The sequence below is a fragment of the Glycine max genome, chromosome 12 (assembly GCF_000004515.6).
Source record: "Glycine max cultivar Williams 82 chromosome 12, Glycine_max_v4.0, whole genome shotgun sequence".
Classification (NCBI taxonomy): domain Eukaryota; kingdom Viridiplantae; phylum Streptophyta; class Magnoliopsida; order Fabales; family Fabaceae; genus Glycine; species Glycine max.
In genome coordinates this window covers 6,675,736-6,738,583 of record NC_038248.2, presented here as the reverse complement: position 1 = coordinate 6,738,583, position 62,848 = coordinate 6,675,736, and the positions used below count along the sequence as shown (strand labels likewise).

General features: G+C 31.5%; 3 protein-coding genes, 1 non-coding gene and 1 pseudogene across 5 annotated transcripts; 2 read left to right on the top strand and 3 right to left on the bottom strand.

The window, feature by feature from the left end:
* The first annotated feature begins 18,163 nt into the window (after positions 1–18,163).
* On the top strand, positions 18,164–27,167 carry LOC100808261 (DDT domain-containing protein PTM). The gene is made up of 9 exons (XM_003540735.5): positions 18,164–19,523; positions 20,040–20,735; positions 20,910–21,831; positions 22,520–22,805; positions 23,587–23,711; positions 23,835–24,298; positions 24,412–24,440; positions 25,150–25,731; positions 25,813–27,167. The coding sequence occupies exons 1-9, from the start codon at positions 18,703–18,705 to the stop codon at positions 26,820–26,822; spliced, it is 4,935 nt and encodes a 1,644-aa protein (XP_003540783.1). The 5' UTR covers positions 18,164–18,702; the 3' UTR covers positions 26,823–27,167.
* Positions 27,168–27,318: 151 nt separating this feature from the next.
* On the bottom strand, positions 27,319–34,607 carry LOC102667898 (AP-2 complex subunit alpha-1-like; annotated as a pseudogene).
* A 1,817-nt stretch (positions 34,608–36,424) lies between these two features.
* Positions 36,425–36,506, bottom strand: TRNAS-GCU (transfer RNA serine (anticodon GCU)). The gene has a single exon. It is a non-coding gene; the product is annotated as a tRNA-Ser (tRNA).
* A 4,259-nt stretch (positions 36,507–40,765) lies between these two features.
* LOC102667779 (UDP-D-apiose/UDP-D-xylose synthase 2) lies at positions 40,766–43,601 on the bottom strand. The gene is made up of 9 exons (NM_001365134.1): positions 43,236–43,601; positions 43,064–43,156; positions 42,852–42,959; positions 42,334–42,448; positions 42,112–42,245; positions 41,914–42,015; positions 41,693–41,785; positions 41,449–41,584; positions 40,766–41,359 (listed from the first exon to the last, which is right to left on the bottom strand). The coding sequence occupies exons 1-9, from the start codon at positions 43,497–43,499 to the stop codon at positions 41,247–41,249; spliced, it is 1,158 nt and encodes a 385-aa protein (NP_001352063.1). The 5' UTR covers positions 43,500–43,601; the 3' UTR covers positions 40,766–41,246.
* Positions 43,602–57,281: 13,680 nt separating this feature from the next.
* Positions 57,282–62,285, top strand: LOC100806313 (putative phospholipid:diacylglycerol acyltransferase 2). 2 transcript variants are annotated; one of them, XM_006592234.4, is made up of 6 exons: positions 57,282–57,930; positions 58,436–58,658; positions 59,141–59,421; positions 60,102–60,273; positions 61,039–61,307; positions 61,634–62,285. In XM_006592234.4, the coding sequence occupies exons 1-6, from the start codon at positions 57,482–57,484 to the stop codon at positions 62,115–62,117; spliced, it is 1,878 nt and encodes a 625-aa protein (XP_006592297.1). In that variant the 5' UTR covers positions 57,282–57,481; the 3' UTR covers positions 62,118–62,285. The 2 variants fall into 2 exon arrangements, with proteins under 2 accessions (XP_006592297.1, XP_006592298.1); XM_006592235.4 differs by having other exon boundaries at positions 57,284–57,930; positions 61,042–61,307.
* The last annotated feature ends 563 nt before the right edge of the window (positions 62,286–62,848 follow it).

Sequence of the window (62,848 nt, the reverse complement as noted above, 5' to 3'; positions counted from 1 at the left end):
TCGCAAATTTTTTACTCACTTGGAACCGAGAGAAAAATCACTCTTTGTCTCTCTCCCATAAACCATAGTTTTCTAGTGAATGGTGATAATAGCTTATTTTTATCCATACCACATAGTTTTTCTTAGATTAAAATGAGTTTTGAGGAGTTTTAATAACCCGCTCTTTTTTTTTCTTTTTTTTTGCTCCCCCATACGGTATTATGTGCATACGACTGCTTAAGTGGCTTATGAATGACAATGGTATTTTTGTTTGAAATTTGAAATACAACTTCTCCGGTAAGGAAATTTGGCTGAATTTATAAAAGGGATTTATAAAACTGGAGGACCAAATGTGTGAATTAAATTATAGGGGGACCAAAATCGAAATTGGAGTAAAACTGAGGGACCAAAAGTGTAAATTTACCTAAAAAATGAAGCCTTTACAGGGAACCACTCAGACGTTAACACGTGGCATTGACACGTGACAGTCAACATCTGAGGTTAACGGTCAACGTCCAAATCGGATTTTCAGGACTAATTTTGTAGGATTTATAAAACTGGGAGACCAAATTTATGAATTAAATTATCGGGGAACTAGATCCGAAATTAAAGATAAACTGAGAGACTAAAAGTGCAATTTTACCAAATTGATACGAACCATCCGATAGCATTGTATTTGAAGGATTATTTTAGTCTTCTTAACCATGTAAAACGGTAAGGGGGTTGCTTTCGTGGGTGAGTATAATGAGAGCAAAGGGCACGAAAGAAATGTAGAAGAGAAAGAAATACACGTTTTCATGTCAGTTTAATTTTTTTGTGAATATTTATTTTTCAACTTATCCTTTAACTAATACATGTTTTTCTTTTTCTGGATTTGCCTAACAAATTCTTTATTCTTTTTTTTAAATTTTCTTTTCAATCTTTCTGTTTTCTAATACTCTTAAACTATCAAGCATAATCTTAACACCTATAAAAGAAAAGAATAAAACATATATATAAGAATGATTAGTCAATATCTAAGATAAGGGTGGTTATTCAAACTTGTTCATTTGCCAATTAATCTTCTTTCCTAAATCAAATGCATATCTGCACACACATATCAAAATTATGTAAAATAAATAAGACGCTAATAAAGAAAATGGACCGACAAAGATGGGGCAAAAGGATTTATAGAATGGAGGGAGTTATTATTTTTTTCTAATGCAGGCAAGGAGTAAAACAAATAATTGATTTGAAATTAGTATCTTGACTGATTTGGAGTCCCACGCAAATGCCCTAACATGAAAAATAGATGGTTACAAGAAAGAGATCTCAAAACAATTGATTAATAAATATATTTTTTAAAAAAATAATAAGCACTCACAACATTATTAAATTGATACCTTCAATGATTTAGAATCACATATAATTATTGAAAGCACAAAGATCTTTCAATAAATTGAAAATACTTTCATTCAATGAGTTAAATTTTGATGGAAAGTGTTGTGTGACGCGGAGGACTAAAGATACATAGAGATAAAGTTTGTATTGTTCATTGAGAGATGGGAGATAATTGAGAAAGAGAATACACTAGTGATAGAAGAGTCATTTGTATATATAATTATTTTAATCCTAGGCAAATGAAAATTTATTGGGCGAATTTAGTAATCAAATTAAGTTTGGATGTTGTAAATACCAATATTTATCCGAATAAATTTAAAAAATGTTAAAAAAAAGAAAGAGAAAGAAATTAAAAATAAGGCACTTATGAAGCATGACAATGTGAGTGTGGCAATAGTACAAGAAAGAGAAAGAAATTGAAAATAAGGCACTTATGAAGCATGACAATGTGAGTATGGCAATAGTCACAGTGGAATCAAGGAAGTTATCAAGTTCCTCTATCAAAGAGATAAAATCTTTGATTTGCAAAACAAAAAAAAAAATCTAAAGAAAGTGAGGAATAGAAACAAAGGAGGATTAATTAATATATATGTAATATTTAATATTATCAAGAAGAAAATGATCTTAAAAAAGTAAAGACCAAATTCTCTATTTTAGATATGTACTAGTATGAACACCGTGCATCACAATTTTAGGAGGTAATTTGGAATAATTTATTATATTGTTAAAAATATTTAATAAGAATATATTGTAACAATACAATAGGACTATAAATATAATAATAGAAAACATAAATAATATATGAATATTATAGAAACTTAAAACATAAAATTGTTATGAAATATAAAATAAATATTATTAAAAAAATTATCCAATGCGTGAAAGACGATTAACCGCGTAACACCTATCAAGTGTCATAAATTATCATCAACCACATAAATTATCTAGCCATTTCATTTATGATACTTTTTCTGATTATTTTTTTATAACTAATTATGAGATGAAAATTCTACAAAAAAAAAAAAAGATTTTCGATGACATTTGATTATATCCCACATTATGGCATCGGATTGGTAGAAAATAAAAAATCAATAAGGTGAATATTTATTTTACTTTTAATTGATATAGGTTTAAAATATGTTAAGGATGAAGAATCTTCATTAATCAACGTTATTCTAGATTGGAGAAAAAATCTCAAGTGACCTTTTTATATTATTTTAATTTACATCATTAACTCAAAGATTAGAAGAAGAATATATAAACTTTCAAAATTCCTGAATACAAATGTTAAGAATAATTTAAATGTGTGAAATGATTTACTAATCAATGAAAGGTAAAAAAAAAAGAAGGAATATATGCATAAGAGGAAATATATATTGTGTTCATCTCAATTTAATGGTTAGTGATAATAAAGATTTTATTAGTCAAATTTGGTTAATAGACACACGATCAATTTCTTTCTATTACAATAACTCCAATATATGATTTTACTCAAGTTAGAATGTAATTAATCCCACTAATTTAAAAGCAATTATAATATATGATTTTAATAATTTCATTAATAAACTCAAGAAATAATGCAAATCAAAATTTAAATATAACATAAAACCAAATTTAGAAGCATTTATTTATATTTTTGTAATATAGATAATAAAATTTATATTACATGTTTTATATCTCTTGAGATAAAGATACAAAGATAAACTTATGGTTCAATCTATGGATACTTCAAATTAAAAGAAAGTTTTTATGCCGAAGATTTTTTAAATGTAGCCTTTATCCTTTTTTGAAATCCTTTTTTTTTTCTTCATGAAATGCATCCAATCACTTTCAAGAGAACGCTCAGTTCGTCTATATATGTCCACCTTCTTCAGTATTTCACACTCGTACAACGAATTGTCATCTTCATCAACTGAGTAAAATAATTTATAAGCATTTGCATGTCATTCTTGACCAAATCTTGTTGTTGGAATTCTATGGCAAGGAAACAAACTAGTATAACAATTACGAATAATGTAATATGTTAATGAAACGTTATAAAAATACTAACATGTGCAACAACAGTCCTAGAAGATAATGTCACTGGAAAAAAAGTCGTCAACACAATCTCTTCTTCGTTTAAATCAAAATAAGATTATCAGTCACTCTTTCTTTTGAATTCATATGGCCTTCAACAGAAGGAAAGGAAAAAAAAAAAAAAAAAAAGACCTATATGGATTGTGCGATAACGCTCTATCTATATATAGTGTGAAGGAATGAGAAAAGATAATCTTAAAGAGGTAAAAAAAAAAACACAATTAATAAAAACATATTTGTTGGATTTTAAAATAAAACCAATCAAAATATGTAAATCAGTATTTGCAAATCACGTCCAATAATGATAATAATGAGTGGAAACCACATATAAAAATTGTATAATAATATTTTGTCTGTATAAAATGATATTTGTATAAAAGTAAATAATAATAAAACATATAATCAAATAAAACATATAATCAAATAAAAAAATAAAATATCAAATATTTAATACTCAATCAGCAAATATTTAAGCGCAAATGAAAGTTATACTAAATTGGTTTGTTGCATGTAGTGAATAGGAAATGGATTCATATAACGTTTGGGAATATGACATAAAACTTAAGAATTCACTATTTCTTAAAAATAGTATTTTTATATAGAGGGATTTTTTTCTCTCTTCTAAACTACTTTTTATGCCAAATTCTAAACATGCAGTGAACTTTTTATATAATGATTGATTGGCTTTTATAGTTGAAATTATTAATTTACTAATGGTAGTTGAAATTAATTGACTCTTATATATATATATATATATATGTATATTAAATTAGATCATAGTAAATTAGGCTTTAAAAAGTATTGATGTAGCATACAATGTTTTAATGTAGTATTTACGTTAATATATATTTTAATTCACAGTATTAATTATAGAAATATTAAAAGTATTAAACAATTAACTTTAATATTTTTACTCAAAATTATATTTATTATATCAAATAAATGCAATTTTTGCTTACTAAATGTATGATGCTCATATGAATTTTTATATATCAAAATTCTACCGATCTTTATCATTATATAAAAAGTTTAGATTATAATCTATATCTATATATTATAAAGAAGGTTTTATATAATTTGTAAGCTGCTACGTGTTCTCCTTTGGCTCATTCTTGAATTAAATGTAATTAAATCAATTCTAATTAATTAATTAAATCAAATCAAATTAATAAATAATAAATAAAGATTTAATCATTGGTTTAATAATTTCATTCTTTCATTCCCACTAATTTAAAAGCAATTATAATATATGATTTTAATAATTTCATTAATAAACTCAAGAAATAATGCAAATCAAAATTTAAATATAACATAAAACCAAATTTAGAAGCATTTATTTATATTTTTGTAATATAGATAATAAAATTTATATTACATGTTTTATATCTCTTGAGATAAAGATACAAAGATAAACTTATGGTTCAATCTATGGATACTTCAAATTAAAAGAAAGTTTTTATGCCGAAGATTTTTTAAATGTAGCCTTTATCCTTTTTTGAAATCCTTTTTTTTTTCTTCATGAAATGCATCCAATCACTTTCAAGAGAACGCTCAGTTCGTCTATATATGTCCACCTTCTTCAGTATTTCACACTCGTACAACGAATTGTCATCTTCATCAACTGAGTAAAATAATTTATAAGCATTTGCATGTCATTCTTGACCAAATCTTGTTGTTGGAATTCTATGGCAAGGAAACAAACTAGTATAACAATTACGAATAATGTAATATGTTAATGAAACGTTATAAAAATACTAACATGTGCAACAACAGTCCTAGAAGATAATGTCACTGGAAAAAAAGTCGTCAACACAATCTCTTCTTCGTTTAAATCAAAATAAGATTTATCAGTCACTCTTTCTTTTGAATTCATATGGCCCTTCAACAGAAGGAAAGGAAAAAAAAAAAAAAAAAAAGACCTATATGGGATTGTGCGATAACGCTCTATCTATATATAGTGTGAAGGAATGAGAAAAAGATAATCTTAAAAGAGGTAAAAAAAAAACACAATTAATAAAAACATATTTTGTTGGATTTTAAAATAAAACCAATCAAAATATGTAAATCAGTATTTGCAAATCACGTCCAATAATGATAATAATGAGTGGAAACCACATATAAAAATTGTATAATAATATTTTGTCTGTATAAAATGATATTTGTATAAAAGTAAATAATAATAAAACATATAATCAAATAAAACATATAATCAAATAAAAAAATAAAATATCAAATATTTAATACTCAATCAGCAAATATTTAAGCGCAAATGAAAGTTATACTAAATTGGTTTGTTGCATGTAGTGAATAGGAAATGGATTCATATAACGTTTGGGAATATGACATAAAACTTAAGAATTCACTATTTCTTAAAAAATAGTATTTTTATATAGAGGGATTTTTTTTCTCTCTTCTAAACTACTTTTTATGCCAAATTCTAAACATGCAGTGAACTTTTTTATATAATGATTGATTGGCTTTTATAGTTGAAATTATTTAATTTACTAATGGTAGTTGAAATTAATTGACTCTTATATATATATATATATATGTATATTAAATTAGATCATAGTAAATTAGGCTTTAAAAGAAGTATTGATGTAGCATACAATGTTTTTAATGTAGTATTTACGTTAATATATATTTTAATTCACAGTATTAATTATAGGAAATATTAAAAGTATTAAACAATTAACTTTAATATTTTTACTCAAAATTATATTTATTATATCAAATAAATGCAATTTTTGCTTACTAAATGTATGAGTGCTCATATGAATTTTTATATATCAAAATTCTACCGATCTTTATCATTATATAAAAAGTTTAGATTATAATCTATATCTATATATTATAAAAGAAGGTTTTATATAATTTGTAAGCTGCTACGTGTTCTCCTTTGGCTCATTCTTGAATTAAATGTAATTAAATCAATTCTAATTAATTAATTAAATCAAATCAAATTAATAAATAATAAATAAAGATTTAATCATTGGTTTAATAATTTCATTCTTTCATTTTTAAATTGCTTTAATTTTTCATTAAATCTTAAATTTTGAATTTTCACTATAATAATAAAAAAAGGTCAAGTAAATAGTGATATCTAGATTAATATGTCATATCACATATCATATACTATACAAAAGACCGTTGCTAACTGTGACTATCAGCACATGTGTCATGTTTTAATAAACGGATGTCAAACTTTTTACATTTCAAATTTAACTCAATAAATAAATTATAATTTGAATTTTGAAATGAAAAAATAATTAATTAATTATTGATTAACAGGATCACAATCTTAATGTTTATAATACATTTAATTGATTTATATTCTCCTTCCACACTTTAATAACCAAATAATAAAATAATATTTTTAATATTTAAATAACTTGAATAATATATTTTAATATTTTAATTCCAAATTTAGCTCAATTAATAAATTATAGTTTGAAGCTTGAAATTAGAAAATAATTAATTAGTTATTGGTTAACAAATCACAATCTTAATATTTATAACACATTTAATTGATTTATTTTTCTCCTTCCAGACTTTAATAATAAAATTTTAAATATTTAAATAACTTGCACAATATATATTTTAATATTTAATAAAATTATTTTTAAAATCAACTGATATTAATGATTTGAATATTTAAAATAATATTTTAATTATTATTATTATTATATTTGTAATTTAAATATTTGATATTTAATTTGATTCAATTATATATTTTATTATTAGTTAATTTTATATAAATATCATTTTATATAGATAAAACATTATTATACAATTTTATACGTGATTTCCACTCATTATTATCATTATTGGACGTGATTTGCAAATACCGATTTATATATTCTGATTGGTTTCATTTTAAAATCCAACAAAATCTGTTTTTATTAATTTTATTTTATAATTTGAAATTAAATAATTAATTATTGGTTAACACAATCACAATCTGAGTATTTACAACACGTTTACTTGATTTATTTTTCTCCTTCCAGACTTCAATAACCAAATTATAAAATAGTATTTTAAATATTTAAATAACTTGCACAATATATATTTTGATATTTTAATAAATTTATTTTTTAAAATTAACTGGTATTAATAATTTGATTATTTAAAACAATATTTTAGTTTTATTATTATTATTATATTTGTAATTTAAATATTTGATATTTTATTTTTTTATTTGAAGTGGCCATAAATGGATTAATACTCAATCAGCAAATATTTAAGCGCAAATGAAAGTTATACTAAAGGAAGCAGGGTCTTATACTAATGCATGTAGTAGCTATAAATGGATCCATTGACTGTCACACTAAAGGAAGCAAGGTCTTAGACAAGGGGATCCTCTCTCCCCTTATCTGTTTGTGCTTTGTTTGAAGTACTTTTCCAGAGATATGAGCAGCCTCAAGGATGATGCCAATTTTAAATTTCATCCCAACTGTGCAGGTATTCAGCTATCTCATTTGGCTTTTGCAAATGATATTATGCTTCTATCTAGAGGAGACATCCCTTATGTGTCAACTATGTTTGCCAAACTTCAGCACTTCTGTAGGATTTCAGGGCTTTCCATCAGCTCTGATAAATCTGCCATATACTCAGCCAGTATTAGGCCTCATGAGCTTTCTCATATTCAGCCGCTTATTGGATTTAGCTTGGGTGACTTCCCTTTTAGATACTTGGGTGTTCCCCTTTTATCATCTAGATTAAATGTATGTCACTTTGCTCCCTTGCTTTCCAAGATTACTGGCTTGATTCAGGGATGGAGCAGGAAGTCTTTATCTTATGCAGGTAAGCTAGAGTTGATCAGAGCAGTTATTCAAGGAATTATGAATTTCTGGATGGGGATTTTTCCTTTGCCTCAATTTGTTCTGGACCGGATCAACGCTTCATGCCGTAATTTTCTATGGGGCAAAGCGGATATTGGCAAAAACAAGCCCTTAGTTGCTTGGTCAGTAATTTGTTCTCCGAAAAAAAAGGGGGGTTTAGGCCTTTTTAATCTCAAGGACTAGAACCTTGCGCTTCTTTCCCGTATCCTGTGGGACTTTCATTGTAAGAAAGATTCTCTATGGGTTCGGTGGGTTCACCATTACTATTTCAGAGGGAGCGATGTGTGGAATTACAATACTTCTTCATCAGATTCAGTTTTGATAAAGAAAATCATTCAAATAAGGGACTTTATTATCTCCAAAGAGTTAAGTACGGAAGAGGCCAAAAAGAGGATTCAATCTTGGAGCACCAATGAACAATTGCTTGTTGGCAAAGTCTATGAATAATTAGAGGTGTCAAGCCTGCTATTAGTTGGTGTTCTGTTATATGGAACCCAACAATCCCCCTAAGATGTCTTTCATTCTATGACTTGCTAAAAGGAACGCCTGCTTACTCTTGACAAAGTGCTTTTTTGAACAAGGGTTCCCTCTGCCCTTTATGTTCAAATGAGGCTGAGTCAAATGCTCATTTGTTATTTTCTTGCAGGAAATCTCTCCAAATTTGGGCTCACATTCGTGATTTGGCTCCTTTCCGTAGACGTTTCACTTCTTTGCAACGCATTACTAACTCTTTAATTAGGGGCAGATCCACATCAGGTTTAAGGAAAATTTCGTTGCTGGCTATAGCAATTACAATTACTGCATCTGGTTGTCTAGGAACAAGCTGATTTTTGAAGATTATCAATTTTATGTAATAGAGGTTATTAGCAAGATTAATTTCTTATGTATAGACAAGCGCACCTGTTGCATTTGTTTTAGCATCTTGATCTAGGCTTCTTGTATTAGGGAGACTTTTGCTTTTCTCTAACTGCGGGGTATGTCCCGTTTATTGCTGTATCATTTTGGGTTTAATATAATTTACATTCCCCCCCCCCCCTCCCCCCAAAAAAAAAGACTAGGGACTAAATTAGAAGAATATCTTCTAGGCCAAAATTTAGTCTTGTACCCGCAACCAATATGGCAAAAAGGAAGAAAAAAAAGTGATTAAAAATCCCAATATAATACATTTTATTAATAGCTAATTTGCAAGTTATCTAGGATCAATTAAGTCCATTTAATTTCTAAAGCCTAAATTAAATTAAGTTAACTTTCATTATCCTTATATTCAACATTGTTACGAATGTGGGTTTGAGTCTAATTCAATTTTACTAAATCAATTTATAAGATGAGGATTACTTTTCACTTATATACTCTATCTCGATATTATATTTAACCAATATAAGACTTCAACACACTGCCTTTTGTTCACAACTATTCGCCACAATATGGGACTTCAACACACTTTTATTTACTCACAACTACCACAACCACAACTAAGGTGACTAAGACCGACTCCAATTAAGGTGGCTTTTCAACACTCTCCCTCACACTCAAGGCTATTCGCCTAGAGTGTGATAAGTACAAAAACCCACCAACGGATTTAAGATAGGCTCTAATACCATTTGAAGAATTTTTGTAGAGATATATATTTGTAAAAGAAGGATATCTTCAATATTTTATTCATCTTCATTACAAGTTTTATGGACAAACTTGAAAGTCTCCTTCATAGGACTCCTATCTCATCTACAATGATTGGGTGGGGTGATTCTTTTCTCTAAAAAACAATTCTTTGTAAACTTAACATCCTAATGATAATATCTTTAAATCTAAACAATATCCTAAAGATAATATCTTTTAAATCTATGCAATATCTAGAGATTTGAAATGAGAAATTTGAATTATTTCCCAACAATCTTTCCCTCTATTAAAATTTCCAAATTTCATCTTTATGAGTACTAGATGGTCTCAATTTGTGAGCTATCAACTCTGATGCCACTCGATTGCAAGATTGGACATAGAGGGTGGCACAATAGGCTAATACCATCTTAATTAGAAATGAGTTATGGGTCTAACTTAATACTACAACACCGACTTGTAAGGTGAAGGTTGTCCTTCACTTATATACATTATTTTTGCCTTATCACTGGCCGATGTGGGATCTCCAACAACACACTTTAATAACCAAATAATAAAATAATATTTTTAATATTTAAATAACTTGAATAATATATATTTTAATATTTTAATTCCAAATTTAGCTCAATTAATAAATTATAGTTTGAAGCTTGAAATTAGAAAATAATTAATTAGTTATTGGTTAACAAATCACAATCTTAATATTTATAACACATTTAATTGATTTATTTTTCTCCTTCCAGACTTTAATAATAAAATTTTAAATATTTAAATAACTTGCACAATATATATTTTAATATTTTAATAAAATTATTTTTAAAATCAACTGATATTAATGATTTGAATATTTAAAATAATATTTTAATTATTATTATTATTATATTTGTAATTTAAATATTTGATATTTAATTTGATTCAATTATATATTTTATTATTAGTTAATTTTATATAAATATCATTTTATATAGATAAAACATTATTATACAATTTTATACGTGATTTCCACTCATTATTATCATTATTGGACGTGATTTGCAAATACCGATTTATATATTCTGATTGGTTTCATTTTAAAATCCAACAAAATCTGTTTTTATTAATTTTATTTTTATAATTTGAAATTAAATAATTAATTATTGGTTAACACAATCACAATCTGAGTATTTACAACACGTTTACTTGATTTATTTTTCTCCTTCCAGACTTCAATAACCAAATTATAAAATAGTATTTTAAATATTTAAATAACTTGCACAATATATATTTTGATATTTTAATAAATTATTTTTAAATTAACTGTATTAATATTATTATTTTATATTTTATTAAATTTATATAGTATTATAATTATAATATATTTGAATAAATATTTATTTTATTTTTTTATTTGAAGTGGCCATAAATGGATTAATACTCAATCAGCAAATATTTAAGCGCAAATGAAAGTTATACTAAAGGAAGCAGGGTCTTATACTAATGCATGTAGTAGCTATAAATGGATCCATTTATGTCCACTAAAGGGCAAGGTCTTAGACAAGGGGATCCTCTCTCCCCTTATCTGTTTGTGCTTTGTTTGGAGTACTTTTCCAGAGATATGAGCAGCCTCAAGGATGATACCAATTTTAAATTTCATCCCAACTGTGCAGGTATTCAGCTATCTCATTTGGCTTTTGCAATGATATTATGCTTCTATCTAGAGGAGACATCTCTTATGTGTCAACTATGTTTGCCAAGCTTCAACACTTCTGTAGGGTTTCAGGCTTTCCATCAGCTCTGATAAATTTGCATATACTCAGCCGGTATTAGGTCTCATGAGCTTTCTCATATTCAGCAACTTATGGATTTAGCTTGGGTGACTTTCTTTTAGATACTTGGGTGCTCCCCTTTTATCATCTAGATTAAATGTATGTCACTATGCTCCCTTGCTTTCCAAGATTACTGGCCTGATTCAGGGATGGAGCAAGAAGTCTTTATCTTATGCAGGTAAGTTAGAGTTGATCACAGCAGTTATTCAAGGAATTATGAATTTCTGGATGGGGATTTTTCCTTTGCCTCAATTTGTTCTGGACCGGATCAACGCTTTGTGCCGTAATTTTTTGTGGGGCAAAGCGGATATTGGCAAAAACAAGCCTTAGTTGCTTGGTCAGTAGTTTGTTCTTCGAAAAAAAAGGGAGTTTAGGCCTTTTTAATCTCAAGGACTAGAACCTTGCGCTTCTTTCCCGTATCCTGTGGGACTTTCATTGTAAGAAAGATTCTCTATGGGTTCGGTGGGTTCACCATTACTATTTCAGAGGGAGCGATGTGTGGAATTACAATACTTCTTCATCAGATTCAGTTTTGATAAAGAAAATCATTCAAATAAGGGACTTTATTATCTCCAAAGAGTAAGTACGAAGAGGCAAAAAGAGGATTCAATCTTGGAGCACCAATGAACAATTGCTTGTTGGCAAAGTCTATGAATAATTAGAGGTGTCAAGCCTGCTGTTAGTTGGTGTTCTGTTATATGGAACCCAACAATCCCCCCTAAGATGTCTTTCATTCTATGACTTGCTAAAAGGAATGCTGCTTACTCTTGACAAAGTGCTTTTTGAACAAGGGTTCCCTCTGCCCTTTATGTTCAAATGAGCTGAGTCAAATGCTCATTTGTTATTTTCTTGCAGAAAATCTCTCCAATTTGGGCTCACATTCGTGATTTGGCTCCTTTCCGTAGGCGTTTCACTTCTTTGCACGCATTACTGACTCTTTAATTAGGGGCAGATCCACATCAGGTGTTCAAGGAAAATTTCGTTGCCTGGCTATAGCAATTACAATCTACTGCATCTGGTTGTCTAGGAACAAGCTGATTTTTGAAGATTATCAATTTTATGTAATAGAGGTTATTAGCAAGATTAAATTTCTTATGTATAGACAAGCGCACCTGTTGCATTTGTTTTAGCATCTTGATCTAGGTCTTCTTGTATTAGGAGACTTTTGCTTTTCTCTAACTGTGGGGTATGTCCCGTTTATTGCTGTATCATTTTGGGTTTAATATAATTTACATTTTCCCCCAAAAAAAAGACTAGGGACTAAATTAGAAGAATATCTTCTAGGCCAAAATTTAGTCTTGTACCCGCAACCAATATGGCAAAAAGGAAGAAAAAAAAAGTGATTAAAAATCCCAATATAATACATTTTAGCTTAATAGCTAATTTGCAAGTTATCTAGGATCAATTAAGTCCATTTAATTTCTAAAGCCTAAATTAAATTAAGTTAACTTTCATTATCCTTATATTCAACATTGTTACGAATGTGGGTTTGAGTCTAATTCAATTTTACTAAATCAATTTATAAGATGAGGATTACTTTTCACTTATATACTCTATCTCGATATTATATTTAACCAATATAAGACTTCAACACACTGCCTTTTGTTCACAACTATTCGCCACAATATGGGACTTCAACACACTTTTATTTACTCACAACTACCACAACCACAACTAAGGTGACTAAGACCGACTCCAATTAAGGTGGCTTTTCAACACTCTCCCTCACACTCAAGGCTATTCGCCTAGAGTGTGATAAGTACAAAAACCCACCAACGGATTTAAGATAGGCTCTAATACCATTTGAAGAATTTTTGTAGAGATATATATTTGTAAAAGAAGGATATCTTCAATATTTTATTCATCTTCATTACAAGTTTTATGGACAAACTTGAAAGTCTCCTTCATAGGACTCCTATCTCATCTACAATGATTGGGTGGGGTGATTCTTTTCTCTAAAAAACAATTCTTTGTAAACTTAACATCCTAATGATAATATCTTTAAATCTAAACAATATCCTAAAGATAATATCTTTTAAATCTATGCAATATCTAGAGATTTGAAATGAGAAATTTGAATTATTTCCCAACAATCTTTCCCTCTATTAAAATTTCCAAATTTCATCTTTATGAGTACTAGATGGTCTCAATTTGTGAGCTATCAACTCTGATGCCACTCGATTGCAAGATTGGACATAGAGGGTGGCACAATAGGCTAATACCATCTTAATTAGAAATGAGTTATGGGTCTAACTTAATACTACAACACCGACTTGTAAGGTGAAGGTTGTCCTTCACTTATATACATTATTTTTGCCTTATCACTGGCCGATGTGGGATCTCCAACAAACATGTTCCTAAAATATGTTCCATCAAGTTTGCTTTGAAGTTGTTGATGACTATATCTTTGACAAGTAAGTGTTCTCCTTAGTAGGTATATTACAAAATTAATTTTTGTCATTCCCATCAATAAGAAAGGCATGATTCTTGTTCTAAAAGCAGTTAACTTCTTTGGAAAATTCATATAGCAATTAATTGTCACCCACTATTCATTTTTGTTAAATAATACATTGTCGCCTACTATTTGATCCAAAATCTTCTCTAAATTCCTTGTCCCATTTTTTTCTTTTTAGTTCACTTGCTAGTTTCAAGACTATTTAAGAGATGCCCTTTCAGGTTTGTAACTCCTCATTTTTCTGATTCATTTCCCTCAAATAACACTTCCCACCCATTAGTGCCTCTACCTTGGATTTCACTATTTGCTCATCACTGTTAATTTGAGACTTAGCCTTGGATCTCACTCATTTCTCCTTTATCTCCTTAAAGCAAATGAAGAAAAAAAGGTTAACTTATTATATATGACTTTTTTTATCCATTACTCAAGTGAATAAGGTATCATTGAATACAAATAAACATCAAATGATGAGCATCTTGTATGTATGGGTTTCTTGTTTGATTATGATTTAACCATGTTTAGGTTTACTTGTTTAAGTTTGTTTTTTATTTTAGTTTTTTTAATCTTTTATCTAAGGTTAAACCTAAACTTTCTTACTTTTTCTTTTAATTCTATTTATTTTGGGCCGAAGTTCAGTCCTATACTCATTACCAATAAGGTCTAGTTAGGGAAAACAATGATTAAAAAGCCCAACTCAATATCTTTTAGCATAATAAATGATCATTTGGGCAATTAGGTTTACATTCTCTAAATATATCATTCTCATTTCCTCTTCTTTCTTGTATCTCCGCCGATTCCATAACCATTCGAGAAATGCATTTTCTTGTTCCCAATTCCTCCATTGTCTGGTTTTCTTCTTTTGATCCCACTCTCCACCCATCAATGTTACTACCTTGGATCACTATACGCCCATCCCAACTAACTCAAGATTCTATCTTGTATCTTGTTCATTTATCCTATCTCCTATTACTTGAAGCAAGCGAAACAAAAAAATTAGGTTATTGGAGATGGTTTCTTTCCGATCCATTACTCAGGTGAGTGAAATATCATTGAATACAAATATTGGATACTATGATGTATGTCCTGTATTTATACAGGTGTGTGTATGTGTTTTCACATTTAATTATGTTTAGATTTTTTTTTTCATTTTGATTTATGATTTTTTTTATCCAGGATCAAACATAATTTTTTTGTTATTTTCCTGTTGATTTTGTTCATTGCGGCTAAGGGTGTTAAAATATAATCCAATCCAAAAAAACAATAACAAAAACTTATTTTTTAAAAAAAGCTTGACACAAGCCATTTTTTATGGGATTTGTTTGGATGATTTTTTTGTCTAATCAATTGGTTCGGTTCAATTTTCAATTAGTGTTTCCAAACTGAATCATACCAATAATAATAAAATTTGTGATTGCTCACAAAAAATGTGGTTCTCAAATGTTTACATAAAGATTTTCTTGAGGTATATGTGTATAGGCCCTTACCAAGATTTTTCTCCCTTACATTGTTTGATTTGTTTTGTTTTCCTATCAATTATGGTTATATATTCAAGTGTTCCTTTTTTTGTTTGTTAGAATCTAATTATTTAATTGTTAGTTTTTTTTGAAATGGGTGTTTAAATTCACATGATTAAGACACATGTTATGTCATGTTTGTTATGTTGTATATGATTATTAGATGTAGTTAAATAGTTTAAACCTTGTTGTTTTATTTTTTTTATTTTTGTCTTACATCTTTTGCTTTTTCTCATGTATGGATTTAGAAAAATTATAGTCAGATGATTCTATGACTAAAAGTTACCATGCTATGAATTTAGTATTTAGAGTTAAAGACATCCATTATTAGGATACTAAAATGCCTGCTTGTATAAGGATGCGTTAGTAAAAACTAAAGCATGCAATCAAATTCAAACCACACTTTATTGGATCAGGTCAGATAAAGTTTTTTTAGAAAATCATCAAAATCCGTTTTTGCCTCTAAACAATGTTGTTTAAGGTTTTGGGAGTAAATTTGTGATTTCTTCTTCATTTTCTAATAAAGTTTTTTTGGTAAAATAATAAGTGTGACTTATTTATTACTCATCGTGAATTTCTTTATTTTAGGGGAGGGGTTGAGTATTTATATGTGCAATATAAATTACTTAGTTCATAAAATATAATATTATTTTAAATAAATATCATCTTGTTTTCTTCTATGATGACCATTGTGCTATAACATTTTCATAGTTGGCCATTTTCCAATATTAGTAACTATGAATATGATAATGCCATAAAGTGTAAACAAGTTACTCATGCAAACAATCCCTACAACAATATAGGAATAAATATAAGTAGATGAGGCATTTTGAAGCAAGCTTTGAACCCTCCGATGAGATAACTTCAAGATGATGTTGCGACACTCTCATGAAGGAAACATGAATGACATCAAATAAGGTGTTTGCAATGCAACCATTAACAAAACCAATGAACTCATCCAGAGTTAACAACATTAGAAACAAACAAATGTTGAATGATCTTAGAAATTCATATATGTCAAAAAGGTGTGAGACACACTACTTTGGAATACCAATGGTTCCAAACGATGACAACAATTCTATTGGCAACAATGCCTCCAAGTCAATCCTAGACTTGTGATCTCTCGAGCCTGAGTCACTCGATGATTCATCCTCCATATCACCATCATTCTCCTTTCCTCCATCATTCTCAACCACTGACCCACCTTTTAATCAAGTCACTCCAACTAGTGATTCCTCCTTCCTCCCTTCATCATTGTCTTACTCTGATTTGACCTTTACACTACTCCTTGCCTTTAATTTCTCTAATCCGACCCTCTTTTGTGCCAAGTCTTTGTAAAATCCATCATCCTTTATGAGTATGGTGGGGACCTCTGCGCTGTCTAAGTCCTTAAAATCATCACCCTCGTAACTAACCCTACAAATTGCATATGAAAAACACAACTTTCCCGAGAAACACTCAATTTCTAGGAAAATTCTTTAACACATACTTTCCAACAATCGTCATCCTTTAACCCTATTGTTGGTCGCTTCACCTCATTCTCATTCTCATCCTCCTCTCTTCTTCGCTTCCTTGGGCAGCTCCTCAATCGAGCAATTGATAGTTTCATTGTTCAATTGATAGTAGAATTGGAACCTTGAGATAGATCCTTGGTAGAAAGTGGCATTCATTTTTGTTTCCTAACCAACTTTTTATTGGAAAGTTAGGATTTAAGCAGATCTAGCAAAAACATGTAAATAGAGCAAATGTATTAGAGAAATGAGAGTGAAAATGGAAAATGAGATGTGGATTGGATAGAAATTGGAGAATAAAAAAGATGGAGAAACAATTAGTGAGAGATTGGAAAAGAAGGGAAAACAAGTAGCATACCTTTTGATAGGTAAGAATGGAAGTTGATGACGACTAATTTGAAGATGATGAATGTTTGAGAATAAGAAGGTGCGAGAGGGGGAATAAATGAAAAGGAAAAACCTACATGAGTGCAAAAGTAGAGTGAACAATGGGTTTGTTTATTTTTTTTGTTTTCTTTATCTGTAAAAAATTTAAGACATGTACTAAATGGTTTACAACAACTCATACATTTTGTTCAACCTGAGTTAGACTCCATTGGTGACAATGGATTTGTTTTAATGAGTAAAGTGAACAATGAGTTTGTTTTTTGTTTTTTTGTTTTCTATATCTATAGGAATTAAAGACAGGAATAAAAAACTTTATTAGAATAAGATTGATTAAATCCAATTTTTAAAATAATTGTTGATAATAAAAATAATTTCTTGCTTAAGGACAATTTTTACAGGTAAAATATCTCTAATCATTTTCACTCTTTTATTCATGGTTGATAAAGGGAGAAAAAAAGGGAGGGAACCATTTTAAATCTTGTGTTTCCCGGCATAATGGTTACAAATTAATTTTTTTATCATTCAAACTAAAATTTCTTGATTTTGGTTTGAGTGAACAACAATGTTTAAAACGAGTGTGCACTGCAGTGACGTCGATTTCCTTACATGCAGCGAGTGACACGGAGATGACTCAGGTGTGCGCCAACTCGGACGAGACGAGTCAACACACCCTCCGACTCGTCCAAGTACACATATGAACAACGTAACTCGGTAACTGAGTCTCTGAACAAACAAAACCAAACTAAATCCCATTGTTCTTCATTCCATACTCTGCATCTCTTCACTAGGGTTGTTATCTCTTTCCTTTTCTGCCTCTTTCGCATCTTTTTATACCCAATAATCACACTCTTCACTCATCTTCAATAATCCCTTTTGAACCCTAGCAGCAGAGGTTTGTTCGTTCTTCTCTGTTTCCCCTTTTCCAATTAATTTCTCGCAAATCATTTCTCCATTTTTCCCAATTCCCAATTTCCGTTCACTCCACTCCTAGATTTCCATTTCCTCTGTCATTTTCCCCTCACCGTTTTGCAGGATCCGATTGAACCCTAGCTTTCTAATCGAAAGTTTGCTAGGAAAAAAATAAAATTAAAATCAGAGGCACTTTCTGTGGAGGATCTATCCTAGGGTTCTAATTGTAGAATGGAACCGCCGGCTGCTCGACCGAGGGGTCGACCGAGGAAACGAAGAAGAAAGGAGGAGGAGGAGAATGAGGCCGAAGCAAAAAGGCAGGCTATGGGAACGCGAGCCATAGCTTTGGTAGGGAGGTACGTGCTCAAGGATTTTCCCGGAAACGGAATTTTTCTCGGGAAAGTGGTGTACTATGAGTGCGGATTGTACCGGGTGAGTTACGAGGATGGCGATTTTGAGGATCTCGACAGTGGAGAGGTGCGCACCATTCTCGTGAAAGATGATGAGGAGTTTGATAAAGACTTCGCCCGGAGGAGGGCCGCGTTGGAGAAATTGGTGGCGAAGAAGAATAGTGTAAAGGCCAAAGATGTTTCGGAGAGCCGTGGTGAAGGGAGGGAGGAGCAATCGGCCGTTGGGGAGGCTGAATTGAAAGGTGGGTTGGTGTTGGAGAAAAATGAAGGAGAAGGGAACGAAAATGATATGGAGGATGATTCTTCCAGTGACTCAAGCTTCGGGGAAATCGAGTCTGGGACTACTGATGCAGAGTTACTGCCGCCTATGCCGCTGCCGCCGGAGTTGCCCTCGTCGTCCGGCACCATTGGTGTACCGGAGGAGTCTGTATCCCATTTGTTTGCTGTATACGGATTCCTCAGATCATTCAGCACCCAGTTATTTCTTATGCCATTCACACTGGACGAGTTTGTGGGTGCTGTAAATTGTCGTGTTCCAAACACGGTGTTCGATGCCGTTCACCTTTCCTTGATGAAAGTGTTGCGGAGGCATCTGGAAGCCCTCTCATCGGAGGGCTCAGAGATTGCTTCCAAATGTCTCAGGTAATATCTATTCCTTCAATCCGCGATAGCAACTCTGTCAGCTATTGCAGCCACCAACCATGGGTTTCATGGTTGCGTCCTGCATCCTGTATTCCTGTTGTCATCGGCGAGTCTGTGACCAATTGGACTTTTTAGTTAATACTATGCCAATTTTTATGCTCTTTTAGTTTTATTTGGGTACAACTTAAATTTTTATAAATATAATTGATGTAAATCATTTTTCAATTAAATATATCATATATAATTGATATGGGGATTATTGGCTTTCCACCATTTTCTGCGACAACATTGTTTTAGGGGTAAGAATGGGGTTTTGAAGCCTATATGGTTATATGTTGATGATTTTGCTGTTATAGCATGCTAAAGGTCTCTATTGTAACTGCAATGGCTGCTATTGAAAATCAGTCTTTTGTTTGAATACCTAGGGCTACTCTGCTATTTCGCAATAGCACCGCTACAGCATGCCATTGACTACCATTATTTTATTAATAAGATATTTTGTTTGATGTATAACAGGTGCTATGATTGGAGCTTGCTGGATTCATTGACTTGGCCAGTTTTTGCAATTCAGTATTTAGTAGTCAGTGGACACACAACTGCTCATGAATGGCGAGGATTTTACAAAGAAGTTTCCACCGATGAATATTATTTGTTGCCTGTGAGTAGGAAGTTGATGATATTGCAAATTCTCTGTGATAATGCTCTGGAATCTGAGGAGATTGTAATGGAAATGAACATTCGGAGGGAATCAGAGGTTGGGATGGATTATGATGGAGAGGATATCCTTCCTTCAGAAGTTGGGCTTAGAAGAGTCCAGCCAAGATATGCCAATACTCCAGCTTCTGAGGATAAAGAAGCTACAAAGTTTGTTTCAGCTTCAAATGCTGTGAACCAACCTGGGAGCTCTATTTCATATTCCAGAGATACAGAAGGCACTGAAGATGGTGATGTTGATAGAAATGGAGATGAATGTCGCCTTTGTGGAATGGATGGGATCCTGCTTTGTTGTGATGGGTGTCCCTCTGCTTATCATTCAAGGTGTATTGGTGTGTTGAAAAATCATATACCAGAAGGGCCATGGTATTGTCCCGAGTGCAAAATCAATATGATGGGGCCAACCATTGCAAAGGGAACATCACTTCGAGGGGCGGAAATATTTGGAAAGGATTTGTATGGGCAACTCTTCATGGGTACCTGCGAACACTTACTTGTGTATGTTCAGCATCTTCATACTTTCATTTATTATTGTGATGCTGGATCAGTAGGTAGTATTTCTGAAGTTAATGAAATTTGAAGTTCAGTTCGAAAATCCTTAGACTCGAATTTGGGCTTAATCTTTTTTTTATGCACTTTATCCTTATGATCTTTTATTGTGGTTTATTGTAGGCTGAATATTGGGAATGATGAGTTTTGTCATAGATATTACAATCTGAATGACATTCCCAAGGTTCTCAAAGTGCTTTATGGATCCACGGAGCACAGGGCTATATATCATGATATTTGCATGGCTGTGCTTCAATATTGCAATATTCCAGAAAGTACTTTATTATTTCCTCCTTTGGGTGAAACCCCTCTAAGTCCTGCTACTCAATGCAATGGCAACGGTAGCAGCAACGAGTGCCCTTCTTCCAAGTGCTCTTTGGTAAATGGTCAAATTGGTAACTATGACCATGCAAATGATACAGTAAATCTTTCTTCCCAAACCAAAGAAAGCACACAAGCAGGTTTTGAAAAGTGTGAACGCAATGTAACCAATGATCCTGCATACATGGGTTTCTCCTATAAGCCTTTGTTGTACATTAATCACTATGCTCATGGTGATTTTGCTGCATCAGCAGCTGCTAAATTTGCCCTTCTTTCCTCAGAGGAATCTAGATCAGAGGGCCATGTGTCAGACAATCAGAGGAAAACTGCATCTGGAAACACTTACTTGCAAGCAAAAGCATTCTCACTAACAGCTTCGCGTTTCTTTTGGCCAAGTTCTGAAAAGAAGCCTGTGGAAGTTCCAAGAGAAAGGTGTGGCTGGTGCTTTTCTTGTAAAGCCCCTGCTTCAAGCAAGAGAGGATGCATGTTAAATCATGCAGCTCTAAGTGCCACAAAAAGTGCTGTAAAAATGCTTGCTGGTTTTTCTCCTATAAGAAGTGGAGAGGCAATACTTCCTAGTATTGCAACTTACATTATATACATGGAGGAATGTCTACGTGGTTTAGTAGTTGGGCCCTTCCTAAGTGCAAGCTATAGAAGGCAATGGCGTAAGCAAGTGGAACAGGCACCAACATTTAGTGCTATCAAACCACTTTTACTTAAAGTAAGTGATTATTAAATTTTTAATTTGTTCTATTGCTATATTTTAGTTTTTGCAAATAGTTCATTTGTTGTTGAAGGCACACATTATCATTTAGCTAGTTTTGCATTTGTTATTTTGACTTATCTAGTCTCCCATGTAAAATATACTTCCTGCAACAGTTGATGCTGATTCAATGAGCGAAAAGATGCTGAATGGCTTTATGGATGATTTCTATGACTGCTTTTCTTTGTTTTATGAATTTAGGGCTTTATACAGATCTGTATCTCTTTTTGTTATGAAATTCAGCACTGGCACCAGGGACTATATCACTCGTGAAGTAGTTATTTAAGGATGCCTTTTACCATTGATTGCCTTGCTGCTTCAAGTAACTTTATGTACTTGAGTAGATCTTGTATAACATGTTTGGGGCTGTATTCAATTACTAAATGTGGGCATACATATTAGGGTGGTTGTGTTGATATGATGTATTAGTTTTACATTACTTTGTAGCTTTTGGATTGTTGACAGTCAACTTGGTTGCTTTAAATAGTTTATGCTGATGTTGCTGCCTGTCACTGTGATCCTTTTCCAGAATGGTATATTATCTTGCCTGTATTGGGAATATCTCATGATGACATTTCTTGCATGTGCCATATGAGCAACTTTGTTAACCCTTCATTTTCCAATAGCTAATAAATTTTCATTTCAGCTTGAGGAGAACATTCGAACGATTGTTTTTTGTGGGGACTGGGTTAAGCTGATGGATGATTGGTTGGTTGAATTTTCCATGGTACAAAGTGCCTCATCTACTCTTGGAACAGCACAGAAACGTGCACCAAGTGGTAGGCGTTACAAGAAGCGGTTAGCTAATGATGAAGCTACAGCTGATGGTTGCCCTGAAAACTTTGTGTGGTGGCGTGGTGGCAAATTCACCAAATTTATATTCCAGAAAGCAGTCTTGCCAAAATCCATGGTCAGGAAAGCAGCACGTCAAGGTAATTTATTTTTAACCACACACATTATACCAGAATATAGAAAAGAGAGAATAGAAATGAAGTCAAAATGAAACTTCTATTGAATAGCAGAATAAGGTTCTCCCTTCTAACCAGAATTAGCAAGAGTTCAGTAATGAAGGTGAAAAAATAGACTAGGCCTCTCTTTGCCCTGGAATTTTGAGAGTCCTGGCTCTCCCCCTTAACTTCCCAAATGCACACAATACCCTTACACCTGGTCCTCTCTTCCCTTTTTATACAAGCCAACCCTCATTCCTGTGTAATTAACAGAATATGTTATAACTAACAGATTCTCAACTAACTGATCAACTTGCTTGTTAAATGATCTTCCAATTTCTTCCTTCAAACATCCATTTTCCTAATTAATTTTTTGGGGTTGGGTGGGGTCTAAGTTCAGCTTGACTTGATTTGAATTATGTTTTTCTTTAATTTATTGTTTTGTGAACTAATTAATTATAAGATTTATTGCAACATTATATTTTTTAATTGAAATATTACATTACGTGCATATGTTAGTTGAGATGACTAGTTAGCTTTCAAGCTGAATATTGGGTGTTCAAGATATATCTGAGTGTTCAACATACAATAGACTCACCTGATATGATCAAGGTTTGGATCAAGTTAGGTTGAGTCAGTCTACAAAGCATATTGAATGTTTCAATTTGATTGTCTCCCCTGCTTTCCTGAACACTAGTATTTGTGAATTCTTTTCTGCTTAAATTATTAGGGAATAAAAACATGTTCTGTTTATTGTGGGGTACAGGTGGTTCAAGAAAAATTTCTGGCATTTTTTATGCTGATGGCTCTGAAATTCCCAAGAGAAGTAGACAACTTGTTTGGAGAGTTGCAGTTCAAATGAGTAGGAATGCATCACAGCTGGCACTTCAGGTTCCCTATTTTCATCGAGTTATATTTCAAGCATTACCTATAACTTTGTTTGGCTGTAAGCATATTGGATCTTGCAAGCTTGGTGACTTGGTGACTTGGTGAATATTTGATTATTTGCATCAGGTCAGGTACCTAGATTTTTATCTCAGATGGAGTGATCTGATTCGTCCTGAGCAGAACATCCAGGATGGGAAAGGTCAAGAGACTGAAGCTTCTGCTTTCAGAAATGCAAATATTTGTGACAATAAACTTGTAGAGGGGAAAAGTTGTTATGGAATAGCTTTTGGGAGCCAAAAACATCTTCCTTCTCGGGTGATGAAAAATGTTGTTCAAGTGGAGCAAGATCCAGAAGGAAAGGAAAAGTATTGGTTTTTTGAAACACGTATTCCATTATATTTGATAAAAGAGTATGAAGAAGGTAATGGAAATATGCCATGTAATGAGGAGCACTTGAATACTGCATCTGAGTTGCTGCACAGAAGGCGGTTGAAGGCTATCTGCAAGGACATATTTTTTTACCTAACATGCAAGAGAGATAACTTGGATGTGGTGTCATGTTCTGTATGTCAGATGGGTGTTTTAATTCGGTAATAATCCTAGCTTGATTACTCTTTCATTCATCTCTTTTTTCCCCCTTCCCAGTTTGCTCTTTGCACCTGTTTTCTTTGAAGATCATAATTCCTATCTGCTTTGATTTCAGGGATGCTCACAAGTGCAATGCATGCCAAGGTACTCATGATTCTTTATTTTGCTGTCCTAAGTTTCCAAGATAATCTTGAAATGTGAATGTTGTTTAGTTTCTTATATAATGACTTGTATATAATATATAAGTATATAATATTGAATTAATAAAATTTTTCATACTTGGAATATAGACCTTTTTTAGATTACTACCTAACATTCATTTTTTATCAACGAAGTACTTGAAAAAATTTTCAGTTTTATTTTACTACTTGCCGTTAGTCACCTTCCGTTAAGTGATTATGCGGCAGACGGAGTGTCACATCATCATGCCTTGTCACAGACACTTCATTGTCACGTCATTGAGGGTGATAACGTGACAATGAGGTGTCCATGGCAAGGGGTGATGTTGTGACATTTTGTCTGTCACGTCATTACTTAACGAAAGACTACTAACGACAGGTAGTAAATGAAACTAATTTTTTTTTCAGATACATAGTTGAAAAAAAATGAATGTTAGGTAGTAATATGAAAACGCCTTATATTACAGGTATGAAAAATTTAATTAAGCCTATAATATTTCTATATAATTAACAGTTAGACACAAACAATACTTTGTATTGATGTTTGAAATTTAAAATCCAAGACTAAAATCTGCTGGTTGATGTGAAAGATTAGAGGATGTGGTTATGATATCTTTAGCTTTTATATTATTCTTGTTCATAAATGTATCTTATTTTAATATTTTGTTCCTTAGGTTATTGTCACGAGGGCTGTTCAACAAGATCAACAGTCTCGGCAAATGAAGTTGAGTACTTGACTACATGCAAGCAATGCTACCATGCCAGATTACTTGCTCAGAAAGAGAATACTAATGAATCTCCAACCAGTCCATTACTCCTACAAGGACGAGAGAATAACTCTGGGACATTTTTGAATGGATCAAGGCCTAAATCTCATGATCAAGTACTGAAATCTTCCAGGACAAAGGCTAATAATCCCAACGTGAAACAAGTTACTCCTGTGACGGCTTTGAAAGGAACAAAGGCTAAATATTATGAACAAGAACCGACTTCTACCAGGACAAAGGATAATAATCATTTTGGCACGCCTCAAGTTGCTTCTGAGGCCACTTTGACAGGAAAAAAACCTCGCAAAAATTGTTCTTGGGGTATTATATGGCAAAAGAAAAATAATGAAGATACAGACAATGATTTCTGGCTCAGAAACATACTTTTGAAAGGGGGTTCAAACATGCCACAGTTAAAACCTGTTTGTCACTTGTGTCGGAAGCCATATATGTCTGATCTGACGTATATTTGCTGTGAGACATGCCGAAGTAAGTTTTTCTGTAGTGAATAATTGATAAAATGTTAAAGGTGATTATATTCATTTATCTGATGTGTTTGTTTTTTCACAGATTGGTATCACGCTGAAGCTGTTGAACTTGAAGAATCCAAAATTTCTAGTGTGTTGGGCTTCAAATGTTGCAAGTGTCGAAGGATAAAATCACCTGTTTGTCCATACTCTGATTTGAAGCCTAAGAGACAAGAGGGCAAGAAGTCACGCACAAGGACTAAAAAGAAAGAGCATTCTGGAGCAGACTCCGATTCTGGAGCAATCTATTATGATATGAGAGATTGTGAAGTTGCTACTCCTGTCTTTCATGTAGAGGATGATCCCAGTCATGTCTTTCCTGTAGAGGGTGATCCTACTCACGTCTTTCCTGTAGAGGATGATCCTCTTCTTTTCTCTCTTTCGAGTGTTGAGCTGCTAACAGAACCTAAGATGGAAGGGGATGTTGAGTGGAACAGTGTCCCTGGGCCAGGGCTTCGGAAATTGCCAGTGAGAAGGAATGTTAAGCATGAAGGGGATGGTGATGTTTCTTTTGGAGGTATGCCTGCAGATGTATCTCCACCTTTAGAATATGCCTCTGCTGTTGACTTTGACAACAAGCTGCTGAATGACTCTGATAATGTAAACTATGATGATTACATGGATTTTGAACCCAATACCTATTTCTCTCTAACGGAACTGCTGCAGCCAGATGATGGTAGTCAGTTTGAGGGTGTTGATGTGTCTGCGGACTTGTCGGGATATTTGGAAAATTCTAGTACCCTTATTCCTGAAGAACGTGGAGATGATAAAACAGAACCTGCATTTTCCTTGCAAGACACCGGCGGGGACTTGTCAGGATATTTGGAAAATTCTATTACATTTATTCCTGAAGAATGTGGAGATGTTATGACAGAACCTACATTTTCCTTGCAAGACACTGGCTTTAGTTGTATGAAATGTTCACAAATGGAACCGGCCCCTGATCTCTTTTGTGAGATTTGTGGGATTTTGATTCACAGCCAATGTTCGCCTTGGGTTGAAATACCATCTAGGCTTGGAAGTTGGAGGTGTGGGAATTGCCGGGATTGGTAATAGGCTGATTTTGCTAGTTCTCTTGGTGGCGGCGTTGAGTCCTCTGGAGAAGTAATTTTGTAATATAATCAATCATGCAAGCTGGTTGCAATTAGCTCACCATGGATGAATTGAATTCTTAGCTCTGCGACCTTGGGGGCAAATGATGAGTGATCAGAGATGTTTTTCAACCTGCAGTCGACGGTTTTCGTTGATGCTATGGAATCATGGGATATCGGCTGATTTTGTTCCCTAATTAGTCAGTCCACAGAAACAGAAATTTGCTCTGGTGTCAGAGATAAGCAATATTTTTTTTACAATGCTTCTCTGATGCATTATTTGTATAGATTAAAAATTAAAAATTCACATTTGTTTTTGAGTTCGGTCAAAATTAAGAAACTGCACTCAATTTAAAGCTCTTTTATACTGCATTCTTATTCATTATAATTTCATTGCGAATGCAAGATTTTTGCAATCTTATATGAAACCCATAACTTAAGCATTTGAAAGCAAAATATATTTACACGCCCCATCCTATTATTGAAACTAGTTTTTAGACAATGAAGGTCTACGGTTGCAATTTGCTCTATACGACTACTATGTGCACCACGAATAATCCAGTAAAAGAGGAAGTATAAGAAAATTCAACCCTCGCCAAAATCGGAGTTAATGAGCACCACTTAGTGCAGAAAGAATCTAAAATTTGCCATCCAACCCAGAAATTCCGCCATCCCTTGCTCATGGTTTTGTACCTCCACCCCGCGGGTGGAGTTAGGCGTGGTTTACAGGTGTGTAACTAACATCCATCGTTGACCTCAATACTGTCATATAAGTGCAACCAACATTGCTCCAGCGTCTGTCAAAGCTTCAAGAGTGCTGGCTTGTTGAGTCATTGGAGGTTCTTGCATAGGTATATGCATATCCCGAAGCAACTGTCATTCGCAGCTCTGTTGTCTGCAGGATCCGTTTCAATTCTTATCTGAACACCATTTATAAATAAAATGTTGAAATAATTACGTTTCAGATATCAACGCAACATCATTCCTAAGTTCAATTATGAATGCGTAGCAAACCTAATAATGTTGACAATCGATTAGCAAAAACAGCTGCTCAAAGGAAAACTATCTCATCCCTGTCTGCATGCTTAATGAAAAAGAAAAACAGTAATGACAGTCAAAGAAAATGATCATTTGATATCTCGAAGTTGGTGCAGATGAAAATTGCCTTCTTTCATTATTTTCATACAACAGATTACTTCAAGAATTGTAGATTAAACTCCTAGCAGGAACCACAATGAAATGTGTAGTTCAACATACACTTACTAAACAGAGCATCGCACTTGTACTTTCTGAATGGAATGTTATACTTGCAACAAGATTGTTTGGATTGGGGTCCTAAGGCAGATAGCAGGAAAAAAAAAAAGGAAATAAACAAATAGGTGCCAAAAAATTGAACAAAAGTGAAAAAGGAATTTAAAAATATCATACAAGTCCGGGGCAACTAGTTAAATGGTAGCTATTGAATAAGTTTGCCAGTTCAAGCAGTGGAAGGGGTCTAACTCCTCTAACCTGCAAAATCAACAAAATACAGTGACCATAAACAAGACTTACAAATTGAATTAACTCACTCAAAACTGAATTGGTAAATACACAAACTTGTAGCAGATACATACCACTTCTTGAAGCTTTAAAGGTGGTCAAGAAAGTGATTTTCCATTGAGGGGAAAATTCTTCAGCAGATACAGGTATAGGCTCAAGAAACTTATTTAGGACAGCTAGAAGGTGAAGTTTGGCGTTGACCTACAAAAGGGCACAAATGAGAATGCTGTCACAAGTTGAACCCAGGGGTTCATAATTAAAATTGAACTCTTTTTCCAAACTTTAGAAATGAAATGTAAAATATTATATTACAATCATATTTGAGATATTTCAATTTCCTCAGTAACAAAGATCAGATTAACATAAAAGAACACATTTTTTATAAGCTAAAAAATTTTAAGATTTCAATTGAAATTTGAGGAAAAAAACCTGTTTGTAAAAATAATCGTGTTCGGGACATCAGCTGAAATTTGCTAAAAAAGTTTTTTTTTTTTCCCGGAAAATAAGTTGTTTTCAAGCATTTGAACATTTGTAGCTTATGATTTTTTCCCAATAACTTTTTTTTTCTCTATAATCAATTATTGAAATAAGTTAAATCACCAACTGGACCTTAAAGCAAAATCAACATGATAAAGGTTTCAGATTACAAGCTGGACTTCATGAGAGATATCTCAAGATAATTTGTTTTAATGCAATATAAAGTTGCAATGGGCCAAACTCTTTCAATATAAGTTTTTATGTAGTAGCAGTGCATGTTAACTGTGTTTGGCATAAATTCTGAGGGAAAGAATCCCATCAATTTTTGAGTTAGCTACATAGAACACAGGTTTAAATTTATGTACCATATTGTTATCAAACTTGTATGAGAAGTCAAGAACAGCTACATCCCTGCTTGGGTGGAGATTAATGATTTTGAGTGGACATTGTACCTATGCAACCAAAAGAGGAAGTTTGAACAAAAAATAAAATAAAATAGAAAGCTTTCACAGTAACAATGGTTTCTGACCTGTGACCGGGGAGGTATGGTTTCTGGTACTAGTGAAAGCTCCATCTTCAAATGAGCAGGAGGCAACACTAAAGATTGAACAGAGATAAGAGGAGAAGTATTCTTGTTCCCCAAGAAAAGAACCAAATGCCCATGATGAGCCCTCCACTCTGCTTCAACACCAATCTGTTACAAATACATAAATGTGCAAAAAGCTAAGAACACCAGAAATCTACTGTAAGCTTTAACCTAACTTAAAATGTCATAGTAGAGGTCTCATTAAGTAATTTGCAAGCATACGCGAAGTAAAAAAAAACTAACCTAGTTTCAATGATATTGGTGAAAAATGAAGAAAAGACCTGAATATAAGGATCCTCATATAGAACACCACTATCCTTCAAGCACAAAGAACAAAATCTTTCACCAGTATTTCCAATGGGCTGCATATACAAAAGGTGAAATTGGTTATTTTCCAATACATACAATTTGTGTTGAATGGAGAAATGGAGTCTATAGGGGAAAGGGTAAATGGTCTAAAACTTTTTTTCATTCTAGTATAGAAGTTTTAGCATAAAAATTAACAATGTGGTTCATCCCGAATCTTAATTGTTTGTGCCAAAGAAAATGAAAGTAATACATAATTATATATATATATATCACAGCGAAGAGCCTCTGGGCAATGGGGTACGAAGTTTTTTATATATATATATATAGTGACAAACATACAAATGGAATTCTGCAGTAGCATTCCAGTAATGGCACCTTCCATGGCTGATAGGAATACATTGGGTAAAGCAAGAGACTTGATTTCTGAGTTATTATGTTGCTACTTAAGTGTCTGTTTAGTTAATGGCCAAGCAGCCATTGGTGATTGAAGAATTGATTTTGTACAGTACCCATGTTTGTTTGGGTAATTTTTGTGGTGGAGAAAATCAGTTGTGGTGGGTAGAATTCATTTTGGAAGAAGTGGAGTTTTTAAGCTTTTCTGTTGAGTTGAATTGATACTGGGTGTGATTTTGGAATGTCTCATTTATATTCCAAAAAGCATATCTACTTTACCAATCAAACAAAATCATATTTTCACAATTCAATTTTAATATTATACTCAACAAATCAATTTTTCCAAATTCAATTTTACCAAAATTTGAAACAAATGGACCCTAAATCAATGAAAGTACCTGCATGGAATCGGCCTGCTCTCCAGCAGGTACTATGGCTGATAGGGATTTAACACTGCAGCACCTTCAAGTCCCATATTTGAATTTGAATAAGAGTGGACACTGCTACTGGGAGGGCTCTCAATAGCCAACGAACCCAAGATATCGCCAAGGAGATCAGCAAGGGGGAGGCTGGGAATCTACTTTACTCAAGGTCCCATTTTCCAGGGATAAACTTTGATCTGTTGAATTATTATCCTGAATAAATTGATGTCAGAGTCAACCTAGGAAGCACAAGGAGAAACATTTTTCAATTAATATGAATGATGGTGTTAAAATTTCAAGGCATCTTTCTTATGTTGACAAAAATGATATTGTAAAAAACCACATAAAAAAAGGTGTAGGTAGAGAAGAACTAACCACATTACTGCTTGTACTGGGGCTCAGCATCTTTACATGGCTAAGTTGGCTGACAGGTGGAGTTCCATTAGCAGGACATTGGTCAGTTACAACCAAAGCATTTGATGTTTGTGAAAGCTACTGGGCTCTGAACTTAATAACACTTTGCTCAGTAGTATCGACTTCAGTATCCTCAGCCTTTTTTTTAATCAACGCAGACTGAATTCAAAGTAGAACAATGCTTTGGACCTCATGATGACTAAACCGATCAAACAAAATTGTACAACAAATGACTGTGCAATAGTATAGCAAAAAATACCTGCCGCTCGGGGAATTTAGGCATTTCAGCCAATATATCCATTAGAGCTGCACCTTTTCTACTCAATGCAAAATATTCAACAGCTCATTGCTGTATCTCAACTTCAATGCAACCATCATACCTAAAACATTAGAAAAGTAATTAGAAGAACCTATAGCATATTGCAAACCATAGAGCAATACATAATAAATAAATTGAAGGGTAAATCTCACTTCTTAAATATTGCCCCATATCTGATTCTGTAGCTCAGGGTCTGCTGGTTGAGTGTGCATAAGAATTTTAGCATATGTTGAGAGAAGAACAGGAATGGTAAAAGTGTATGAAGGTGTCCAAACTCTCCAAGGATATATGCACTAACCTGTTGAAGTGTATGAAGAGGAGAAACAGATATTAACTTCGTACTGGATAAAAATCAGACCTCATGCTATGTTCCAGTGATTCGATAAAGTAAAAAATGATTTCGTGACAGCAAATATGACAATACAAAGGAAAGTTCATGAATAAACAGAAAAAAAAAATTTAACATTCAATCTAACTACCTAGTTCTCCAGCACTATCCTCTATCTTAACGGTAATTTTAGTTTTACTACCAGAAAATTCGAACCGAATGAAGGAAAATATTCTAGAGATTTGGACAGACATAACAAACTGCTAATAAAATCCTACAATGGATCTCATAACGAATACTCTAGTAAGCTATTAGGTGAAGACAAATGAATAGTTCAATATCTCTAACATGCCCTTTCATTAATAGCCCTTTGGGTTGAAGTGTAGACAATGCACAGCCCACCTAAGTTGTGAAATGCAACATTTATTTATATTTAGCAGAATAGAGAAGACATGAATCAAACTCTTGATCATTCGACCCTAGATGTCTCTTTCACAAAGATTAAGCAATTTGGTGACAACACAATGTTCTTATATCTCTAACACCCCACCCCTTTCTGGTGAAGGCAGGGGGAGCCAAACAGAATTAAACTAGAAATATTTTTTCTCATATTTTTGCCTCCTCATGAACATTTAAGTCATCTTTCTCTAACATGAGTAAATGCCTCCCATGAACATTCTACAATTTAGAAACCACCATCACTAAATGATACATTAAGTCATTAACTGATAATTCTTATCCAATATCAACTAATACCAATTGAAAAGTATTGAATGATGATACCTTAACCATCGTTTCATGTATAGCAGGTTTGTCAAGATACACTCGAGCTTTTGCTGCAGCATAGGGCTGATCAAGGACATAAAAAGTGCCTTATAACGATGTGTATACAAGCAAAGAACAAGTACAATACTTGCTACAAATTTCAAACCCACCTGTAGGTCTTCATTGTTTGTAACAAATGTCATCACTAATAAATTCTCCAGTCTTGTCAATTAACTGAAGAATAACATCAACATACCTGTAGTATAAAAATGGTAAGATATCAATATATAAATAACAACAATAAGTCCGCTTCATGATGGCTTGGGAATTATTTAACTAAAGGTCTATTCTATAAAATGCTGCACAAAGTTTTCGTTTTCTTTCCATCATTAATGTTTAGAAATCAATGATTTACAGCTCATGTTCGAAAAGGACACAAACTAGTTCCAGTAATTAGTCTTTTACAAAATTTTAAATTGCTCCATACATTTTGGTCCTAGGAATCTTAGTGTTACCTTGCTTTTTTCAACAAAAGAGATTTTATTGAGAAAAGAAAAAGGCGCAAAAACTGAGCACAGAGCATCTTCTGAAAAAAAAGCTGCTAAGATGGGAAAAAAAAACCTACACATTCCTTCTGTGTGCTTCTTTTGATTAGAAAAAATACCCAATCACACTTATGACAATGCCCAACACCATAAAGAGCCAGCAAAAACTATCCAATCCAACAGTAGCGCTGCTAGAAACCAAAACATTGGGCATGCTCTTCCAACAAAGAATTAGAAATACATCAGTTGTTTGAAACATAATTAACTACCCAAAGTAGTCACCCCAGTGTCCTTGGTTCATTAAATTTAGATGCTATATAATAGTCAATACCTCTGGAAATAACCTATATGGGCAGTTCAGCAACTACAGAGAGACAACAGAAGTTACAAAAGGCTTGCAATTATTGTAAAGAGAGTACTCAATAATGGATGGCTGTTGCAATAACATAAAGTCATTCTTATATGAATTTAATTTGTATGCACTGTCTGTAAAAAAAAAATTACGTAGGCAATAGGAAATCACCAAATTGCCACAATTATCCTATTCATTAATATGCTGTGGCAATGGGGTGAATTCTTATTGGGTGTTTATGTAAAAATGTTTTACACTAACAATACATATAAATTATTAAATTAAACTCTTTATATTGTCCAACGTTAAGCTCTGTCAGTATTAGTGACAATCTTCAGTTCTTACATCATTGTCTTTAGCAGCAACATCTAAACTAATGTCAACAGCTGAAGAAAATCTCATGTTGATCAAATGCTATAATAGTGAATAATTAATACTTGCCAGTTGCCATCTATATCAAGTTGAATTAAGCAACCAAAGAGACACGAGAAGCGGATATTCAACCAATCATGGACCTAACAGTATACTCAACAGGCACCTGAAAGGATGAGAAAAAATGCTGATCTGTCAGCACACTCCACAATACACAAGCTACCAAGAGTGTATTTGTTACACACATACACTGATACACGCCAGCCATTATGCATCAAACAGTAACTTACTATTCAAGTCACACATACATGTTAGAACAATGCAAAACAAATTATAACAATTTCCCGCGCAAACGACGACGCACATTGACGTCACAAACTCGGAAACTCAAGTTCCAACTCGGCGTCGCTCATGGCGAGAAAAATCAAACGCACGTTTCGTGAAGTCAAAAAATGCGAAAGAGAAACCCTAACCTTCTCGGTTTTGAAGCGCGTTCGGATGTTGCCGTGTTCCTTGTCGACGCGGAGCCTCTCGTGTTCCTTGTTCTGGCAATTGCGGATGTCGCTGATGAAAACGGGGAGACCTCTCATTCCGACAGCGCCATCGCCGGTTAGATCCTCCGCCGCGAGGGAGCGGAGCGCCGCCGTCTCCCTCTTCTCCGGCAGCAGAAGGATCCGGCAACGCAATTGGTGTTGACGAGATTCAGATTCAGCTCCGATTCATAACGGAAAATGTGCAGAGTGAGAGAGAGAGAGAGAGAGGGAGGGAAAGAGAGAGAATGGAGCGAGTGAAAAATGAGAATCAAAAACTGAAAAACCCGCTAGGCGGGGCGGTGCGGTGCTGGAGTGACCCATGCTAACCGATTATTACTATTACTGTAACACCTGCAATTTTGCTTCGCCATCGTTATTATCCCTCACCTAATGCTTTTATGAGTTTTTCTTTTTAATAGGACAGGTACAAAATAACGATTAATTATGTGTGTGTTTCTTAATAAAATTGATTTTGAATAGAATTAATTTTGTAAAATTAATTTTGGTTAGAATTGATTTTGAAATAATGTGATTTATGTTATTGTTCAAGTTAAGAATGATATCTTGATTCGATTAAAATCAATAAAAATTTCAATCTTAATATAACACAAAATATTGTTAATGTAATACATTTTATATTTCTACTATTAGATTTTTTTAAGGAGTATTTTTAGAGTTTGATTAATATTATAAGGTTTCTAAAGTGATCTTAAAACATAATAAATATAACAAAAAATAAACTATGCAGTGATGTATCTTTTTATATTCTTTCGGATCTATGTGGAGCGATTTGTTTTTCTTTTAGCATTTTCGCATTTTCACGCTGAAGGTTGAAAAATTGTGTATCATCTTAATTATATGTCTATCAAATCATATGATGATCATGAATATTAAATCATCAACCGAACCTTTATCCAAATATGGATCGACCTCATTATGATAGATGAGGTCAAACACTTTGGTCTTATCTCAAAGCCACGTCAATATTATTGACATAATCGCTTAAGATGTATACTTGAAGATTTCGGAAAAACAATTATGTCAGTTATGAAAAATCGTCCTTGTAATATTACTTTCTAAATCAATGCAATTGAAAGTATATAACTTGACACTTAAACTAAGCACTCAACAAATTACAGTTTTTCATTTTTTCATTTGAATGCTTCTAGGTTAGGTCTCCTATTTCCCTAAACATCTTCAGGAACAATTTCTAAATGCTCAAATTCATGTTACATGATGTTTTATTTCCTCTTTAATTCCTTGATTATTTTCTTTATTCAATTCCTATCAACTCCTTTTTGGTTAGCTAAATTTGGAACTAATAGTTCTGAGCAACATATATAGTCTATCATTCACTATATAGTCTATTCTTATAGAGAGGATGTGCAAGACTATATAATCTATTCACCTTCACCTTCTATAAGATGTGCAAGATTATATCCTCTATTATTCACCATATAGTCTATTCTTATAGAGAGGAGAACAAATGTATTGATTGGTTAGCTAAATTGAAACTAATGATTCTGAGCCTCTTTTTTGGTTGTCAGCTTATCTGATGTAGATGTCTCATATTCTTATTACTAATGCTCTAAGAACTCTATTCTAGGGGTAGTTAGTTTGTTTTTTGTTATTCTCTATTTCTGTATTCGTAAAATTTTCCAATTATCTTTTGACTTAGTAAAGCCCTACTGTCGTTCTCTGCGAAATTATGGTAGTATGTGTGCATTACTACTGCAAATACTTTATTTGCAGCATCTAGAATGATTGGTTACATGAAATTTCAATCACTATGAAATCTTAAAATATGAGAAAAATGCAAAATTAGCATCATCAATGAGGTATGTATGATTAGCTTCCAAAATCCAAACCATGTATGATTAGCCCAGTTATGACAGATAATGAATGAGGTAGCATACATTAGTATCTTAGCAAATGAATTTGTAGCATAATAAGACTAAATATACTCGGTCAAAACATTCTGAAAAAACAAAAGAAGAATAGATAAAAGCTGATAGGTGGATGGCATTTTTATTATTTTCCTATATTAAACGAGGCATTTCAATTCTCTGATACTTCTGATACGATTATGACTTATCATAGCAATAATAAATATGATTGATCAAAGAGAGTTTTCAAAGTTAAAGAAACAAACCTCAGTCAAGAAGGAAAAAACGCGCGTGGCAAAAGAGACTCATTAAAAAGTCATTAAACGTCGCCTGAGAGATTCGAACTCTCGCGGGGAAACCCCATGTACTTAGCAGGCACACGCCTTAACCACTCGGCCAAAGCGACGTTGTTAGTCGATGACTAAATAACTATATATAATACTATTACTTTTATAAAGATATTGACATAATTCTTATAATTTTTTTTTGTACATCTATAATTATTCGTAATTGTTAAAAAAATTGATTAAATTCTAACTAAAAGTGGATACTCGTAACTCTTATGATTGAGTATAAAAATAAATGTCTAGAATCGAGTATTTTGATCCTAGGATAAAGAAAAGAAAAAGACACGTGCATGCCAACATGCATAATTGAGCTAGTGGCACAACAACTATATATTAATGACAAAACAAAATTCAAAATCGAGCTGTTCAGGGCATGGGATATTGGGATGGTTGGCAAAGAGTATCGTCTAAACATATAAAATTATGCCTTTTATAGGTTATTTGAATATAATTATAAAAGTGTCATTAAACATGTTCTTGATTGGTATTTAGAATATTCATTCAGAAGAGCATAGTATTGAGCGACAATTTTGGAAGCAGGTTTTAGAAATCTCAACAAAATCAGTTATTTATCCTCTTTACAAAGGGATCTATTGTAGAAACTTTAGGACCTAAAACAAAATTATTAGGGAGACTATGTATTTAAATAATTAAATATATTAATCTTTTAGTTTTGCATAATCATTTATCAAAATTTTGTTTATAAAGCAACTCTAATATTTCACTTCCACTAAATAAGATGACTAATATATTAATGTCTTATACTACTAATGATCTTAGATTGAGTTTAATTAATTTTAATTTTAAAAAACTTTTTTACCGATATATAGTAATCACTATATTATAAATAATACCATAAATAATATTCTAAAATACATAATATTTTAAAAAGAATATAATATATTGATATAGTTTAAACTTCCATTGGAATATTAATTTCATGTTATTTTTCGTTTCTTATTGGCTGACTATCTATAGAAGAGGTGTAAGAAATTATTTAATAGTCTTTAACTATCACTTAGTTCATGAACTTAATTAATCTCTATGACACGTAATTTAGTATTATATACTATTTTCTCTTTAGATATGTATTATATGGAAATTGATAATAATGATAGGTTAATAGTGATCCTAGATTATCTAATAATTTCTTGGAGGAAAGAAGAGGATATATTTAAATAAGTTAATTTAAAAAAGGAAAATGATGTATATTTAATGATTGTGGGAGGTGCATTTAACAATTGAATTAAAATGGTTGCCTTCCAATACTAACTTTCTCCAACATCTTAAAACTTTTACTTTGCTCTTAATTCTATTGGCAATGCCTCGTTTGGAAAAGTAGAATAACATTTAGCTTTCTCATTAAATGAATGTATAATGACTATTAATAATTAGTAACCAATCTGCACTAGAGGTGTTCGTTCACCTAAGAAAACCCAAAAGAAATTATGTAGACTGTTATGGCAATCATCTTAAATAATACCAAATGATGTGAAAAAACAATCCACTGCTAAGATAAATTTGTCCTGCCTCATCTCAACTTAAGCTACACGTATTTCAATTAAAGCATCAATAATAAACTAAAAATTAGGCTAAACTTACCTTTGAGAACCATACAACCAGTTTCCAACTTAATAAGATTAAAATGTACTTAAAAATTCATCGTAAAAGGTGGTGTGACTCTTATCGAACCTTTTCAACTAAAGAAGGGTGCTTAATGCTTATTGTCATTCAAATAGTAAAGACAGAAAAAACTAGCAGCGACAGGTGATAAGGAGTGGAATTGTAGAAATCATTTTTGTCCCCCTCCAATGTTTCTAACCTTGCTTTCTTCTCTTTCCTTTTTGGTTAATAAAAATGTTATCCCTTTTAGCTTTGTATAATAACTTTGCCAAATGTGTGAATCGTGGTCCAACGGATGAGTGGCTTTGGTTTTGGTTAGAAAAGAATACCCTGGTGATCATTTGGTTGTAGCATTTGAGTGAGACACACTCATACACCAGCTAGTGCCATAACATAAGTAGCTGTATTCGTGTATATATTAGGGAAATTTCCAACTTGCAAGTTGCAAGTTAAACTCAAAATTTAAGGGTGCGTTTGATTTGCATTTTTATTTTTTATTTTTATTTTCTAAAAATTATTTTCATTTTTAAAAGATTAGAATTCTAAAAATATATTTGGTTTGACTTCTTGTTTTTTGTTTTCATTAAATAAAAATACTGAAAATTTATGATATATTGACTTCTTATCTTTTTGTATTTTTAGATTTGCTTAAAATTACATTCATTGTCACTATAATTTCATTTTACCCAAAATGAAGTTTCTGTTATAAAATGAAAACACTGAAAATGAGATTTTATTGTTTTCATTGTCTGGTTGTTTCCTGTTTTCATTTTCACTGAAAATATTTTCAAAAATCCAACACCAAACTAAACACCCCTAAGCCATTTCATTTTCTTATTCAATGTTAGCATTTATTGATAAAATAGGGAATTGACTTATGATTATTAATTCAATTGATTGATTAACTTTATATTTGCTTTTGGATATTTAGATCAATATTGCAAGTCAAAGTTCCTTAATTTATTGAAATATTTTGTCAAATATAAATTTCAATGGCCAGTTAATACATATTGCTATCAAATAATTTACACGTTTTAAAGAAAAATGTATGAAAATATTGAAAATGTAAATATCTAACTGTAGAATAAACATTAATTCAATTAGAATGCATAGATAAATGTAAGATTTTTTTGTAAGTTCTTCGTCCCAACCCACGTGCTTCGTTCCGACCCTCTAACATGAATTGAATGCTGATATAATTAACGGGCTTGAGAATTTATCGCTTTTTCCCAGATGCACCCAAGGAATTGGCATCAAGTATTATCCAGCAAAAAATTGTATTGGATAACATGACGGTGAAATCAAGTTTGGTATAAAATTTTGAATGGAACTAAACGAGTGACACTTGATTCAAGTGTTTTTTTTTTTTTTTTTCATTTTCAAAAGAAAACAAAAAATAAAAATGAAAATAAGTTTGTTTAAAATTTCACTACTAAAATAATGATTTATTACGACACGCTAATAATTAGCGTCGGCCATATAATACAATGACATCTTAAAATACTTTCTTTTGAATATAATTTTTTAAATCATAAAAATTTAAAAATAAAATTATTTTCAGAAAATAAAAAAAAACTGTGACGTAATACTTGACTTTTACATTAAGTTAAATAATTGTATTAAATTCTATCATAATTATTTTTAAATAATTTTTTTATATAAATCACTTGAATTTAAACTTATTTTAATTAAAATTAATTTTATAAAATTAAAATAATTAAAAATCTAGTTGACAAAATCAATATTAAAATCAAGTGAAAATTACATGATACTCCCTACTTTTTTGTTGGCTTACATAATACTTCCTATAATTTATAATTTCTTCAAAATTCACATGACATTCCTTGAGAGGATTAGTTTTGATCCAGCCAAAATATTCAATTATCTAATCCAATTCTTGTCAGATAAGCAAGATCGCAATGTAAAATTATGTGATATTTGTCTCAGAATTATTTTACTTTTACTACCGCAGATTTGTAGCCCACTAGTCCAGTGAAAGATGGTAGCCAAAAAGTTGTAATCATTTCTTAAACATTGCAGGGAGAATAGACACAAATCCAATCAGATTTAGACACAATCAATTAAAAAGTTACACATAATTTAAAATTAAATAAAAGAAAAAAATATTTTATCTCTTCAATTTATCCCTTCTCTTTTGTCTTTTCTCTCCCCCACACCCTCCTGCCTCTTCTGTCATGAAAACTTCAAAAGTTACAAAATTAGATCCAATACCCTCACATCAAATAAAACATATCAAATTTAAATCATTTCATTGGTTCAACATCAAACAATCCCTTTATGTAGTAACCTTTTATTAATACAATCTTTGATTTGTAAAAAAAAAAATCCTTTATAATGATACCCTAACAACATCCACCATTAACTTAAAAATCAAATACAACTAGTTGAACCAGGAAACCCTAAACCATGAATACGTGATGAAAACATTGATTAATTTTGATTAAGATAATACCAAAATTAATTTAGAAATTCTAGTGTAGCTGTAAACACTAAACACACATGATTTCTGGTGTGTGGAGTATGAATGCGCAGGAGAAAATGAGCATATTAGAGAGAATATATATATATATATATATATATATATATATATATATGTATATATTATTTTAAATGATATGTAATTTTTTAATTGATAGTGTCTAAATATAGTGTAAGGTTAGTGCCCAGGACTATTAAAATATCCAGAAGTTGACAAGATCTTTATTGACAGAGTACCGGAATAATAACAATGGGGAAATTAGTAACAAAAAAAAATATTCATAAAATAAATTAATGACAATAATTTAGAACACATGGCTTAAGGTCAAACAGAATGATAGAATGATACAACTTACAGCTGACCTGGAAAGACAACAAAGCAATGAATCGAGAGATCCTTAAAAACACAGAAAAAAGTCTTCCCTAGGTAATATATAAAGTGTCTCAACATGTTTAGCAGCGCATGGTCTCTACATTAAAATTACATAGAGCACAGATTGCCCTTGTATAAATTCCTACTTCTCCATGTGGGGGCTATATTGCCTACAGGCTAACGAAACCAATAGGAGGAAAATTTACGATTTTATATAAAATCAACCAGTATAATATGGCAGAACACTTGGGCAAGACAAGAACACCCTTCTCAAAGGTAGCACATCACCATCACTGTAAAAAGCTTAACTTGCAACGGGTTTTGCAATGACTTTCTTAACGGCTTCAGCATATGTCCTGTGCTGATATGTCAGAGTGGACTCAAGCAGGTCCCAAAGTGAAGTCTTGGGATTCCATCCTGAGAGAAGCAATGACCATTAACAGGTAAATTAAGTTACAATCTTAAAAGGGTCAAATATGGTTAAATTAAAGAGTGAGGAAACCTACCAAGCTGCCTGTTTATTATGGTCATGTCAGGGATTCTCTTGTCACTATCATCATATCCCTCACCATAAAATTCTTTTGAGCTCACATCAACGGTAGGTGTTTCAGGAGTTTGTTCGCCACTTACCTTTGAATAAACCTGTATATAGAATGGAATGGAATAACAATTGATTCATGAATTCCCAAAACAACATGCCAAAATTCTAACAGTAGAGTCAAATAATAAAAAGAAACTTGATCATTTCACCTTAATCATTATTTCAGCAAGCTGCCTAACAGTAACCTCATTGTTTGGGTTACCCACATTAAATATGTGGCCATTGGCCCTGGCAGGGTTTTCCTGTTAACAGGTCATAACACTCAGTGGACCAGCCAACAATAATTTGACTTGAAAAAAAAATCACATGGACCTGTATGGTATTTAAAAAACAAACAGTCCCAAAAATAAAGATAGACATTAGAACGTACAATCATCAGCAAGACAGCTTCAATAGCATCTTTAATGTAAACAAAGGTTCTCTGGGACTGGCCACCGTCCACAAGCTTGAGGGGCTCTCCTCTGAGAAGATTCTGCAGACAAAGGAAAACAGAAAATTTTGAACAAATTTTCAAAACTCTGGCTAAAATCATCTAAAAACTTCAACATAGCAAAAGTAAGTAACTGACATTGCTAAAGCATGCAAGAACCCGAGGAACACCCTCACTTGGACCATCAATGCCAGGAATGAAATCCATTCGAGGTCCAATCCAGTTAAAAGGCCTCACAATTGTGAACTCCAAGCCATTTTCAGCACCCTCAGCTGCCAATAATCACACATCAGTGAGAATTAACAAAATTGAAAAAGAAAAAAAAAAACAACACCTAAACAAAAACAAATCAAAACTCACCATAAATCAGCCTCTCAATCAACTGTTTCGCACAGGCATAAGACCACCTCTGTTTTTCAATAGAACCAAAAATGCAAGGAGACTCGTCTTCTTTAAGAACATAGTATGCCGGATCCTAACACAAATTGCAAACAAACAACACATATCAGCTCAATCCCATCAGAAGAAAGAAACAACAAACAACCAACCAACCCTTGCTCCCAATACAAAACCAGAAAAAAAAAATTCCAATAAGGAATGCAACCACAACCTAAATCCAACTCCAAATTCATCAAAAGAACAAAATCACAACACGTCAACCTCCTCTAACAAACAATCCAAACGCAAGTGAAAATGTCCAAAGTCGACATCGTATAATAACAAGGCAATCATTAATCACAACCTAAATCCAATTAGCCACATCATGTCACCGACAGATTCCAAATTAATGCAAAACGCAAAACCACAGCTCAGAATGCACAGATCTGGAAACACTCTTAAAAAAGAAACGGGTCAAGAATAAAATTCAAAAAGGCCACCTTACGAAGAGGACTATCTTTAGGGAGAAAGGCTCCAATCGTCTTTCCGTACACTTCGCAAGTAGAGAAATGGATAAGGCGCTTGTTGTTCTCGGAACAGTATTTCACCTACAAAAAAGAACGAAACGACGTCGAATCGAACTCAAATCATTCAAGATTCAACAATTCACATTTGCAATTAGAACGGGTAGTTAGTGAAGTAGTTAAGTTACCACGGGGAGCGCGTCGATGAAATTGCTGTAAATGGTGTCGAGAGGGCGGGTGTTGTAATCCGCGGGAGTGCAAATGGCAGCCAGATTAATAGTCTGAAACGGAGAAAGAAACGATACGATGTAAAGAAAATAAAACAAAGAGGAAAAGAAAGAGAAAAGAAGGTATTATTACGAGATCTGCCATCTTGATGAGGCCTTCGAGGCGAGAGTCGTGTTTGATGTTGAGGCGGTGGAAGGTGATGCGGCCGGCCCAGGGGGAATCGGAGGGTTCGAGGAGGTGTTTGATCTTGTCGTTGTAGACGTCGAGGGCGAGGACGGTGTGAGGGGTTTCGGACATGAGCTTCTCGCAGAGATGCGAGCCTATGAAGCCGCCAGCGCCGATCATGCAGATCGTAAGTGCCTTCATGGGGTTCCCGTCCAGATCCACTCGCGCCATTGCTGCGAAGAAGAATAGTGTTGTGGTGGTGGTGGTGGTGGTGCTTTTTAACGGGACTCAGCGACTGATAATATATAGAAGACGGAGATGTGATAATTATTTAATTATATTTTGAGAAGAACATGTATTTCTTTTTCCGACTGTGACACACTCACACCCGCCTTGCGTACGTTCCTTTCGTTCATTACTTACTCGGACCACCAGTTTCCACGCGCCCTTTTGTGCTCTACTGTCTACTCGCTCTGCATGCCTCCCACGATTCTTTTTTCTTACCTTTCATTTTTATTTATATAAGATAAGATATAATAATTTTTAAAAAAATATTTTTTCATCATACTTTATTTCTATTGTCTTATGTATTAATTATTTTTTTACTTAAATTTTTTTTTATTTTAATTTGTGATTGAATTCTACTTTTGAATTGTCTATTTCTCTTTTTAGATAAAAGAAGATAAATAAACTCTCAATAATATTAAAAATAGATTTAAAAAATTATTATAATTATAATCAAATTTAATATTAATACTTACATTTAACTCATTTTTTAATATACATAAATTAATCGATCAACAATGTCTTACAAACAAACATGAAAATAGTAATTACTTAATCTAATTTGACACACATTTTCTCTCTCTCTTGTGTGGTGTTCGGTCATGGTGAAGGGGGTAGGTCGGACCAAAATGATAGAGGGTGTTGTCTTGAATTCAAGACCAAGACTATCTCCAAGAATAAAAAGCAAGAGTTTTACAAGAGTACGGAAATAAGTTTTTTTCTGCTGCCTTTATTCATGGCTTTATGTGCTTTTTAAATACAAATATTGTCAATTATGGGCAGTTTTAGAAACTCCTATACAAGGACATGTGGCAACCTAATATTTCCTAGTAATACTATTACAAACTGCTAAGCATGCACAGCATGCATGTCTAACATAAACTCCTATATAAGGACATATAAAAGGACATGTGGCAGCCTAATATTTGCTAACAATGCTATTACAAACTACTAAGCACATACAACATGCATGATTAACGGTTTTTGGCAGTTTCTTCTATGTAATCCAGCAGGTACGTGGGCCTTTGCATGTTCCGTTTAGGTCGTGCTTGTAGCGGTTGCTGCGGTATTCTATCAATATCCTCGGCTGGCAAAGACACCTTGTCCTCAAGGTGAGGTAAATTGGTACATAACGCCCTAATGAATCAAACTAACTTGAAATTGGTTTCAATAAATAATTTATTTATTTGATGATGATGGGGAAGAGGTGGAGGTAGACCATTTGCTGTCTAAGATATTTAATGGTTCAATCAACGGGTGATGATCGATGGTGTTTAATTTAAAGTACAATTTAATCTAATAAAATTTATGAGTTCTACCCTATAACCATTTATAGTTTTAAAAAAAATTGTTTTATTTAAAGTTAATACTATTTATTTTATAAATGATTTTAAATAATTTTTTTATACAAACATGCTTTATTGAGGATGCCAAACATGCTAATTTACTATATATAAAAAAAGCAGTTCAACAAGCCGCATATATAGAATGTTAAATTGGACTACAAGCCAAACATGTACTAAAAAATATTGGATTGAAACACTCTTGCCATGAATGTCGTAACCTTTTTGTTTAATACAAAAAATATTTGATGCAAAGTGTAAACCGGTAAACTAAAAAAGAATATTTGATGCAAAACCATTTTGTTTAAGATAAAAATTAATTAATCGCATTAAATTCATAAGATAATTGATACAATATTTGATTATAGTTAAACTTAACTCGTTTCCTTTTACATATTTATGTTGTCACGTTTTCTTCATGTAAAAGTTTATGTGTTTTTGGGTGAAGTGAAAGATGTGTTCTTGTAAAATATACAGATAAATAATAAAAATAAACTGGTTTTAATAGTAAAAAAATCAAAGGCGTTGTCGCGTTCAACGCGCTTAGATGAAAAGAAAGGTTTTGTTTGTGTTATTTGCAAAGGAAAAACAATGGAGCTCAATCAGCTTTACATCATGGTCATGGGCTCACACAAGAGCCACTGGTGTGGCGCTGAGCTGGCTAAATTTCATTCTCACGTCATCACGTGCATTTTTTGTTTTTTGGTATGTCCTCACGTGCTTAATTATGGTTCAAATTTACCATTTTTTTCTCGAAAACATTAAGCATGTTTGAATTATAAAAGAAAAGCTTATTTTTTCAATTTTCTACGAATAATAATAAAAAATGTTATTTTTTTTAACTTCTTAAAGGCTTTTGGAAAAGATAATAAAAGTAAAGTTCTATCACTTTTATGTCGGTTAAATTATTTTTCCCTTTTTATTTATATTATTCAATTTGATCCTGTAATTAAAAAAAACAATGTTGTTTTTTGTCTATTTTTTTAATGCGTCAAGTAAATTTCGATGGAAGGACGACATTTAATTTTTTTTACAAATTAAAAAATCAAACTGAACATTTAAAAAATGATCAAATTGAAAAATGTAAATGAAATAATAACTAAAAAAGTAATTTATTGTTTTCTTTATAAATAGATATTTTTATGTTATATAGATAAATTTAATTTTTCTTTTACTTAATAATTTATTTTATTAGATAACTCCTTTTTCTTTCTTTTTGTGATCATTTTATTTTTAATATTTATATTTTTATATTTCAAGTATTTAATTTGTTGTCTATCATAAATTTTTTAAGGTAATTAAGATTGTTTTTATGATTCTTTTTCTAATTTGAATCATTAATTGTTTTATAAATTGGATTGAACCAGTCGGTTTAACTAGTCTGATAAAAAAACTAGTCTAGTAATTGATTTATGAACTTTAAAAACTCAACTCATCTCATACTAGGTAAAAAAACGATGGCACCAATCCAAAACCATAAAAAAATTAGGGTATTTTTTAAATACAATTTTTATTTATTTATTATAAAACGAATTTAAGATGAATAAAACACTTATTTAAATATCAAACATAGGAATAATTTATTTATTAAATTATTATTTTATTTCTTCCCTCTGTTTTGAAATTTTCAATATTTTATTTTCCTACAATTTCATTAGAATTGTTAGGATCAATTTGGAAGAAAGAGTAATATTAAATATTCTTTATTTCAAGTAATATTTGAATTTGATTCTTGACGGAATAATTCTTCCAACTAAATTTTGGATTAGTCAAAATTTCTTTTTCCTAATTAACAGAAGGATTAAGAAAAAAAATATTCAACCTTCTTCAAAAACTAGAATACTAAATTAAATTTTTTAAATAGAAAATAAATAAAAAATGTAAATGAAAAGAAGGAAAAAATAATTTAATCTTTTGTATCATTTTATTATAATGTATACAATTAAAAAAATACAAACAATATTTTTAGTTATTGATTAAAAAAATGCAAAGCATTTAAAAAATAAATTCTTAAATATGGTAACATACATAAAAACATTAATATGAAATAAACATTTAGGGATTAAAACAAGCTGAGCTTCGATAGTTTTTTTTTTCTTCTCGTTATAAGCTTTAATAGGCTTGAGTTTATCTTGATTCATAATTACAAAATTTTAACTTTTTTTTTTGTTACAAGCTAATTTTTAAGGCATATGCTACCATGCTCAATGGTATAGTACAATGCTAAGTTACAATTGTAATGACAAAGAAAAGTTGCCTTGATTTTTCTTTGTTTGAGAATTTGTTTTCTTCTAATGGAGTTGTGTATGATTTAACTGTGAGGTCAAATATATGTTTACACTGTTTGCTTAAATTTGTTTGACTTATTTAAAGAATGGGACTCCGCAAGGCGTCAGCAACAATGGGCACGATTGTCAATTGGGACTCCGCAACTTCGCACCGACACAGTGTTTTTTATGCACGCGACGCGATTGTTGGGCGCTTGAAAACACAAATACTCGAACTCCAATATTATTTTTTCAATCATTATAAATTTTAATCTAGAAGTCAATATATTTTCTTTAATCTAAAATCAATTAAAAAAGATGAAAATGTAATCAAGTCGCTTAATCATTGATCATGAAATCTAGCAGGAAGATTTGCTGACCTTCATTGTCTTATCCCTAATGTCATTGTCATAGTTAAATTATTGTTTTTTAATAATTATTAAATTATATTTAAGATAATTTTAACTAATTGACAAAAAATTCCTGTATATACATGTTAAATAAATTTTTTATATATAATTAAATATCATGTTCTTTATATTACTAGCATAATAACATGTGGTAATAAGTTTAAAAATAAATAATTAATAAATGTTTCAGTATATTTATTATAATTTTTTTAAAAAATATTTTAAAATATATAATTTCAATATTTTAATATATTAAATATATTTTTTAAATTCTCTTTATTTTTATTTTATTTTTTAAAATTGTCAAATAGCTAATTAACACATTGTTTAACAATACTATTGTCATAATATTCAAGAATTTTTTCTTATTTTAAAACAATAAATTTTGTTTTAAATAAGAAATGTTCCCCTGCAGTGAATAAAATATATTTAAAAATAAATAATAAATTTTTTAAATAGTATATCAATGAAATTTACTAAATTGGTAATTCTAGAAAAAAACATTTATATTTATGTATTCATAGAAATTATATTGAAACCAAATAAAGAAAATTTGATTTTGATGAATAAACTTCTTATAGAATGTTTATAATTAATTAAACATATTTTAATCATTTTTAAGAATCATAATACTCAAGGTGTTTTCTAAGAATCACGATTGTCAAAGGATGAAAAATCTTTATTTGTCAAACATGAAACATTTTGTTAGAACTTTTTTTTTTAGAGAAACATCTCATAAGGACTTGAAAACTTAAAAGAGGTCGATAAATCAACTAAATTACAAATGAAAAAGAAAATAGCATGAAAATTATATGTATTATTTGAGATGAAATAAATATTTAACATTATCCACTTTAATAATTAACATTCAGAATTATTTTTTAATGGAGTATAACAACAATCTTTTCCTACAGCTACTGAGAGTCTAGCAGGATACTGTCACAACTCATGATCATGAGTGTTACTATTGGTCCCTATCAGCCAAGAATAATGACCAAAATACCATTTGAGCATTTCATCCCTCCCATCCTTCCCTTTCTTAATTCATTTTATCATTCCCTTTCACCCTTTTTCTTCATTCATTCATTCCTTTTCTGTTTTCCTCTTTCCCCTTTATCTCCTCTCTTCATTCTTTGTAGTCGCACTGTTGAAGGTATTTTTTTTTTCATTTTTGTAAACATAACGAAATCATGATTTTACTATACATTTTTGCACAATAGAATTATGATTCTATTTTTTTTTGTGTGTGTTTTTGTATAATACAACGAAATCGTGATTTCGTTGTGTTATAGGTTTTGTTGTTTAACAGAATCATGATTTTGTTGTGATACAAATTTTCACCCCATTCAACACATCAACATTATGTTTCCTTTGTGTTATACAAATTTTAACACAATGAAATTATGATTCCATTGAGTAACAAAACTTGTTACATAATGAAATTTTGATTTCGTTGGGATACAAATTATGCAATAACCAATTTTTTATGGAAATAACCAATTTTTTTGTGTTGATTGTTTAGGTCAATTGATTGGAATACATATATATTTTGTGAGGTCACAATGCCACCTGAATTGGGAAATATGGATGATGAAAGCCAATGTTTCTTTTACCAACCCCTATTTTTATATGGAGTCGAACCTAATGATACTGTTATAGGGAATGATAATAATGAAAATGTGGGTGATAATGACACTGATATGCATTTGCAACCTAACTATCTTGACTTTTCTAGTTATTTCATGATTGATGAGTTATGGAAGCATTGTGTTTTGTTATTGAAATATTATTTTGATTGTTTTAGGTTTTCAAAGAGCGTGATGATTTGTTAAATTGAGCTCGATGTTTGGGAAAGAAGCACAAATTTGTGATTGTGATTCAAAAGTCATAAATAAGTAAAAAATGTTATATGGGGTTATGAAAGAGGGGAAAGAAGTACAAAAGTACAAAGACAAGTTAGTGCGCAAATTCACTCAAACCAAAAAATGTGGATGCCTTTTTAAATTAAAAGAAAAGTTTGTGAGAACCATAGGATGGAAAATTACTCTAGAATGTGGTTTTCATAACCATAAAGTGATGACAACACTGTTTGGTCATTCATATGTTGGTTGTTTAAGCAGTGAAGAAAAAACTTTGGTTAACTAATTGACCAGAAATATGGTGAAGCCTAGTCAAATTTCACTAACAATCAAAGATCAAGACCAAACAAATGTCAGGACCATAACACCATATACAATGAACGTTAGAAATATCATCACAAACAAAGGGAACAAAGAACGAAAATACAATATCTGATGAAGTTGATAAAAATCGAAGAATATGTTTACTGGTTTAGATGGTTGGACAATGAAGATATTGTCAGAGATATATTGTGGGCACATATAGATTCCATCAAACTACTGAATTCATTTCCAACAATGTTGATTTGTGATACAACTTATAAGACAAACAAATATCATCTTCTGTTGTTGGAAATTGTTGGTATCACTTCAACAAACATGAATTTTGTTGTTGCCTTTGCTTATTTAAGTTCTGAGAGAACAGATAATTTTGAATGAAATTTAAGTAAGGTGAAAGGATTTTTTATGAAAGATGATGTGTTGCCTTAGGTTATTGTCAGTGATAGGAATTTTGCTTTCATGAATGCATTGGAGAATGTGTTTCCTTTTTCAACCAATTTGTTATGTGTGTTCCACATTACAAAGAATGTTTGTGCAAAATGAAAAATCCTCGTGGATAAGGTTGGAGAGTGGAAAAATATCATGGATGCTTGGAAACTATTGATGTAGTCTCTGGATGAAGAATCATATAGTGAACGCTTGAAAAGCTTTACAAACCGGTACACTCATTATAAAGTATTTGTTGATTATGTCCAAAATACATGGTTGACGCTTTTTAAGAAGAAATTTGTATAAGCATGGGTTGATCGGGTGATGCATCTTGAAAACATAACAACAAATAGGTACATAAATTATTTGACATTATTTTTTTAATGTTTCATTTTGTTAAATTAAAAGTATTTTTTACATTTCCTTTTGCTATATAATAGGGTTGAAGGCGCATATGCGAGGTTGAAGAGGTTACTTCATGATAGCATGAGAGATTTGTATAGTTATTGGGATGCAATGAATAACATGTTTGTCTTACAACATATGATGATTAAGGGTTCATTTAAAAAAAACATAAATGTGGTTGAACACAAGTTTAATTCCCTAGTTTATAAAAAATTGTGTGACTTTGTATCAAGAGAAACACAAGACATCATTTTCCATGAGTTGCAATGGGTTGACACCTTAGGTATTAATAGTTCTGCTTGTAATTGCACACTTAGAGTTACCCACAATCTACCATGTGCTTGTGAGCTTAAACAATTTATCAGTATACATGGCTCCATTCCCTTGAAGTTCATTCATATACATTGAAAGATGTTAGCCATTCGTAGTTCAAAAGACACAAGTGACTCTTAGGGGGACTTAACCTTGACACATGAGGTTGATGTATTACTAAAGAGATTTTCACAACTAGACTTGTGCGGTAAAATCACCTTAAAGACTAAAGTCCTTGAGCTTACATTTCCAAATACCACTTTAATGTGTCCCTCTCTAGAGAAAGTTAAAACAAAGGGTGCATTTTTGTGAAATCTACCAAATGTGAACCTTCGATGTGGGAGCATATCGATGAATTAAGCATGATGGTTGATAGTTTGAGAACTCCAAATGTGGCTTGCAAGGTTGATCATGACAAGAAGACGACAAAAATGGATCATTATATGGATGAATTTCTCGATGAATTGCAACACTAACATTAAAAATATCACACCAGATGAAAATTGTGGTTATAGGGAAATTGCAGCTTTGCTAGGCCAGGGTGAGGAATCTTGGTCTCTCATTTTCCAAGATTTGATTCAGGAAATTCAAACATGACATTCTTTCTATGTTCAATTATTTGGTTCAGAAGAAATACTATTGGAATTAATAACCTCATTGTATGTTGAACATGGCCGAGTACCTGATGCATAGTGGATGACTATTCTTGACATGGGTTATGTCATTGTTAGTCGGCATAATGTTGTATTGGTTCACTTATCTAGGATGCAAAATTGTACCTTCTTAGGAATCTCGCATAAACCGTGCCCCGTCTTATTGTAATCAGATTTGTCAATGAAAATCACTTTGTGCAGGTATACATTATCCACTAAAGATACCATTTACTTTTGTAAGCTAATATTGGTTTATTTGCTACTCTATCTTTTGTATGATAAATTAGCTTTTTTAAGGGATACTTGTCCCTTGCCTCTTGTTATACCACAATGGAGAAGATACTATACACCCATAACCTATTCAGGGCAAAAGCCTTATATGAAACACCTTTTTAAGGATTGAAATAATTTTAAATATTAAATATGTGTTTAATTAATTTTATGGATGTGTATTTCAATATGTAGTAAACACTTCTATGAAATTTCATTTAATACATAATTTTTTTTCTGTCTTTGAAATCTATTTGTGTAGCCATTAGAAAAATACAAGAAAATGTACAATGAAAGTATGATTTCGTAGTACACTTTACAACAAAATCCTACTTCCGTTGTACATGTCATATTTAGTCCCCCATGCATAATGGAATTATGATTCCATTGAACATTTTATCTCTCCCCCCCCCCCCCCCCACCTTGCTTTTAAAATTTAACAAAACACTATTGTTTGCTAGCCATATAGAAAAAATGACTAAAATAAAACTTTCAAAAACATAAATGATTAAAATGAAACTTTTAAAAAATAAAACAGTCAAAATAAAACCTTTAAAACTTAATGTACCAAAATGAAAATTCTGAAAATATAAAAATTCAAAATAAAACTTTTAAAAATATAAAAGACCAAATTAAAAATTTTAAAACTTAATATATCAAAGTAAAACAATATTAAAACATAATGAATCAAAAGTGACATTTAGCCTTTCAATTTTAAACCTTCAGCATGCAACAATTTCTTGGGTGAGTCATACATTACAAGTGAGATTAATCTCTGATCCAATAAATTAAAAGACATTTATTCATGGTCTCTAAGATAAAAAAAAATTATATATATATATATATATATATATATATATATATATATATATATATATATATTCAGTGAGAATGCTTTGAATAAATACTGTATGAATAATGAATTTTTAAATTATCATTTGTAATATAATTGTTTACTTTTACCGTAATTATTTTAAAAATATACTAATAATAACCGCTGATTCGACGATGTTAAATATTTTAGAATGACACTCATAAAAATTGTACCAATACAATAGTCTCGTGCTAGGATTGTTTCAAATTTTATACTAAAATTATGAGTTTTTAATTTGATGTATAGAAATGGGAATATGGCCATTTGAACCTTCAGCAATCCCCCTCCTAAAGTGTCGAGAACCAATGCTGATTTTCTAAAATGATTCATAAACACAATTGCAAAGCATCAGTCTATTACTGTTAATACATCAAGGTTTGGTTGGGTTACATGTCAACGAATGGTAAAAAAAATTATCTCCAAAATTTCTCACTCTTCTTTTATACTGTTTTTTTTTATTTATTTACTACTATTTCTCTTTCTGACTTTCTTTTTCTTTTATCTTTTTTTACTTACACACAATTTTTTTTATAATACTATTATTTTATTTATATTATATATTATGTAATATCTATCTATTCTATTACTCTTTTAATGCATAAATTGAATGATAATATTTGTTTTTTTTCTTGAAATATCAATTATAATATATTATATAATATCTATGCGTCTATCTATTCTATTACTCTTAATAATTTTTTTTTTCATCTACATGTTACTCTCTCATTAAAAAAATTCCCTCCAAAATTTCTGTTTCTTTCTAACTTTTCTCTCTTCCTTTTTAACTTTTTTTCTTTTTCATATTTACACTTAAAAGAAAAAATTCTTTATCATTTTATTAGCCAAAAATCCATATTCTTCTTCTTATTACATATGTAAAAATATATTTATAATTTATAATATTATTAAGACATTGTGTATTATTTATTTTCCTATATTAAATATTTATTTTTTAATATTATATTATGATAAATTTATATAATTACTTATTATTTATTAAAATTAATTATAATTTAATCAAAAAAATGTTTCAAATTTTTATAAATTATTTTTTTAGGAAACTTGTTAAATAATTTTAAATAGCTTCATAAATAAATATTTTTTTGATTAATATTTATATTATAAGATTGAGATTTTTATAGTAAAAATTAATTTAAATCTAATTGTTGTTTTATATAAATTTGATTCTATGTTTAGAATTAAATATATTTTAAATAAATAAGAAATAATTGTGCCACAGTAATCAAATATATTTTCTGTAATTGTATACTCTTACTCTTTTAGTATTTTCAAAAAGTTAAAACAGTTAATTATGTTTTTTAAAATATATTTAATCTTTTATGAGACTTAATTTTTTTTATCATAATGGATTGAGCTTATGTTATGAGTCATTGTATTTTTATTGATTATTAAATTTAATGAAAGCTAAATTAATTTAAAATTTAAAATTATACAAAAAATATTTACAAATATATTCTTTTAAAGGTAGTCATTTTTAATGGACAAGGGTGTGGACTGAATGGATATACATCATTCTGAGTGTGGATGAGATGAATACAAAATTTTATCTCCAACATAGATTAACGACAAAGACAAAATTGAAGATGAGAACACTAACAGGAAAGAAAACGAGGTACACATTCTTGTCCTATTCCATTGTCATGTTTATTCACAATTATCACTAATACATTTTTTGGCGTTAAATAGTTACAAACTTGGATAAGATTAAAATATTATTTACTTATTTAATTATTTTATTTTTTGGTTTTAATTTTATTGAGTGAGGTGAGAATGGGGACGGGGATGGAGACTGACATACCCATTCTCGTCCTGCCCTATTGTCATGCATATTTTCAATTATGACTTATATATTTTTTGGCCTAATTATTTTATTTCTTGTGTTAATTTTATTGAGAGAGGATGAGGATGACGTATCTATCTTACTTTATTGTTATGTCTATTTATAATCATCACTTTATATATATATATATATATATATATATATATATATTATTTTAAATACTTACAAATTTGGATAAGATTAAAATATATTTTAATTTTTTAATTATTTTTTTGGTTTTTATTGTTTTCTAAATTAAAAAAATACTTTAATCCATTCACATGTCTTTATTATATCAATTTATCATATAATATATTATTATACACAAATAATTTATCTCTTGTGCGTCTTTTTGTTGTTGCTTGTAATATATTAAATTTAAACTTCACCTATGATTACTCTTATCTTATATCGTATCATATTTTTTAATATATAAATTTGTATCGTATTTTCTCCTAGTAGAAAGTTTTCATTTTATTGCTATATTTTTACTAACTATAAAAAAATATAGTTTATTTGTCTATAAAACGTGTAAAAATAGCTAATTCACCCGTGCAGAAGCACGAATATTGTGCTAGTTCTTCCACTAAACTCTGTTTGAAAAGGATAATGCTTCTTGTAGTTTCGACATGCATGGTTGAGTTGGGAATCTATAGTGTCTGCAAAATTTTCAGTGCTAAACTTAAAAATACATTTTTTATTTAATAATTGAGTTCGCACACTAAAAAAGGAAGTGGATGATTTTTTTTATATTATTGGTATAAAATACGTATTCATCAATTTTACTAACGATTAATATTCGTTAAGAAATTTGATTGAACACTTTTGATGAAATTATTTCTTTTTAATCATATTTTTTTTAATAAAACTCAAATTCAAAATTTTATTTAAAGAGATCAAGTTGAGTATCATTGGGATCAATGAATTATTGATTCCTCACTGTATATTTGCATATGATAAGTTGGTATTCAATTTCATAGCTTTAGATTTGTTGATTTCCCTCGTTGAGACTTGAATACAATTTTAAACTTCAATCTTGGACGTTTCAAATTGGATTTTAAGAAATAAACATAAATTAAATATGATAGGGTATTGATGCTTCTCTAATCACGAAGAAAATAAGTCACGAATCATTCTAAATAAAAACCATCAATTTTGACTTTTGAGTTTCATATAATTCAACATGACTTAATTAGTTTATGTTTACGTAAAACATTCATATTCATACTCTTCATCTAAAAAATGTGACAAGCTCTCTATTTTATAAAACTTTCACTTCATACTCTTCATCTAAAACATTCATATTCATGTCTGGTACGTACACAGGAACTAACTGAGCTTAGTTATTAAGCCTTTCAAGAAATTAATCATCTAAAAGTCTTTGTTTATTTTCTAGTGGCGTGTTTGGTAGGACTGCCCTTTCTATATATCAGTTTTTGTAGCTATATATATATATTTGTATTGTGTGTGTCATATTCAAGATTTACAGGGCGTTGGAATGTATCACAGAAGGATAACAAAGAGATATTGGCCTGATACGATTAATGGAATCTTGGATCGGAGGTTCACTTAGAAAAAAGCCTCCACTGCAAAACACCAAATTCAATTTAGAGTCCCTTTTGCCCACTTGCCAACTTGATCAATGGGTCTTTTCTGTAGCCTTCACCCTCCCCAGACATACTCACACTCCACAGCATCAAATTCACTGTATAATACAATGTTTTGAAAATGGGATTGGTCATTTTATATGGAGAGAATACTGCTTCACGAAACAGATGATTATATATTTTGACACTAGTATATATTATTGTATATTTTATGCAATATACAATTATAATAACACATCATTAAATAATATTAATTTACAAGTAAAGTTTTCTATACACAATTATTTATTTATTTTAAAATATTTTTAGTCAAATAACTGGTTAGAATCAGAATTTTATTAATTACTTTCTCGGTAATTCTTTTTAATTGTGAAATTTTTAGAGAATTTATATGTCATCGTTTACAAAAATTTAAATCACATTAATATTTTTTTTATCAATTAATTGTATTTTTAATTATCTTTTTATCTTTAATTAATTTACATATGTATTTATTGTAGAATAAAAAAATAAGTAAAATAAAAAATCCCACAACTATTTAATTAGAATTAAGAAAATTTATCACATTTGAAGGTTTCATCAATGTTGTATAAGTCAATCAAAGTTTGCCCATTTTTCAATGTAATATTTCCGAAAACAATTTATTTTGTTGCATCCCAAGCTCTCTTCCATTCCATTACATGAAATTTAAAAAATTAGGGTTGTGCACACATATTTGATAATACTATATATATGCACTATTTTTTGTCTGCATTCTGCCGTTACATCCATGATCTCTTTTGTGCAATTTAATTTTCTCTTGTTTTCATGTGTGTTTTCTTCATAGTTTGTGCATGTTTTCTCTCCCATGATTAGGGACACACACAACAACACGTGGTGCATTCTCTCTCTAGAGAGACCGTAAACAGCTCTTTCAACTCAGAACTTGCCATTCTACTACAGCAAGACAAAACCTGTGTCTTCCATTTCACATTCCATGCTTGGTGTGGAAAGGTCCAAAAGGGCCAAAAAAACATAAAGAAAAAAGGAGCATCCACGTGAAAGCACAGAATAGAAACGCTTGGAACTCAGCACAGTGACACCTGATACAGTGCTGCATGCAGATTTTATTATTTCAAGACAAGTGTCTTAGTGAAAAACCCAAACCAAGCCCCATTATTTGGGTTGATATATTCCATTTCCAACATATGGTCTTCATGAAGAAGAGTATCATTAATTTGTCATTGACAAATATGCCTCAATGTACGTGTATGGGTGAATAGTGAACGGTGAACACTTTTACTAATTCAGTGACTCATCTGAAGCAGCATTCAACATTTCAAGTGAGGTTAATTGAAAATGGTTTCAATTTCGAAGTTGAAGAAGTTCTACTTGGTGGAGCCATTGAAGTCATCTTCCCTTGGTTTTCATTCTTTTGAAGAAACCAAGAAGTGTGAGAGCATTGTTATAAATGAAGTGGAAGGAAAGAGGCAAAAGAAGCATAGAAAGAAGCAGTGTAAGGATTGGAGGTGCATTGATTATTGCTTTTGGATGATAGGGTACATGTGCACCACTTGGTGGCTTCTCTCTTTGTTGTATGGTTGCTTGCCTGCCATGTTGCTTGGCTTTGAGGCACCAGTGTCACCTGGGGTGAGGCTAAGTCGTGAGGGAGTCACTGCACTTCACCCAGTTGTTCTTGTACCGGGCATTGTGACTGGTGGGTTGGAGCTATGGGAAGGGAGGTCTTGTGCAGAGGGCCTTTTCAGAAAGCGGTTGTGGGGTGATAGTTTTGCTCAAATCCTCAAAAGGTGTCATTATAACTAAAGCTCATTAATTGTTCATACTCTTAACTCATGGTAGAGTAAGTGAGGTCACATTAATTATAGAGTTTCAATCCTCAAAAGGTATGAGTTTTAAAATAATTTTGTAAATGTCAACAAACTTATTTTATACTACTGTCACTGAATAATCTTTTTTCTCTTAATTATATTGGTGTTGAAACTATACACGCAATTCTACAAGGATTTTAGTTTAGGAAAAAACTTGCACGCAGTTCTATAAGTACTTTTAATACTATTTTCCAATTAGCTAGTCTTGAAGTTTCATCTTGTAATCTATGTTCATTTTTAATAGAAACTTTAATTATGCAGATTACTAAGGTAAAACTTCAATTTTGATTTGAAAATAACACCAAAAGCACTTATTGAAATGCATATTAGTTTAGTCCTTTAGATTAAGTTGTGAGTGTGAATGTCGAATCCAATCACTCATTACTTCATTAATCAATACATATAAGCACTTTCTTTCCTGTAGGCCTTTGTGCTGGTTAGAGCATCTCTCTTTGCATGATGAGACTGGTCTGGACCCTCCAGGCATTAGAGTCAGGGCAGTGCCTGGGCTTGTTGCTGCAGATAATTTTGCTTCTGGTTATCTTCTTTGGGCAGATTTGATTGAAAATTTGGCAAGAATTGGTTATGAAGGGAAGAATTTGTTTATGGCTGCCTATGACTGGAGACTGTCTTTCCAGAATACTGAGGTATAATGATTATTTTAAAAAAAATTCAATAGCTTATGGTATAATAATGCTTATGAAATTCAACCTAAATCTGTCATAATTCAATTCCTGTTGCTCAAATGATCCTTGTGCAAGAATCAGATGTTCTTGTTCATTTACTATTGGCAAAACTATAGAGTATAGATGAAATAGGTGATTAATTGCAATAACACTGGTATGGAACGGCCTACAAGGCTTTCATAGTCATTGTTAAAAGAAAAGAATGTGATATTTGCTTTTAATTTCACGGGAGAGAATATAGGTGGACTTTCTCTCCATTCCCTTTGTTTCCTAACATTTATTCTCCCAATCTCCGGCCACCCCTTTTTCTTTTCGGAACCTTTTCCCCCTCTGTATGTCTTTCCTTTTCATCTCTAAAGCCAAAAATTAAGTAGAAATCATGCATGGTTGGCATCTTTGCAGAAACGAGTTTCAGCTAATTTAGTTTTAATTGGACAAATCAGATTCGAGACCAAGCACTTAGTAGATTGAAGAGTCATATTGAGCTTATGTTTGTAACCAATGGCTATAAGAAAGTGGTGGTGGTACCACAATCTATGGGGGCTATTTATTTTCTCCATTTCCTAAAATGGGTTGAGACACCTCCTCCCATGGGAGGCGGCAGCGGTCCGGGTTGGTGTGACAAGTACATCAAAGCAATCATGAATGTTAGCCCTGCATTTCTTGGTGATCCTAGGGCTGTTAGCAATATATTTTCAACCGAAAGCAGTGTTGGATTTGTCAGGTCAGTATTTGCAACAAAATCCTTTATTTCAATCTGGCATCTTGTTATGAAATTATGAAATTTGAAGGTATGATTTGAAATTGTAGAAATAATGATTCATTAGTGGGTTGAATGCCTCTGTCTCTAATAATCTGGTGATTTAAAATACAAATTTCAGCAAAATATCAAAGGTTTCGGTAATATTAAGTTACAAAACAGAACTTTATAAGGTAAATGAAAGAAAATACAGGATAATGAATAAGTTGCAACTGATTATCACATTTTAAAGAAGAGAAGTTGGACCCAACATAACGGCTGCAAGTAATATGCATAGTAAAATGAAAAAGATTGGAACACTGCTTATGTACATGCAAGTCTTTTGACTTACCTAATTGTTAGTTTTTTGTAATGAACTTGTGGATTGATATTATCTAATTAGTAGCAATTCTATCTACTTATATGTTTCCATAAATCAAAGGTAAAAGAGAGACCATTTGAATATAAAGATTTAGGGTTGTCCCCTAAACAACTGAAAAGGATTGTGACTGTCAATATGTCAAAATCTGTTTAGCTGGATAAATTGTTAATTGCACATTTTTTTTTGTGATGTGACTGTGCCATATCCATTATCTGTACTATAACCATATCTATAAACAATTATTACACATTTGGTAGATGATGGAGTCACTCAATTTTTTCAGAACTGTGGCTTCTGGCATTTTAAATTTTGATTACGTTGGTCGTCAAACTCTTGAGCACGCCATGCGAGTGTGTAGAACGTGGGATTCAATCATCTCATTGATGCCAAAAGGTGGTGAAACCATCTGGGGTGGCTTGGATTGGTGTCTTGAAGACTGGAATAACTATGATCAGGTAAAGAAGGGAAATGTGAAGCACTTTGCAAGTGAAAATACTTTTAAAAGCAGTGATGAGGAGAATTGCAGAAAGATCTCCACGTAAAAGATGCCAGAATTTCTGTCTCTATGATTTTCATTGATAGTGAATCATCTATAAATATTAGAGATATTTACAGCCATAAATAGCACTAATGGCACAATTATTCTAATTCCTATAATTAGGCAATATAATTATATACAATGAATAGACAGATTACTAATTCAAATAAACTGATTATATTCAGCATATAATAGGAAACAACAATCACAGGATCCCTTATTGACAAAAGAAACTATGAATTCTGGAAGTTTAATCTCTTTAGGTGAGGCAGGCTCACAGTTACCTGCTTCACTTCTCATAGACCTTGATTCAGATATACGAAAGTTATACACTTCTCTTTGTTCTTAACATGATGTCACTTCACTTTTTTCTCCGAAGAAAAAAAGAACTTGCTCAATTTTCATCTGGCTAGTAATTTTGATATGGAAGAACAGAAGTAATCTTAAATTTCATGCTTCAAGTATTGCCTTCTTCCCTTAGAAGATGCCAGACATTAATTGCCCAGTGCAAATTCCATTTATTCCATCTAGTAAATCTATAATACTGTATGTTTCAGAAGGCATTCCTATCATCGATTGAATCATAACTTAAAGCCTTTAGTTTACTGTTCCATAATGCAAGTTATTTCAGTTTCAATGTGGATTGAATCATAAAAGCATGATTTTTATGTTTTATCATCAGCAGGAAATTTCATGGGGAAGTAATTCTGCTACTTTTAACTTATCATATGAGGCTGTGTGGATTGATTGTGATGAGATGAGCAGAGAAAGCATTCAAAAAATTTCTAAAAAAAGAGCTTATACTGCAAGAACAGTTTTTGATATACTTAACTTTGTGGCTCCAAAAATGATGAAGCGTGCTGAGGCTCACTTCTCTCACGGGATAGCAGAGAACTTAGAAGATCCTAAATATGCTCATTACAGATACTGGTCTAATCCACTTGAAACCAAGTATGTATATTCATGAAATACTTTTGACTAGTTTTTCCTTAAAAGATTCAGTGGCATTCCTTTAATTTTGACACAACTTTTCATAGTTATTCAAGTTCCCCATTAACTTTAGTATTACTTTTGCACATTTGTCACAATTCCATTAAAGTCCATGATTATAGAATTCTAGCTACCCAAAAGATCATCAGTAGGAGAAAATTTCTTTTCTTTTTCTAATTAAGTTAAGCATCATGCCTTGCAAGCTCTGAGATATTGGTACTACTTTTGATCAGTAATTCTCATTTGATTTGTTAGTTTTAAAAAATTAACATGAATTTCTGATTCAGACTACCAGATGCTCCGGATATGGAAATATACTGTCTTTATGGAGTTGGAATTCCGACTGAAAGATCACATGTACACAAGTTCTACCCTTCTGAAAAGGACAAGAGTATTCCTTTCCAAATTGATAGTTCAGCAGATGGAGAAGATGGAAGTTGGCTACACAATGGTGTTTATTTTGTGGATGGTGATGAGAGTGTACCTATTGTAAGCTCAGGGTTCATGTGCGCCAAAGGATGGCACGGAAGAACACGGTTCAATCCATCTGGCACGGCTACATATACAATAGAGTATCAGCTAAAACAACCAGGTGGTCTTATTGATCGGAGAGGCCTAGAGAATGGAGCAAGTTCCAACATTATGGGAAATGCTGCCTTAATTGAAGATGTTTTACTAGTAGCTGCTGGAGCCACTGGAGTAGATATTGGAGGTGATAGGATATTTTCAGATATAATGAGGATGTCTGAGAGGATAAATCTCAGACTATGATTGTGTTTAATGGTTGGATTTTCTTGCATGATAAGAGCTGTAGAAGAAATATGCAAGGTTAATGCAGAAATAGAGAATGATCACTAACAAAACATGTATGTAGGTGAAATCTGATGACAACTTGTGTAACCATCTGCCATCAAGAGAAAGCTGTTGAGTGTTGAGATTTCTGAGATTCTTAAGCTGGTAGGATCTAGGATGCAAGGACAGGGTAGAAGCATCAAATGGGGTCAACAATATATGAATGCTAAATTACACAACAAGGAGCACACGTTAAACTTAGGTACCCTTAGGTAGAATGGGAAAAAATGCAAAAAAAATAGAATTGAGAACTTTTCACTCATTTCTCTTTCTTTTCTCACAAATCAAACGGTCCCTTAGGGTCAGTCAATCAAACATGTGCACTTACAATTGAAACAATCAACTTCCCATTCACGCGAAGATTGAATATATCACATCCTATTATTATTCCATTTGAATGGTTAACAGAATTGTGTATAACATGATGTCTAAAACAAACCTAATTGGAAAAAACATAGTGGAACAAAACAATGACTCGTTATATACATCTTTTCATATTTGCTCTCATATCACTTTAAGTGACCAGTTAATAATTCATTCATTATTTTTTCCAATTTATTTAATTACTATGGAGGCAAACTCTTCTTCCAAATCTTATCATTATTTTTTCTTCTTGTTACATTTTGAACAAATAAGTCGGATATCTCTAT

Excerpts from the sequence above, each read along its gene's own strand:
- LOC100806313 (XM_006592234.4), top strand. The coding sequence starts at position 57,482 with ATGGTTTCAATTTCGAAGTTGAAGAAGTTCTACTTGGTGGAGCCATTG. Across the intron at positions 59,422-60,101 it reads AGCAGTGTTGGATTTGTCAG|AACTGTGGCTTCTGGCATTT; the intron begins GTCAGTATTTGC and ends CAATTTTTTCAG. Across the intron at positions 60,274-61,038 it reads ACTGGAATAACTATGATCAG|CAGGAAATTTCATGGGGAAG; the intron begins GTAAAGAAGGGA and ends TTTTATCATCAG.
- LOC102667779 (NM_001365134.1), bottom strand. The coding sequence starts at position 43,499 with ATGGCGCGAGTGGATCTGGACGGGAACCCCATGAAGGCACTTACGATC. Across the intron at positions 42,016-42,111 it reads TTCTTGCATGCTTTAGCAAT|AATCTTCTCAGAGGAGAGCC; the intron begins GTCAGTTACTTA and ends CTTTGTCTGCAG. Across the intron at positions 41,585-41,692 it reads TTGCTGAAATAATGATTAAG|GTTTATTCAAAGGTAAGTGG; the intron begins GTGAAATGATCA and ends TTCTATATACAG.
- LOC100808261 (XM_003540735.5), top strand. The coding sequence starts at position 18,703 with ATGGAACCGCCGGCTGCTCGACCGAGGGGTCGACCGAGGAAACGAAGA. Across the intron at positions 21,832-22,519 it reads TCAAACCACTTTTACTTAAA|CTTGAGGAGAACATTCGAAC; the intron begins GTAAGTGATTAT and ends TTTTCATTTCAG. Across the intron at positions 24,299-24,411 it reads CAGATGGGTGTTTTAATTCG|GGATGCTCACAAGTGCAATG; the intron begins GTAATAATCCTA and ends CTTTGATTTCAG.